The sequence below is a fragment of the Geotrypetes seraphini genome, chromosome 16 (assembly GCF_902459505.1).
Source record: "Geotrypetes seraphini chromosome 16, aGeoSer1.1, whole genome shotgun sequence".
Lineage (NCBI taxonomy): Eukaryota > Metazoa > Chordata > Amphibia > Gymnophiona > Dermophiidae > Geotrypetes > Geotrypetes seraphini.
In genome coordinates, this window is record NC_047099.1 from 28,086,105 (window position 1) to 28,146,947 (window position 60,843).

The 60,843-nt window shown below is 41.9% G+C and overlaps 1 protein-coding gene across 1 annotated transcript; it reads left to right on the forward strand.

The window, feature by feature from the left end:
- Positions 1-307: 307 nt before the first annotated feature.
- CHRNB2 (cholinergic receptor nicotinic beta 2 subunit) lies at positions 308-46,375 on the forward strand. The gene is made up of 6 exons (XM_033925137.1): positions 308-392; positions 19,375-19,520; positions 25,626-25,670; positions 26,859-26,968; positions 31,066-32,041; positions 45,940-46,375. The coding sequence occupies exons 1-6, from the start codon at positions 347-349 to the stop codon at positions 46,105-46,107; spliced, it is 1,491 nt and encodes a 496-aa protein (XP_033781028.1). The 5' UTR covers positions 308-346; the 3' UTR covers positions 46,108-46,375.
- Positions 46,376-60,843: the final 14,468 nt, after the last annotated feature.

Here is a 60,843-nt window from a genome sequence, read left to right on the forward strand (position 1 = left end):
GTCATTAGAAATACACCAGGCTTGGCATTTAGAACGATCAAAGTATTGAAGGCGCATCTTTGCTTCCAGGAATAATGGAGGGGGGGGATGTAGCCCCCACCCCCACCCCCCTACTATGAGTCTCGCAGCAACTCCCAATGCAGTGACGGCGTCCTTGAAGCTTCCGAAGCGGTGAAAAAGCCTTGTGCAGGCTCCCCCGTCACCTCCTCTCGGCGGCTGCGCAGCTGCTGGCCCAGCGCCGTTCAGCACCACGGACAGCTCAGTGCGGCTTCAGCCTCGGGCCTGCTCTGCACCTGGGCGGCGAGGATGTGGCTCTTCCGCTGAAGGGCTCACTGCCGGCGGCGCAATGGCTCTCCTGAGCTCTCTCGTCTTTCTCTTTGGGTTCCTGAGCAGTAAGTCGAAATATTTCAATTTCCTTTCACGTTTCTCCTGTTGGATCTTAACCAGGAATAGGGGTTATTAATACCGAAGTAGTGTGTGTGTGTGTGTGTGTGTGGGGGGGGGGGGGGGTCATTTTTTTTTTTTGTTTGTTTCTGTACGTGGTTTTCCTCCGAGTACAAGTTTGTGCACCGCCGTATAATCCGGTTTATTTTTGTTTCACACAAACAGATTAAAAAAAACAAACAAACTCCAATCTAAATTCGAGCATGCTATAATGGCTGTGAAGAAAATCGATTTCACCTTTGTGGATTAACTATGGGTTCGAATTATTACGCTTTTCCCTCTCAGACACGGTGGGGGGAAGCTTTAGTACACCCAGACTGTAGATGTTAAGTTTTACACCAAGTCCATTTTTACCAAAATCCAAGTAGTCTAGACGTTTCTTATTCTCCATCCATATAAAACAGGTAAAAACATCAATATATTTAGTCAAGTTTAATATCCCTGTCATGCTAGAGTTTAATTGATTATTTACTGATACAGTTTATATAAGTTCAAAGTAACAATCTCTATTCAACACTGTAATTTTGCATTTGTAAGCTCCATTTAAAAGTAAGATAAACATCTAAATGCTAGGTTACTAACAAACACACACATTCCCATAGTATGTATATTAAAGTGAGATTCTTATATTGCTTAATCCTTTATACTTATAAATAAACAGCTATTATTACAGTTAAAATTAATTAACCTCTTTCTAGAATTATGATTTTTGTAGTTTTACTTAGAGGGCTTCATTTCTAGCAGGATGCCTAGGCCTACCTGAGGAATCCCAAAAACGTACCTGTTTTATAAAGGCATCATAGAGGCGTTTCTACTTAAGACAGGCACCTGAACCCTGCCCCTAAGGTGGGCAAATGCTGACATGAACAATTGTATCTGCTGTATATATAGGCATGTAGATCTGATACAGGGGTCTCAAAGTCCCTCCTTGAGGGCCGCAATACAGTCGGGTTTTCAGGATTTCCCCAATGAATATGCACGAGATCTATGTGCATGCACTGCTTTCAATGCATCTTCAATGGGGAAATCCTGAAAACCCGACTGGATTGCGGCCCTCGAGGAGGGACTTTGAGATCCCTGAATATATGTATATATATATACTTTGCAGTTCTGCCCTCAGTGCATACTTAGAAACTTGTATAACACTATGCAGTATTATAGCAGACCCAGAAACATGATGGCAGATAAAGGCCAAATGGCCCATCCAGTCTGCCCATCTGTAGCATGCCCTGTCTCCTCCTCTTCCTAAGAGATCCCACATAGCTGTACCTGTCCTAAGCAGAACTGTGTCAAAGGCTTTGCTAAAATCCAAGTGCACCGTATCTAGCACCTCCCCCCCCCCCCATATCCAACTTGTTACCTGTTCTGTGTGCACACTAAGATTTATGCACACAACCACCAATCCTCCCTGGACTGATGTACTAAGCAGCACCATTTCTGCACAGTAATTTTTATTTCTGTAGGCAGTTTTTCCTCATAGATTTATGTGCAAATAAAATGTCACTACAATTTTTTCCCCAAAAGGTAATTATGGCTAATTGATATATATTATGAGCAGCATTAACACATGTTTACTGCAATTTGAAATGACATACCTTATATGCGCCGAGGATACTGCAGTAAATTTTTTTTTTTTTAAACTTTTTAGTTGATGGAGCACATTTGGGGTTGGAGAATGGGTGTTTCTACACTAATCGATGCATTGGCATTGCTGTGTGCTTACTGATTAGCACATGACCCCTTACCACCTACAAAATTGGTGGCAGGCACAGTAAGGACTCATGTGTTAATTTAAAAAAAATCTCAGGAAATTTAGGGTGGTTCAGAACACGGCTGTCCAACTTATTTTGGGCTTATCAAAAGCTCCACTGGCTGCCATTGGGATCTAGAGTTTTGTTTAAGTTTTCATGCATTTGTTATAAAACAGTATTTGGTATGTTACTGGGTTATCTTACTCCTCATTTTACTTTGAGTTATACTAACAAGAGTTCTCAAAGAATACGCTTGTTCTCATATCCCTCAATAAAATTATGTCTTATAAAATAAGAGATAACCTTATGAGATAACCTTTTCTTTCCAGGCAGCCAAATTGAATTTATGGCTGGCCAAAACTGTGTTAGAAGCTTCTTCTTATCTCGATTTTAGAAAACAGTTAAAAACTCAATTATTCAACAGGCTGGGTTTTTAATGTATCTAATTCTTTTTACTTTTTTATTTTAACATTGTTGTATTCTTTTTATATTGTATGTATTTCTTTTATATTATATGCACTTAATTTGTCAAATCTCAAACAATTTGCATTGTTTGTACTATGCGTAACTGTTGTGAACCACTTAGAACTCACGGGTATGGCGGTATATAAAAATATAATAATTATTATTATTATGGCTATGCACTAATGCGGTGGTCTTCACTGCAAGGCTCATGAGCTGATAGCACCTCTCCGAGATCTCTGTGTTGGCTGCTACCTACATGTGCATAACGGGGGAATTTTCCAGGCATGGTTTAATTGGACTTTAAAAGAATATCTTTATTACCTATATTGGAGAGGCTGGGGCTCTTCTCCCTGGAGAGGCGGAGACTCAGAGGAGACATGATAGAGACTTACAAGATCATGAAGGGCATAGAGAAGGTGGAGAGGGACAGATTCTTCAACCTATCGGGAACCACAAGAACAAGGGGGCACTCGGAGAAACTGAAGGGGGACCGGTTTAGGACCAATGCCAGGAAGTTCTTTTTCACTCAGAGGGTGGTGGACACCTGGAAGGCGCTGCCGGAGGTTGTGATAGGACAGAGCACACTACGGGGTTTTAAAGAAGGATTGGATAAATTCCTGACAGATAAAGGAATCGAGGGATACAGATAAGGGCAAAGATAGGATATAGAAAGGGTATCAAGGCGAAATTTAAGGGATCACATACAGGTCATGGACCTGATGGGCCGCTGCGGATGCGGACTGCTGGGTGCGATGGACCACCGGTCTGACCCAGCAGAGGCGACTTCTTATGTTCTTATTGCAAGGGAAATGCACATATACCTCAAAACATTTCCCTGTTGACATTTTAAATCTGCTCTAAGTCATGCATATAGTAGGTGCCGACTAACTGGGTTGTGAAGGAGTGATTAAGGTTCTGCCGCTTACATGTACAAACTCCTGACTGATGTCAAACTTATTTTATTTAAATAAAATGGCTAATCCTACTAGATGTGTTGCCATAATACACACTCTTACTGCAATTTTAAAAAAGACTTGCTGAACATGGAGGCTTTTGTAAAATATACGAATTTATGCTTTAAAACTGCTTTATTGATATTTCCATGAACATACAAATAGTATCAGATTCAATCAAAGCTTTCCAATCCAAACAGTACCTACCAACCCCCTCATCTCTCTCTCCAATACTATCCCCTGTTAACCAAGCTTTCCATTACCCAAAGTCACTAAGCAAGCAATAACCCAATCAATAAATCCTATTGCTTAGAAAACAAACATTGGAACTCCGCGTATACAAAGATCAATACGAAAACACAAGATAAGAGTAAATATTGTGAGGAGATATATTAAGCAATACACACATACTACTAACACCTCAGATGAACTTCCCATAACCTCCTAAATCAACCCCCCCCCTATCCCTAAATAGGTCCACCCAGATCATGGAAATCTAAGCAAGATGGTCACATATATTGGAGGTCTGGACTCATAACATCTCATAGTCAAGCCCCTGGAAACCCCCCTCCCATAACAGAAATCTAATCTAATCTAATCTAATCCTTAGGTTTGTATACCGCATCATCTCCACGTTCGTAGAGCTCGACGCGGTTTACAGTAGGAGAAATAGGAAGGAACTACAACAGAGGGTTAGAGGTAGAAGTGTGAAGAAAATTTAGAGGACTTGGGATGCCAAGATATAAAAGTTTCCTTGGTTCCTAAGTTGGAGGGAGACTTACATTTTTTTGAGAAAAGCCCTTTCCTCAACTGTCGACCTCCATACTTCCCCACAAGAGAAAAAAAAAAATCTTTAATCATTCTCTTACAAAGACATATTGTTTAAAACTGAACTCACCCTGGGTGGCAGTGCTTGAATAGATGGTTCTCAGAGCAGCCAAAACATCTGTTTCTGTTTAAAGATTAAAGAAGCAGCATGAGCCTCTAATAACATAAAGGTGTGAAAAGTTGCTCTCCAATGCCAAAAGGAGGGGGGTTTATCAGAAAACTAGTATTGTAACATACATTTCTTTCCTACAATGCTTGCCTTGCACAACACACATTCACCCTGTCTAGTTATCCCAGCCCCCTATTGATGCAAAAGTATAGCTAGTGAGGAAGGAAGCACCGCTTTATAATAATAATATAGCTTTATTTATATCCCGTCATACCTTTTCAGTTCAAGACGGTATACAACAAGAGATGCTGTAAGGACAGCGCGATTACATCAGATCAGAAAGAATTGGGAAGAAGTGGGAGACAGTTGAGTGATCAGGGTGGTAGGTGGTAGAAGAGCTCTCAAATAAGAGAAAATCTCTGTCCAAAAATTTTGAATAGAAGAACATGGCCAAAAAGCAAGTGCAAATGCACTTTCCAGTGCAATAGGTGTGTCATTCTAGACAAGCGGGTTATCTCCCCATGGCCATGAGCCATCTGCAGAAGGAATCCACTCTGGATTTTTTTGTGTGTCGCTCCACTGCCACCTGCAGTTTTTCCCTTTTGCATGTGAGCCAGAAGGAGTGTTTCTGTTCTGCTCTCTCTCTTTTATTATTTTATTCAGTATTGTTTCTTAGTTTTTGGTGTTTTCAGGGCTCAGCGCTTTCACCTTCAGCTCTGCCTGTGTAGAGAAGACCTCTGCCAAACTATTATGACTCACTTCAAGTTATAAAAAGATAAACTCAATAATAGTTATGCTCAGAACACCTTATACAATCCAATGGGAATTCTGATTCCACTTTCTCAAAACGAGTCAGTGGTGTTGGAATTCTTCATCATTCCCAATAAATGGAAAGTACTCAATATGTTTTTTTAGAGATATATATTTTTTTAGAGATTTTTATCTATTTTCTTAATTATTTTATAACATCAGTATAACTTATTGTAGCTTAAATAGCTTATATGTAGAAAAAGGTTTAAAAGTGCATCACTTAACTTAAATCCTTATCGGTTCCCCTTCCCGACGCGTTTCGGAATTCTTTTTCAAGGTCGGGGGAACAAGAGATAAGGTTAATCCTCAACCATACATTTACTGCCGCTGGCTATCAAAGAAGCCCCCGACCTTGAAAAAGAATTCCGAAACGCGTCGGGAAGGGGAACCGATAAGGATTTAAGTTAAGTGATGCACTTTTAAACCTTTTTCTACATATAAGCTATTTGAGCTACAATAAGTTATATTGATGTTATAAAATAAATAAGAAAATAGATAAAAATCTCTAAAAAATATATATCTCTAAAAAACATATTGAGTACTTTCCATTTATTGGGAATGATGAAGAATTCCAACACCACTGACTCGTTTTGAGAAAGTGGAATCAGAATTCCCATTGGATTGTATAAGGTGTTCTGAGCATAACTATTGTTGAGGTTATCTGTGTAGAGAAGTAGACTGTGGTCTGCAGCTTATAGGCCAATCTCTTGTGGCACCTGTTAGCCAGCCTGCACTAGTATCTTTGGAGCTCGGGGCTGTCCCCACATTTAATCCACATCTACTGTTTATCAGGGGTTCAAGAGCAGGCTGTTAGGCATCCTTAGGAAGTTCAGCGGTGTCTTGCAGGGTGACGGCTGCATTTTTTTTGCCTCCCCCTTCTGTAAATTTGTCCATCAGTTCGCGAGAGTTGTTTCCAAGTTTCCATGATAGAAAGCCGGAACCAATAAGTCTCAGACTAAGCAGGTTTCTGAGATTCTTTTCTTCTCAGTGATATAATTCATTGACCTTTTGCTGCATTAATAAGAACCCGATTTTCTTTGAGAATGTCTGAAATACCCCAAGTCAGGAGGTTGTGAAGACAAAAACAATAATGGATTTCAACATAGCTGTCTTATTTTATTTTATTTCTATACATATCCAGGACGGGGCGGGTGGGGGTAGATTTTTGGTTTATTCTTGATTAAATTGTTGGTTGGGAGGGATATTTTTCTTCTGCATTGTTATTGATGGAATTTAAGTGCTTACGTTGATTATTAATGTCTATATAATTCCTGGCACTTTGTATTAGTTTTGAAAATTAATAAAGATTTAATTAAAAAAAGAATGCTTGGGATAAACACAGAGGTTCAACTGGGCCGCATTTCAATTAAAAAAAAATGTAATGGTGATTAATTGCACAATTAAAAAAATTTAATCTCATGATTGATATGCAATTAAAAATAAAAGAAGTAAGGAAAACTTAACAATATTGTGCTTATTAATAAATAACCATAAGAACAAGAACAGTCAAAAAAATATATTCTGTATAAATAAACAACTACACATGCTGTCTTTTAAGTACCACAAAACACATTCAGCATATACATTAGACTCCCTACACATTATCTTAGAGCTTCAGCCAGCTGTTGAGGCACAAAACTTTTTCAACATTACCTAGTGAAAAAGCTGCCTATTTATTTTTTTGACTATGATAAGGAAAGCAAGTGCTCACAAGGGACAGATTTGACATTCATATATTTAAATCTTTTTATTAAACAGTGACAACAGCAGGAACAACAAAAGTGTAAAACAATGTTTACAATAGAAACTAGCCACCACGGAGGACTGGACTCTTATGTCCTCCACGGCCACTATCAAACAACAAATCACCCCTACCCTGCAAAAATAACTCCTCCCACCCACCCACCCTTCCCTCTCTCCCCCACCGACAGAAATACTACATTGCACAGACGGAGGTTAGATGTCAAACAGGTATGGCAGAACACAATTGGAGTCTATTCAGGATACGGCTACGACTTGCAGGGGAGAAAATGTTCAAATATGGAGTCCAGGTGTTGACAAAGACTCTGCTCCGGCAATGAAAAGAACAAGCCAAGCGGGCCTCCCAGCCCATAAGCTCATGTAGCCGATTCCTCCAAAAGGAGGGTGGTTCAGAAGAGAGCCAACAACATAAGATACATTTCTTCCCCAAAATGAAACATTTACTACAAAATAGTTTTTTGGAAGAAGTGTACACTGAGAGCAAAGAAAAATGAGCAAATAACATAGAAAGCACCGATACAGGCACGGGAACCTGCAGAAGGTCCTGCAAGAAGTAAGCCAGCGCCTTCCAAAAGGCCTGAATCCCCTCACAACTCCAGAGACCATGAATAATAATAATAACAGTTTATGTACCGCAGGACCGTGAAGTTCTATGCGGTTTACAATGATTAAAAGATGTTACAAATTAATTAGAATTAGCAAGGTTAGGAGCTAGTTATTAGCAGTGCTAGAGATCAGTTATTGAGTTAACCTCAACAGAACAAAACACACACAGAGTTTAGTGTCAACGCAGCCCATATAATAAGCCTGACTGAGAAACATAAACCCGCAGGACTGTGCGATAGTGACGTTCCCATAATTCAGCATTATAGACTAGGCCAGTTGTGCGTTTCAGCATCCTTAACAAAAAAACTGCCCCCAAGGTCGCTTCCCAAATCACGCTACCAGGCTGCTAAAACCCCGGGAAAAACCCTGGGTAGTCGAAGATCCATGACCTGTCTATGAAAGTAAGAAATCGAGACCCTAGTGCCTGGATCCGCTGCAAAAAAGCACAGAAGCGGATCCCAAAATCCCCACCCAGGGAACTCCCCAGGAGAGAGCCCACATAATGCCCGAGTTCACAATAGGCAAAAGGAAGGCCAATCCCAGGAACCCCCCACTGCTCCAGGTCATCACAAGAAAGAAGGGTCCCATCATCCTGCAAAACATGCGATAACTGCTCAACTCCCCGAGCCCACCAGCGACCAAAAATGGACGGGCCAGCACCCGGAGGGAAAGCTAAATTCTCCCCCAAGGGTAAGAGTACACTAACATGTGAGTCCTGATTCCATAACCGAAGAGCCGGTGCCACGCTACCCACAAAGACCGAAAAAGAATACTACTCTTACAGGGGTTCGGCAACTTAGACAAGGGGGTGACATTCTTAATTATAGATAAAAAAGGGAAAATAGCCCACGATGGTCAGGATTTTTTTTTTTTTAAAGAAACAAGACCCCCCCCCTTCCTCCTTACACTGATGATAGGGGCAGCCTTGCGGTACTGTGGTAGTAGAAGGGGAGAATCTTGCATCTTTGGGGAGGAAGGGTGGGAGGATGGATGGAGACTGAGGAAAAAGTTCTGCATCCTTTGCAGGACTTAAGGCTTCAGTATTTTGAATGACAAAACAATAATTCACTAATTTTCCCCCATTTTTTAGATGTTTTATTTATACTAATCATGTTAACATGTTGTTAAATAGGCTTTTGAAAGTTAAACTGTTGGAGAACATTGAACATGAGGAGAAAGTAACAGTTCCCAATCAGAACAAAAGAGCATAATGTCACCAATTTAAAGCCATCTAAAAACTGGTGATACTCATAGTAGAGAGAGTCTCTGGATTAGTCTGGGGTGACTGAAGGAAAGAAAATTAGCAGGTAAGATCTAAATTTTCATTCTTTAAAATCCTCACCAGACCAGTGTAGAACCTGTGAGATGTAGCAAAGCACTTCTGTGAAATTCGTACTGGAATAAGTTCAGCCCCCAATGCAACTAGGGCTATGCTTCTACCTTAAATCAAAAATGCCTTGCAAATATATGAAAAAACAACTGTGTCACTGCTGTGCAAATGTTGACCAGAGGCACTACTGATGAATCTGCCCAGGTCAGAACATCCTGTTTGGAAGGTGAGAACCTTCGATGTTGCTCTATAAAAGGACTGAAAAGGCGGAAGACCTAGCATCTTGAGGAACAAAAATTCAACTCAGAATAGGAGGAATATACAGATATGTGACCTACTTCAGAGAATCATGCTATAGCTGGATTAGTTACCAGAGAGGACCTTATTAGAGGGCTATAAAACATGAGGCTAGGGCTGCATTTTGATTAAAATTTGGAGGGTAGGAGAGGACAGGAGGGAAGAGAGATGCAATCACTCTGTGTGAGTGCATCTCTCTTCGCTCCTGTCCTTCTTCCTCCTCCCTCCAGATCATTTGCTGCCTGACTGCATGCCTGATCTGTGACTCACAGATCAGGCATGCAGCACACAGTCTTCCCTCCTGTCCTCCTTCCCCCCTCTCCCTAGATCATTTGCTGCCTGACTGCAGGCAGGTAGCATGCAGTCAAGGGGGGGATGGGGAGTACAGGAGGGAAGAAAGATGCAGTCATTTTGTGTGACTGTATCTCTCTTCCTTCTTGTCCTCCTCTCTCCAAACTGTATGTTTCATACCTGATCTCTGAATCACAGATCGGCAGGCAGAAAGCAGTCTTGGGAGAGGGCCCCCAAAGAGATGCCAGATTGTGGGGAAGGAGAGGAAGCTGAAACTGCTGAATCTCAAGGGGGAGGAGGAGGCTGAGATTGCTGGACCTTGGAGGTATGAAGAGGAAGCCCAGAAGAGATGCTGGACTGCGGTGGGGAGTATCCAGAGGAGCTTTTGGACCTCTGTGGTGGTGGGACTCCTGAGTGGATGTTGGACCTCAGTGGGAAGCCCTGAAGGAATTTTGGACCTATGTGGTGACCCCTAAGTGGATGTCAGATCTCGAGGGGGGACGGGGACATGAGTAGATGCTGGACCCAGAAATCCAACTTACCAGTGGGCAGGCAGTGTCAGCCAAAGTAGGGTTCATTGGAGGGAGCATTTGCTAATATTCAGCATGTTTCCCTAAAGCAGTGCTCCTCATTGGTTCCCCAGGCAAAGAGCCAATCTTGGAGGCAAAGCCTGGCCAAGCAACCAATCACAAGAATGCGGGCTGAAATGGGAAAAGGAGGAAAGGAAAAGCCATGTAGGGAGTAAAAGGAAAGGTAACTTGGAGCAATTAATTTTATTAACTGTGATTAATAAATTAATATGTCATACGCATGTTAATCGTGAACAATGTGCAGTTTTACTATATAGAAAAAAGATGGAACTCAAGTAAAGCAAAACTTAAAAGACTTCTTAGCTGGAGTGATCTTTGATGGCAGCTTCAGAGGTTAGCAAGTAAGACTGATGCTGGGTAGATGTCTACAGTTTGGGTCAAGTAAATAACAAAGATGGATCAGGATCAAGGCCGGATTGGGCTTGAACTGCAACTCCAGTAGGTGGGAAGTTTGACCAGTGCCAGGCAGACTTCTACAGTCTGTGCCCCAAAATTGACAGGAAAAGACAGGAGTCTCAATTTCAAAGCACATAGACTTACAAAGTTATATATACAAAGTGAAGTCTTTATCTGCCAACATTTACTATGTTCTGGTAATATAACACATGCTATTATTATCATTTTATCATTTTAAGTGGCAAAAAAAGTATTATGACTGTAATGCCCATTTAACACTACCTTCTCCTCCTCTGCATCAAGACCTAGTTTTAAAATACTCTAAAGAAAAAAAAAACCCAGTAAGGTGCTGGGAATTGACTCTAGTCTCCCTAGATATTTTCTACATCCCAATCTCAGAGTTTTGGATAACTTGAAATATAATCAATAGCTATTTTAAATGGAGCAGTCAAAGCATATCTTAAAGTCTGGCTCCAACCCCATGAAATGGTATACTGAGGGGGTAATTTTAAAAGAAATTTGCAGGTTCAACTTGGGTGAGAAAGACAGTGAATATTTGGAAGTTGGAACTAATGGCCAAACTTTTGCATTGGATATACAGGCATACCCTCTTCTAAGCATGGTTCTCGCCTACATCACCTTGGCTGCATTGTCAAGGATGTGAAGATGAGGGAACTTACATGGGTGGTGGCTGTCTAGTGGTAAGGCATTTTTGAGACAGGTGTAAGGAGAGATTAGGGGGACAATGGAAAATTAAGTATAACAGTTGAATGATGTATGCTTGGGTAGAAATGGGAGGAGTTTCCACAAAGGTTATCAATGCATGCTGATTAAGCAGTTAATCATGTGGCAAGATTTATAATCGCTAGATTTTGGAAAATGCCCCCCTCCCCCCCATTATTTTAGTAGCTTGCCTAAATAATGTAATCAAGAAGCTAATATGTACGCTGAAAATTGATGTAGTTACACAAGATAAAATATTTATTCAGATTTCTATCCCGTCCTCCCAGTAGCTCAGAACAGGTTACAAGCCAACATTCACAATGGAAAACATTTTGGACAGTACTAGACTATACAGATAAAATATGGCCATAATATTTAGCTTTTAGCTCTAAATCTAGTGGTTAAATGGCAGTGATCTGACATTCAGAGATGGAGTCCCTCTGGGGAATTTTCCTGACTGAGCGAACTGTAGTTTTTCCCTATCTGTGCTTTAATCTTGATTGTAAGTTTCAAGTTTATTGATTTTTAATATACCGACTATCAACTGGTATCTAGCCGGTTTACAATAGACAGTGGATGTGTAATAATTGATGTAGTTCCATTCCATATTCCCGTCTGCTGTTGAACTCCAGCCCTGGAGATAGGAGATATAAAAATTTCTCAAGAACAGGAGGAAATAAAGCTCAGAAATCTCAAAGCTGCTGAATCAGTTGCCAATAAGAAGCAAAAGGTAGTGTTTTTTTTGGCGATTCTCTTCTGAGTGATACAGAAGTGCCCATCTGCTGTTTATAGCCCGTGTTAGCTCCCGTAAATGTTTCCCTCAACCCTGAAGAAAGGTTTCATTCTGAAAAATGCATGTTGGGAGAGGTGAATTCAGGACCAGTTCACTATAAGTTAAGTGAGATTCCTTTAATTTCAAAACATAGGAAATTTTAGACTAAAGTAGAAATTCACATAAAAAAATACTAATAATTAATAAAGGTTGGACCAACGAAGAGTATAAGCAATTGGCTGTGTTAGTCTGGTTGCTTTCTGAAGGTCCATACAAAATATTAACAATGAAGAGAAGTAAAAGCATTAAAGGTGAAGAGAAGTGATAAGTTGTATGGTAAGCCTCAGGTATGACATTGATAAAACACAGACAACGGAATACATGATTTGGTTAGACATCTGCTGACCAGACATGATGTCAACGGAGGTGTGCTATCTGTCTGGTGCAAAGATTCAAGATGTAGTGGAATATTTGCCAAGACTCATCAAGCCTAAGGACCATTATCCTATGCTTCTCATCTATGTTGGCACAAATGATACTGCTAGATATCCCACTGAATGTATCAAAAGTGACTTCATATCCCTGGGACAGAAGGTGAAGCAGTTAGATGCACAGGCTCTTCCATTGATAATGTAATGTTGAGGAGCACTGTGTGCATCTGGAAGTGCTATAGTAATGATTAGTAAGCGGTGATCTCATCGATACTTCCTATCATGGGTAAAGGACAAATGAGGGAAACTCGCTTTCTAGAGCTGAATGCGTGGCTGTGTTGATGGTGTCGACGTGAGTGCTTCAATTTCCTAGACCATGGGATGATTTTCCAAGAGCTACTGAGCAGAGATGGTGTCCATTTATCAAAGAAGGGATGAAGTGACAGGCTGGCTAACGTACTGAAGAGGGCTTTAAACTAAATTTGCTGGGAATGGGTGAAAAATTCCCCATAATAAGCCTCAGGAAAGTAAAACATCAGATACCATTATTGAAATAAGACAAAAAAGTGATCACTGGAAAGCTTTGTATACCAATGCCTGTAGCATGGGAAACAAAGTTGCAAACCTAGAGACTCTAATGGTAGAAGCTGGTTTGGATAGAGTGGCGGTCACGGAGAACCATGACCTGGAATATAGTTATAACGATGGGCAAGCAATATAGGCCTGCTTCGCTTTGCGTAGAGCACGCTCTAATTGAATAATACCCTGGGATATACATTACATTAGAGATTTCTATTCCGCCATTACCTTGCGGTTCAAAGTGGATTACAAAAGAGTAATAGATGGAAGGTTACAATAGAAGATCTCTGGTTATTTTTAGAGAAGGTACAAAGAGGGTCAGGTTGATTTGGGGGTCAGGAAGAAGATGGGGGAAGGGAGGTACTTTTGATGTTAAGACTTTTTAAGGATTTCTTGAAGAGTATAGTCTTTATTTCTTTTCGGAACGTCTTGTAGTCTGGGGTTGTTATCAGTAGATTGGAGATTTGGTTGTCTAGTTTTGCTGCTTGGGTAGCTAGGAGGCCGTCATATAGTTTTTTTCTGTTTAACTTCTTTGATTGGAAGGTGTGTGAATGGGGTGTGAGTTTTCCTATGCCTGGTTGAGGTAGTTTGGATGAGGCGGTTGTTCAGGTAGGTTGGACTGTCTCCATTTATAGTTACGTGCTATCACATACGCTATGCAATCACCCCGGAGTACTGCTTTAGCAGTGTTCCAGAATAGTTCCATATCATTCATATGTTGTTGATTAAATTGGAAGTAATCCTCCCATTTAGTATGAAGGTATTCTTTAAAATGAGTGTCTTTGTATAGATAGGTCGGAAATTGCCAATGTGTTGGTCCTCTCATACTAAAACCCATATTAACATCCAACCATAACAAGGAGTGGTCAGAAATTATAGAGAGGCCAATGTCCGCAGCATCCACATGAGGAAATGTTGCTCGAGATGAAAGAATGTAGTCAGTACTCCAATCTTTTTGGCATTCCTCAAGGATCAATAATCTCACCTTTGTTGTTCAACTTCTACCTCTCTCTTCCCTTGACTCCTTACCAATCGATAGGCTTTATATCTTTCGCTTATGCAGATGATATCCAGCTCATTCATCTGATTGATCCTACTAATTTGAACAAAATTCAGGATATTAATGCAAAGCTAACGAACATCCATAACTGGCTCAGAGATAACATGCTTTCCCTTAGCATATCCAAGACCAACTGTCTTTTATTCCCGTAGAAAGAAGGTATCCAATTATCCACAGTTCTTTTTATCGACAACTGCCCAATCGAAGAAGTTCATTTCACCAAAATCCTGGGTGTCATCATTGACAACAAATTAAATTATCATCATCAGATAAGCGCCGTTGTCAAAAATTGCTTTTACAAACTATGAATGATCCGATCTCTAGCCAACTTTCTAGATCCATCCTCTCTCAATATTTTAGTTCATTCATTAGTAATTTCGAAACTCGACTACCGCAACTAATCAAAAATACAGCTATTAAAATCATCACCAATTCTAAGAAATATGACCATGTTTCTCCATTACTGAAAAATGCCCACTGGCTCCCTATCCATCACAGAATCACTTTTAAAGTAGCCTTACTTACATTTAAAACACTTTAATCCAGAGAACCGTCCTTCATTATTCCTCATACCCCACTTAGAACACTCAGATCATCGTCCCAAAACTTACTTTTCGTGCCTACTCTTAAACATTTGGCACTCGCCGCATCACCTGTTTCACCGTAACTGCTCCCCTCACTTGGAATGCTCTCCCCCTTTATATTAGATATTTATATTTGCCTAGATAAATTTAAATAAGCTCTTAAAGCTTTTTTATATAGAGACGCCTTTGAACAATGATCTAATCTCCTACTTTCCTTTCTTTCCATTCCATATGGATAATCAACAGCTTGACTAAAACTCATTTTTTATCTTTTTTGTTTTCTCTCCTTTACTATACCTTATTGTAGTTCACCCTTAGTCCTTCTGTGCCATGTTGGACCATTCTGTCTTTGTATTTGATAATATGTATTTTTGTTGTGTACCCCCCTGATTTTGGATATTTTGTACAATTGCTTAGTATTACAATAGGCGATATATCAAATAATCATTAAACTCGAAATACTAGAAAGGGGACCATGTGCATGAGATCTATGAGTAAAGTTCCACACACGGGGATTAAATAAATGCCAGGGATCCACCAAATCCAATGCGAACATAAATATGGAATTCCATGCAAGCTTGCCCCACTTTGAGAGGTACCAGGTACAGAGCAGTCCAAGGCACCTGGTTAAAATCACCTGCAAGAAATAATGGTTCATCCAGGCGCTCTACTAATAGATGAACCAATTGTTCAAAAAAAGCATGATCATAGGTGTTAGGGGTGTAGACATTAAATAAATTGAAATTATATTGGCCTATCATGATATGCAAGAGTAGGTAGCGGCACAATGGGTCCTGCGCTAAAATTTGTACCTTATGGGGTAAAGATTTATGAAATAAGACAGCAACTCCTGTCCTTTTGTTCATGGAGGAAGCTGCAAACACAGACCTCACCCATGACCTGCACAATTTTGATGTACCAAATCAGAAAGTCGTGTTTCTTGAACACACACCTGTCTGCTTTCAGTCGTTTCAATTGGTTCAAAATTGTTTGTGTTATAGGGGATGTTATAACCAATACGTTCCAAGACAACAGTCGCAAAGAACTAGTCAAGCTTATAGAAAGAGAGAAATCATGTTGGAAAACGAATATCAGAGAGTTAGGTAAATCCCGGGTGCCCAGCCTCACCCAGGATATCATCAGCAACTTACACCCCAAAGCAGTTGTAGGCATGTACCTAGAAGCAAATAGTATCAATTAACACAATTGCATGATTGAAAGAAAAAGCTTATAAAGCAGTGAAACTCATTCCACCTTTCCATCCCCTCCCAGCCCTCCCAACCTCCCAGGACAATCCACTGACCCATCCAACTTCCTACGAAAGTGCACATCTCGCACCCTGAACAAGACAGGCTGAATCGCTGCAGTCACAGCTCGGGTAAGTTCTTGTAGCGCCTCTGAAGAGAACTGATTAATTTCTGAGGCTGCAACCGTCGCCACCTTGTCTTCAGCGAGACGTGGACAATCTCGATCTTATTTTGCTGATTTCATGCGCGAAAGATATTTGTCCATAAAGTGAACACTCCACACTCAGAGCTAGAGAGCACTATTAAACAACTAGTGTGCACTTAAAAAGTAAGAACGTCGGCCCAGGGCCTGGGCGCTCGGTCAACTCACGTCTTCCCTAGCTCAAAGCATCACGTGACTTTGAACTGTTCTTGTTATTGATTTCTCTGTGCATTTTAATTTATTTTACAGTTCTATCTCCTGTCATGCCAATCAAGCTATCTGGGGGATTTTGTTTGTGTTTTATTTTAGGAAATTTAAATAACCAAAAAATTACATCTTGTACAGAAAAGTTGATAATGCAGAAAATCAATCGAGTATAAAATATAGGGTTTGAATACTGTAGTGCGGATGATTTGCTACTTTATCTGCACATTCAGTCTTTGGTTTATTGGCCCTGATTGAGCAGTTTTCTGTGATTTCTGGATATAAAATTAATTGGAGCAAATCTGTGATTATGTCTCTCAGTGTACATGTGCATAGATGGCATCTGAAAGATTTTCGTTTTGTGTGGGCATCTAATATGTTGAGATATTTAGATTGCTCTTGTTCAAGCTGTTGATGCTCTTTTCTTGAAGCAGTCACCTCCTGTATCTCAATGGGGAGGGGAGCAGTTTGATGCAATTAAAACAGGTCCAGTGTTGTGGCCCAGGGCAGAGATTAAGGAGCGGGTCCCCCGATTCCTCTCCTCCCTGCCTCCCACCTAATTTTTCCACCCACCAAATGCCCTTCTTTCCCTACCTCCCAATCCTCACTCCAGGGTCCACCAAATGCTCTCTCATCCAGCATCCCTCCATTTAAAAATTCAGCTGCTCCAGAGGGCCTCTATGGACCAGATGACCTTCCCTTCTCCCTACCCCATTCCAAAGGGAAAAGGAATGGGGATTGGTTTTGACATTCAAAGTGGTGGGCACTGGAGGATTAAATGACTTGCCCAGAGTCACAAGAAGCAGCACTGGGATTTGTTTTCACAACCTCTGGATGAAGAGGCAGCATCTCTACTAATAAGCCACAACTTCCCCCTAGCCAGGATCACAAGGCACAGCACTGGGATTTAATCTCATAACCTCTGGATTTCAAAATGCAAAGGGGTTATGGGGAAATACTTCTAAAACCAATAAGAGGAAATATTTTTTTTCACTCAGAGAATAGTTAAGCTCTGGAATGCATTGCCAGAGGTTATGGTAAGAGTGGTTAGTATAGCTGGTTTTAAGAAAGGTTTGGACAATTTCCTGGAAAAAACATCCGTAGTCTGTTATTGAGAAAGACATGGGGGAAGCCACTGCTTCCCCTGGATCGGTAGCATGGAATGTTGCTACTCTTTGGGCATTCCGTATGGAATGTTGCTACTATTTGGGGTTTCAGAATCTTGCTTACTCTGAGATAATGGAATATTGCTACTCCTTGGGTTTTGGCCAGGTACTAGTGACCCAGATTGGCCACCGTGAGAACAGGCTACTGGGCTTGATGAACCATTGGTCTGACCCAGTAAGGCTATTCTGATGTTCTTATGGCACTGCAGCAATTCTCTAGCACTGCTTGGAGATTTCTTGGCACTGTTCCCCTGCTATAGTCCAACTTCCAGTTGGGCAGACCATGGTAGGGAAACAGCGCCAAGGAATCCACATTGAGTGCTAGATTATTGCTGCTGCATTAGCAAACCCTTTGCACTTTAAAAGGTGAGGAGGGGGGCTTCAAAATAGGGTGGGGAGAAGGGAAGAACATCCCAGCCCACAGGGGCCTCTTGGAACTGTGAGGGAAGTTGCTCTGTTCGAGTTAAGATGGTACTTTTACCAAACTGAACTATGGGCTAGATTCACTAACAATAGCGACTTAATTGCTGCTGGCCTATTCTCTGGTTGATTTTCAAACAGCGGTTGATTCACTATTAAGTTTATATGCGAATGATTTGCAAACCCACTGACTCAATTGCAGAGACATGCGCAGAGCCCTTACAGTAGTGACAGGGGAAGCAGCCTCCTGTCACTGCTGTCAAGGCTTCTGTTTGGTTTTTTTTCTTTTTTTTTAAAATGGCAGATATTTTGCATGTATTATATATGCAAAATATCTGCCCAAAAAAGAAAAAAGCCTCCTGACAGCGCCCCCCCCCCCTCGACAATATGCCCCTCCCTCTCCGAACCAAAAAAAATGGAAGGAGAAATTTTCCCACTCCCTCCTGCCACCAGATGCTCCCCCACCTTTAATTTGGGAGCAGGAGGGGGGCTCAGTCAGTCCCTCCTGCTCCTCTGCCAGCTGCTGTCTGCAATGTGAGCCTTAAGCCCCGCCCCAGTGCATCATCTGATGCATGGGGAGGGGCCTAAGGCCCTGATTGGCTCAGATGCCTCAAGCCACTCCCCTTGGGCGGGATCTTAAGCAACTGAGCCAATCAGGGACTCCCTTAGGCTCCCTCTGTACAAGGGGGAGGAGTTGATTCTGACCTTCCCTTAATTTCTTTGTAATTAAGGATCCTCTGTGCTTATCCTGAACTTCACCCTTCACGCTGTCCACAGAGAAGTATACTTTGTCCTTATTGCCAGATTTTCTTGAATCTATAAATATGTGTTTTTTAAATTTTGGCCACCTCTCAGAAGGCCACCCACATAGCTCCTGTCGTATCCATGAAGAAATACTGTATTTCATGATTCTCTTGAATCAACCCCTTTGAGGTGCTTCAAGCCTTCTTCATTATTAAAGAAACAGGATCATGCTGAATTTTCAATAGCAAGTCCACTCTAGTTCCACTCTAAATAATAATAATAAAAATTTTATTTTTGTCTACCGCCATACCCAGGGAGTTCTAGGCGGTTCACATCAATTAATCAGGTTTACAAGCAACGAAGTCGTTAAGTTAAACATGAAATTAATATAAAAGTCCTTGGAGTTAACAGGTTGGTAATAAACAATAAGGAGTAAGAGGAGAGTTCGGATCATCAGTGGATGGGGTGAGAGAAGTGGAAGAAAGGGATTAGGGGGGTCTGTCCTTGGAATAAGTGAGTTTTGAGTAGTTTTCTAAAGTCTTCTCTGTTGCCTCCTGGTTCTTATATATGCTGCTAAATGACTGGTGAATTTTCTTTCTTTTTGTTTTAAGGAAGTCTCACATTAGATACTGAAGAGAGACTTGTGGAACATTTGCTGGACCCTTCCCGCTACAACAAGCTCATTCGTCCAGCAAGCAATGGTTCAGAGTTGGTGGTTGTACAGTTGATGGTGTCTCTGGCACAGCTTATTAGTGTGGTAAGTGTGTCAAATGTTTCTCACACAGATTTATATAGTCTTTTTTTTTTCTTCTTTTATTTGTTAGTCACACTGGGCTGTTTTTATAGAAGGGGAACAGTATATACAGCAAGAAATGAACAAAGCCACACTAGTGATTCTTGTGCAGCAAATGTGATGAAGCCCATTCGGTTCTTATGGGCTTCAAGATATTTGCAGCATGGGAACTGCTAGTGTGGCTTTGTAAAAGGAGCCCTAAATGTGCATAGATATTTTGCTTATGTGTTTCTTTGCTTTCCCGACTTCTTGACCAGCCTCTCTTAACTTTTCCAGATATTTTTGCCTGTCTTCCTCTTTCTGCAATCTTTTATAGTTTATGAAAGCTAACCTCTTATTCCTTACCTTCTCAGCTACTACTTTTGAGAACCAAAGCGGCCTTCTTTTCCTCTTACATTTACTTACTTGCCTCACAAAAAGATTTGTCGCCCTTACAATAACTCCTTTCAGTTTTGCCCACTGCATTTCTACTCCTTCCAGATGTTCCCAATCAGACAATTCCTTGACATAATCCCCCATCCAAACAAAGTTAGTTTTTTTAAAAGTCTAGAACCTTTACTTTTGAATGAGCCCTCTGTATATCCATCTTAATATTAAACCGTACTTTGCAGTGATCAATGGATGCCAGATGATCACCCACTGTAACATCAGAAACACTTTCCCCATTTGTGAGCACTAAGTCCAGTATGATCTCATCCTGCGTGGGTTTCATTGTCAACTGCTGGAACAGTTCTCCTGATATTCAATTCTAATGAATCAGAAAAACTTAAACAAATCTCTGTAACACTGGATGATGTAATGGGAGGAGGAGTGGCCTAGTGGTTAGTGCTGCAGCCTTAGCATCCTGAGGTTGCAGGTTCAAGCCCAGTGCTGCTCCTTACCCTGGGCAAGTTTCTTAACACTCCATTGCCCCAGGTACGTTAGTCAGATTGTGAACCCACCTTGACAGAGAGAAATACTTGAGTACCTGAATGTACACCACTTAGGCTATAAGTGGTCTAAAAATACTAAAATAAATAAAATACATTTGACAATTGAACAGTAGCAAATCGCCTGGACCCGACGGTATACATCCCAAAGTAATGATAGAATTGAAAAATGAACATACAGAGCTATTGTTAATAATTTGTAATTTTTCTCTAAAATCCTGCAAAGTACCAGAAGACTGGAGGGTGGCCAATGTGATATCGATTTTTAAAAAGGGTTCCAGGGATGATCTGGCAAATTATAGACCAGTGAGTCTGATGTCAGTGCTGGGTAAAATGGTAGAGACTATTATAAAGAACAAAATATACATATAAATAAACATGGATTAATGAGAAAAGCCAACATGGATTTAGTCAAGGGAAATTTTGCCTCAGTAATTTACTGCATTTCTTTGAAGGGGTGAATGAACATGTGAATAAAGGTGACCCAGTTGATATTGTATATTTGGATTTTCAAAAGGCGTTTGACAAAGTACCTCATGAAAGACTTCTGAGGAAATTAGAAAGTCATGGGATAGGAGGTCATGTCCTATTATAGATTAAGAACTGGTTGAAAGACAGAAAACAGAGAGTAGGTTTAAATGGTCAGTATTCTCAATGGAGAAGTGTAAATAGTGGGCTTCCCCAGGGATCTGTGCTGGGACCACTGCTTTTTAACATATTTATCAATGATCTAGAGATGGGAATAACTAGTGAGAAAATTAAATTTGCTGATGACTTAAAGTTGTTCATAGTTGTTAAATCGCAAGAGGACTGTGAAAAATTGCAAGAGAGCCTTAGGTCGGGTTACCATATTTGGAGCCTCACAAACCCGAACATTTGTCCCCACCCCATCCCCGCATTGTTCTGCCTCTAGTCCCACCCCATTCTACCCCCAGCCCTGCCTCCTCGAATCCTCATCTGCTTTCCCAGCAAACTCTGGCTGGTTCTTGAGGGCCTCGAGCATGCACCACTGTGTGCGACATCATCTGTGCATACTCAGAGGTCCTCCAGATGTAGCCAGAGCTCGTCAGAGCTTTCCAAAATATGGACAAATTGCTGAGTTTTGGAAAGTCTGTCTGGGTTTCCCTGGACATCTGGTAACCCTAACCTTGGGAGACTGGTCGTCAAAATGGCAGATGACATTTAATGCGAGCAAGTGCAAAGTAATGCATGTTGGAAATAGAAACCCAAACTATAGCTATGAGATGCTGGATTCTGTGTTAGGAGTCGCTGCCCAGGAAAAGGATCTAGATGTCATTGTTGAGGATACGTTGAAACCCTGAGCTCAATGTGTGGCAGCGGCAAAGAAAGCAAATAGAATGTTTGGAATTATTAGGGAAGGGATGGACAACAAAGATGAAAATGCCCTGGTATCACTATAGTGCAGCCGCACCTTGAATACTGTGTGCAGTTCTGGTTGCTGTATCTCAAAAAAGATATAGTGGAATTAGAAAAGGTAGAGAGAAGGGTGACAAAAATGATAAAAGGGATGGGACGACTTCCCTATGAGGAAAGGCTGGCTAGGGCTCTTCAGCTTGGAGACGAGACAGCTCAGGAGTGATGTGATAGAGGTCTCTAAAATACTGAATGGAGTGGAAAAGATAGATGTGAATCGTTTGTTCACTCTTTCCAAAAATACTATGACTAGGGGACATGTGATAAAGCTACTAAGTAGTAGATTTAAAACAAACCGGAGAAAATATTTCTTCACACATGTAATTAAACTCTAGAACAGGGGTGCCCAACACGTTGATCGCGATCGACAGGTCGCTCGCTCAGGCGACCCCAGTCGATCGCAGAGCGGGTTCCCTTCCCTTCTCTTTTTTTCCCCTCCTGACTAGCCCGCTCCTGACTTCTGCTGCTGCCGCCGCTGCTCAACATTAAAAAAAAAAAAAACCGGCTTGAAGAACTTATGCTCCGGGGGCTAACGTATGCTTGTACCGGCTTCCCTTCTCTTCCCTCTGAAACCGGAAGTTATGTTGGGGGGAAGAGAAGGGAAGCCGGCACGCACATGTTAGAGCCCCGTTCGCAGGCTAAAGCGGGAGACAGGTCAGTGAAGCTTGCGATTTGCTCTTCTTGCTGCCAGGTCCTGCCTACTTTCTGTTTCCTCAAAGGCAGGACCCGGCAGCATTTTTTTCAATAGGTCGATCTTGGGCCGATCAGCCTTCCTCTCCCCGACGTCAATTCTGCCGTCGGAGAGGAAGTTCTGGCCAACGGAACTTCCTCTCCGAAGGCAAAATTGACGTCAGGGAGAGGAATGCTGGTGGGCCCGAAGCAGGGAGAACTTGGCCGGCGGCCTGTTATCCGATGGCAGTGGCTTGGGGCAGGGCAGGGAGGGAGAAAGAGGGCAGGCAGGGAGACAGAAGGAAAGAAGAGAAACAGAAAAAAAGAAAGGGGGCATGAAGAGAGAAAGAAAGAGAGGGCAGGGAGAGAGGAAGAAAACGTTGGGGGGGGGAATGAAGTCAGGAGGAGAGGAAGCATACAGGCTAAAAGAAGGGAAGAAAGATTGGATGCACAGTCAGAAGAAGAAAGTGCAACCAGAGACTCATGAAATCACCAGACAAGGTAGGCAAAATGATTTTATTTTAAATTTAGTGATCAAAATGTATCTGAATTTATATCTGCTGTCTATGTTTTACACTGTGGTCCTCTTTTACTAAACCGCAATAGAGGTTTTTAGCGCAGGGAGCCTATGAGCGTCGAGAGCAGCGCTGGGCATTCAGCGCAGCTCCCTGCGCTAAAAACTGCTATCGTGGTTTAGTAAAAAGGGAGGGGGTATTTGTATGATTGTTAGTGAGGTGACAGTGCATAGAGTCATCTGCTTTGACCTCTTTGAAAAACCCTGGAATAGGAATGATGATTAACATTTTCTATGCTTACAGTGTGCTTTGTGTTTTTTTTTTTAAATTTTATTGTTGGTAGATCATTTTGACTTGGTCATTTTAAAAGTAGCTCGCAAGCCCAAAAAGTGTGGGCACCCCTGCTCTAGAATTTGTTGTCTGAGTGTGAAATCAGTTAGCTTAGCAGGGTTTAAAAAAGGTTTGGATAATTTCCTAAAAAGAGATGTCCATAGGCCATTATTGAGATGGCTTGGAGAAATCCAATTCTTATTCCTAGGATAAGCAGCATAAAATCTGTTTACTACTTGGGATCTAGCTAGGTACTTGGGACCTAGGTTAACCACTGTTGAAAACAGAATACAGGGCTTGATGAACCTTTGGTTTGTCCCAGTATGGCAATTCTTATGTTGTTATGATTTAATGGAACAGAGTTAGCATGGGTTCAGCCAAGGGAGATCTTGCCTCATCAATTTGCTTGACTTCTTTGAAGGTATAAATAAACATTTGACTAAAGGTGAACCAGTTGATGTAGTGTATCTAGATATTCAGAAAGTTTTTGACAAAGTTCCTCATGAGAAAATTAAAGAGTCATGGGATAGGAGGCAATGTTCAGTTGTGGATTAGGACACTGGTTGTCGAACAGAAAACAAAGTAGGGTTAAATGGCTATTTTTCTCAATGGAGGAGGGTAAATAGTGGAGTGGGATCTATTTTGGGATTGGTCATATTTAACTTTTTTATAAATGATCTGGAAATTGGAACAAGGAGTGAGGTGATTACATTTGCAGACAACACTAAACTGTTCAAAGTTGTTAAAACACATGCGGACTGTGAAAAATTGTAGACAGACCTTAGGAAATTGGAAGACTGGGTGTCCAAATGGCAGATGAAATTTAATGTGGTCAAATGAAAAGTGATGCACATTGGGAAGAATAACCCAACTAATAGTTACCAGATGCTAGGATCCACCTTGGAGGTCAGCACCCAAGAAAATGATCTGGGTGTCATTGTAGACAATATGCTGAAAACATCCGTCCAATGTACGTCGATGGCCAAAAAAGCAAACAAGATGCTAGGAATTATTAGAAAAGGGATGGTAAACAAGACTAAGAACCTTGTGTACTGCATTTATTTCTGGTCTATTTACCTTAAAAAAGATATAGCAGAATTAGAAAAGGTTCAAAGAAGAACGACCAAGCTGATAAAGAGGTTAGGGCTCTTCAGCTTGGAAAAGAGATGGATGATTGAAGTCTACAAAATCCTGAGTGGTATAGAATGGGTGCAAGTGGATATTTCACTTCATCAAAATTACAAAGACTAGGGAACGCTCAATGAAGTTACAGAGATACTTTTAAAACCAATAGGAGAAAATATTTTTTCACTTAGCGAATAGTTGAGCTCTGGAACGCGTTGCCAGAGATGTGGTAAGAGTAGTAACATACCTGGTTTTAAAAAAAGGTTTGGACAAGTTTCTGGAGGAGAAGTCCATTGTCTATTGAGACAGACATGAGGCTTGCCCTGGATTGGTAGCATGGAATGTTGCTACAATTTGGGTTTTTGCCAGGTACTTGTGAAGACGGGATACTGGGCTACATGAACCATTAGTCTGACCATTAGTAAGACATGTTCTTATGACAATTGGAATAAGCGGCTCAGTTTTTACTTTTGAGATATGAGTAAGTTGGTCATTATCACCACTTCACCAGTGTAAATACTTGTTAATATAAGTCTGAATGTAGAGGACACAATGTAACTCGCCCTGGATAAGGGTGGGTGAGAAACAAACAATCATGTACTGTGTTCAGACATCATGGACAAAACAAGTATGTAGACATACTTAAATACCTCAATATATACACTTTGGAGGAAAGGTAGGAAAGGGGAGATATGATAGAGATGTTTAGATACCTACATGGCATAAATGCGCATGAGACGAGTCTCTTTCATTTGAATGAGAGGGTATAGGATGAAGTTAAGAGGTGGTAGGCTCAGGAGTGATCTAAGGAAATACTTTTTTTCAGAAAGGGTACTAGATGCATTGAATAGTCTCCTGGTAAAGGTGGTGATGAAGTCTGTGTTTGAATTCAAGAAAGTGTAGAACAGGCAAGTGGGATTTCTTAGGGAGAGGACATAGTGGATGCTGCAGATGGGCAGACTGGATGGGCCGTTTGGCCTTTATCTGCCATCATGTGCATGTTACATATTAACCTATTAAAATGCCACCTACAAACCCAATTAACATTTGTCCTATTTTATTTGTAGCATGAGAGAGAGCAGATTATGACAACCAATGTCTGGTTAACTCAGGTAAGGACATTGCTGTTTCCTTGATCTCCCTCAATTTATAACCTCTTACTGTCTAGGTGTTTCTGACTCAGGGACAAGAACCACGGTTCCCTCTGGAACCCAACACAGGAGTGGCTGTCCTGCAGTTACTGGGATTCCCTCTTTTGCATTGCTGCTCTAGCATCTTTTGAAACCCCTAGAAACGTGGCAAGAAGGGGTCACTGTCCTGGGGCCAAGTGGAATGTAAGGGACCCACATCACCCTTTTAGTCTGGCTGTAATCCCAAAAAGGATGGAACTGCTGTTCTGTCCAGTGTATACACTGCTCGTAACAAACAAGTTGGCAATAATTGCTAAAGTTCAGGGACTGAATTACTTATACCCGGCTGCAAAACATAGAAATTCTTACCAAAATCAGAAGTTTCTTTTGTGAAATAGCTCCTGTAGTAATTTTTATATTTCCCAAATGTTTATAATGCAAGAATATTGATCTTGAAGCAGTATATTTGACAAGTAGACCAGCAATACACAGAGATCCACACCACATGCAAGGGGGAGTGGTTTGGATGGTCCCAAAATATCCATATGTATTTTCCATTTTAGAAAGGGATAGCATGTGGATACCATGTTTTCAGACATTGAATTTATACCTGCCCTGAGACAGCTTGAACAGGCAGGTACAAAGACCAGTGGAACTTCTACCATCCACCACTGGCAAAATCACCCACTCCCAACACCCCTTCCTGAAAGCCAAAAGGACCTTTCCACCCCTCACTCCGATCCCAGGCATCTATTGGGTGCGGCTTTTCTTGGTTGAACCTGGTGCCATTTGAACTGCTCCTACTTTCCCCCTCCCCAGTATACCAAGAAGAGGCAATGAGTGAGGGTGTGTAGATACTTTATGGCTTGGGGAAGCAGGGGGCAGACTGCCGTGGGAAGGTGAAGGAGGAATATGGATGTTGAGAGCAGTGATTTTAAAAAGCAGCTCCCTCATACAATAGGGGGAGAACTGGATGCTCTTTTCCCATATGTACGGCTTTGTAAAATTACTTCTTCTGGATGTCAGCAAATCCCCTTGTATTTGCCAATGTCCATCTTGGTATTCTATGACTTATCTAAACTGGACCTTCACATCTGTTACTTGGAGTAAAATTTATTTTAAATTCAGCAGACTCAGTACAGATAAACAGTGGCTCTCATTGTCTCTCAGGAATGGCAAGATTACCGTCTTACTTGGAAACCTGAAGATTTTGACAACATGAAGAAAGTGAGGCTGCCATCTAAACACATCTGGTTACCAGATGTGGTCCTGTACAACAAGTATGTGCACAGTTCTAGACTTACAGAAGTTACTAAGTAGTAGATTTAAAACAAACTGGAGAAAATGTTTCTTCACACATGTAATTAAACTCTGGAATTCATTGCCGGAGAATGTGGTGAAATCAGTTAGCTTAGCAGGGTTTTTAAAAGTTTTGGATTATTGAGATGGCTTCAGGAAATCCACTGTTTATTTCTAGGATAAGCAGCATAAAATCTGTTTTACTACTTGGGATCTAGCTACGTACTTTGGCCCTGGGTTGGCCACTGTTGGAAACAGGATAACTGGGCTTGATGGACCTTTGGTCTGTCCAAGTAGGGCAATTCTTATGTTCTTAAAAGGGAATTTCAACAAGCTCACCTAGTCTAGCCATTGTCACCACCTACCACAGTCACACACAGTACTTTACCCCATTGCTAATGACCCTCTCTTCCTGTTTTATAGCATTTTGGATACTAACATTTCCCTTTTCCTCATTTCCTTGGGAGACTTTTCAATGCTAGGACTTGCTTTTTATGAAATAACCTTTTATTAGAAAAAGTTATAGGTACAAACCAGCAATGAAAAACAAAGTACAAGAGCTGATTGAAAAGTGATGATAGCCTCTGGTTTTCTTTCCAAGAAGTAGACGTGGCAACGCTGTATTGATTTTTGTGAAGCTCAAACCTCAACCTTTCTGAACCTGCAGATGGGCTGCCGTAGTCTTCATTGTTGGGTCATGGCGAGAGGAAGAACTTTGTATGTTTCGTCGTGGCAGATGAGGGCTTTGGCAGCACTAACATTTGGGCTACATTTAAATTATCCGGCTTTGCTTCAGCATTCACCATTATATTAAACATCTGGACCAGAGGTTCCACTACCTCCTTTCCCCATTAGTTTATAAAAGTCCGCCCGAAATCCCATCTGCACCTGGGGCTTTCAGTAAGGAGCTCTATTGTATAGCTCAAAGGACCTCTCCTGCCATTTTAGGAGCATTTAATTGTGCACTATCCCCCTAGGGTAGGCGAGGCAAGCAAAGACTATTTAAGTAAGTCTACCCATGCAATCCCTCCTCACCTGGAGTATCATATAAGCGACTATAACATCTGTAAAACAGTTAGGAGATGCTAACTTCAGCAGTAACCCTCTCCCCCATCTCCGACTATAAACATATTTGTTTCCAGTCGTCCCTGTTATCCACTAGCTGAGCTAGATTTACATGCTTGCTGATACAACTCATTAAGGGTCACTTGCAGTTCCAGTAATTATGATTTATTGTCCTCTCTGTGGGTCCTCCCATATCTCTTCTTTCCACACTGCAAGTTCTAATCTCAAAATTTATTTTGTCCCAAGCCTTCTTAACTACTGTAGCTCATAATCTCTCCCCTTAACACCACCTTTGCTGCTTCCCAATAGAGTTATGGGGTGGTGTACGTGTTCAGCATTATGAATTTTGTAATCCTTCCAATGTTTCAAAAGTCTTTCCTGGAGCTTAGGATCTCTATATAGCACTAATGAAAAAAGCCAATGCTATGTGCCCCTTCCTGGGTCACCCATATCTCACTGCATTCACACCCAGGCTTGATCAGAGATCGTGTAAGAGCCTATCTCTGCCTGTCCAATCAAATTGAATATCTGCCTGGACACCAAAATATAATTTATCCAAGACTGCGTGGAATGGTCTCTGGAAAAAGGAGTGTAATCTCTGTCCCCCGGGTGCAGTACCCTCCATACATCCACTAAAATGCCAAGACAGCAGAGCCCTCACACCCCCATCTCTCTACTTGGCCCATGATATAATCCCTGCAGCATTAAGTCCCCCACCCCCTTAAAATTATTGGAGTGGAGTGGGACTATACTGAAGCAGGTGAGTCAATATAGTTTTGTAAAAATCTTTATCATAGGCATTCGGAGCATAAACACAAGCCTTAGTGATAAGATAGTAAGATCTAAGAAACAGTCCACTTTGGCAGCCTATGAAGGCTTAGAAGTCTTTCCACAGCTGATATATTTAGACACACAGTTCCGACTAAGGCTTCAATTGCCATGGTCTTAGCCTTTCTTTAGTGGGGGTGGGGCGGCTTGATAAAGGCCTTGCAATGGATTCACTCAAGGTACAGATAGCGGGTCTTTCCAGCTTTAGAGGCAGACCAAGCAGCAAACCTTGGCTTTTCATCCAGCTGTGTCAAGATTTTATGGTTCAATCTTTTTTTATTTTGTGAAAAAACAATGTCAAAACAAACAATACAGCAATACAACCATACAGCATTCCCATACCAGTAATAAACCCCCTAGTATCCGTCCTCCCACCCACCCACCCACCCACCCACTCCCGCCCATGGGAACAGCCATTGTTACACATCAATTTAGCAGTCTACTGCGCACCACCGGGGTCAAAGTGTCACAAAAAGGTAGCCAACAACGTAAGTATGCAGATCCTAATTTAGAGTTGATATCAGCAATGGCCAAACGCTCATAACCCGCCAGTTGAATCATCTGAGCACGCCATTGTGCTAGTGTTGGGGTATGCTCAGACAGCCAGCACTGAAGAATAGTTTTAATGCCCATGAATATTGTCTTATGAACAAATGCTGCCGCTCCTTGACGTTTGGGCACCAGAGTAAGTTTCAACGTGAAAAGAAAAGTGTTTGTGGGCGACCAAGTACAGTTCCAAATGGATTGAACATGCAGACAAATTCTCTTCCAATATGCCTGAATTCCCGGACAGAGCCAAAACATGTGACCCAGAGAAGCCCTCGGGGCCGCGCACTTCGGACAGCAGTCAGTATCACTCGCATGCACCCGATAAGCCCGAACTGGGGCAAAGTATGCCCGGGCCAGAAACTTGTAATAGCGTTCTTTTTCAGCCGGAGATACCAACAATCTCATGCCCAAGGAGAAACTCCGCTTAAGCACCTCATGTGGGACGGTGAAGTGTAAATCCAAAGTCCATTGATGAGCCAAGGAAGCATAATCCAATTCACCGGCTAGGTCTTGTAAAAAGTGGTGATGAAAACGTAACGGTGTAGGTTCTTGTGCCATCAAACAAAGGGCTTCAGACAGTTTTTCTTGAACTTCCTTTCTCAAGTCCGATTTGGGCAAAGTGCTGACATAGTGATGTAGTTGGTTATAAGGGAACCAATCACCGGGCTCCAGTAGAGAAGAATCACATAATGATTGAAAAGATTGGAGAGACCCATTAGATTGCAACACATTCCACAAATAATACAGTCCCCTCCCATTCCACCAACTTCCAGCAGACAATGGCATACCTGGGGAAAAATCTCCACTGCCGGCGACCGGAAGGCACGGGGTCACATCATGTCTAATTGCCAGTCGCCGGCAGAGAGACCTCCAGAGTTTTCTCAATGGGAATAAAAATAAGTCCCCATAGGTCACCTCCCGTTTAGGCAAGCTACCAACATGTAGTAAGTAGCTAAAGTGGTAGGGAGCAAACGCTGAACACTCCACCTCAGTGGCTGTGTGTCAAGATTTTAAAGAAGCGTTGTTTTTGACTGAAAGAGCTAATCAAAGTACACAGGGACCCAACACTCCTGTATTTGAACTGTGGTTTGAGTTCCCTGAAACAGAGAATGAAACATGGCCCAAGTCGGGATCCTATAAATCTGGATTTTGAGATACATTCTTTTGAGAAAATCAGAGTTTACGTAGTTCTATGATTGCACAAATCCCCTTTGTCCTGGATTTATAGGTATGTGCTTGGCTTTGGGACTGAACTGATTTTACTACTAGGGGGAGTACAGCATGTGTTCTGAAAAAGATGTGCATTCTGCAACACCCAGACTGCGGGTTGGGATTGAACACCTAGTGTATGGAATCCTCCAGGGACTAACAGAAAGAATATTTTCTTAGGTAGAAACCTAATCTTCCATTTTATGCATGTAAGGGTTTCCATAGTACCCCTTCTGAAGTACGTACATCAGTAGTAGTATGCATAACGTCATCTTTTTCTATTATCTGGCATAAATTTTTGCATGTTGCTTTTCAACCAACTTGCAATCAGGTCACCATTTTTTCTCAAACTTGTCAATTGATTCACTTTTTCATTTTTTTGGTATGTGACATTATACTGTCTGATCTGTTTTATGTCTCTGCTCAGTGCCGATGGGATGTATGAGGTATCCTTCTACTGTAATGCTGTAGTATCATATGATGGAAGTATTTTTTGGCTTCCTCCAGCTATTTACAAGAGTGCCTGCAAAATTGAAGTCAAGCATTTCCCCTTTGACCAACAGAACTGTACAATGAAGTTTCGTTCTTGGACTTACGATCGTACAGAAATTGATCTTGTGCTGAAAAGTGAGGTAGCCAGTTTGGATGACTTTACACCAAGTGGCGAGTGGGACATTATAGCCCTACCAGGGAGGAGGAATGAAAATCCTGACGATTCTACCTATGTTGACATCACTTATGATTTTATCATTCGAAGAAAGCCACTTTTCTACACCATCAATCTTATCATTCCCTGCATCCTTATCACATCACTGGCTATCTTAGTTTTCTATTTACCTTCAGACTGTGGAGAGAAAATGACACTCTGTATCTCAGTTCTGCTGGCTCTCACTGTTTTCTTGTTGCTTATTTCAAAGATAGTACCTCCCACCTCCCTTGATGTCCCTTTGGTTGGCAAATATCTTATGTTCACGATGGTATTGGTGACTTTCTCTATTGTGACCAGTGTTTGTGTACTCAATGTTCATCATCGCTCCCCAACCACCCACACCATGCCTCCCTGGGTAAAGGTGGTGTTTTTAGACAAACTTCCCACTTTACTCTTTATGAAGCAGCCACGGCAAAACTGTGCACGTCAACGACTGCGTCAACGCCGGCAAGCTCAAGAACGAATTAGTGGGAGCTTTTATCTGAGAAACAGTGCCAAATCCTGCACCTGTTTTGTGAACCAAGCCACAGTGAAGAAGTATGGTGGGCAGATTTCAGAGCCATCTGCTATCAGGAACAGCTCTCGGGAGAGGCAGGTGAAACAAGGCAAACAGTGCTACTGCGGGCTGGAGGAGGCCGTGGATGGTGTCCGCTTCATTGCCGATCATATGAAAAGTGAAGATGACGACCAAAGCGTGAGTTCAAATACATGTTTTATGCTTTGTACAGAATGGTTAATGAAAGCACAACACTCCTTGCACACTATTCTAGGCTTTAAAACACAGAAAAGACCTATACACAAAACCTCTCTCATCCCTCTAGTAATAAGTACTCCAGAAGTGAATTCTCATAAAAATAGCTCACTTTAGCACAATCCTGGACAGGTGAAAAGTAATCAGTCCCTTTCTTAAAGCTCTTCTAGAATAAACAAAAAGAGTAAAGTAGCAGTACAGAACTGATGATGAGTAATGAAATTCAAACATGGAAACGTAGCTCCAGCTGCACTGCTCTATAACTTTGCTCAGCCTTTTCAAGCTATTTTGCTTTGATAAACATGGAGCTAAAATATTTGCAACTAAAATCTCTGATATATGTAGCAACAGTGAAACTTCTGGGTGGAATTACAGGCTAGCAAATGCTTTGAACTCATGGACCTCCAGCAACTTATAGTAACACACACAATAACACAGCAGATAAAGACCTGCACAACAGAGAATGACACAGGGACAAATTTGTCCCCATCCTATCTCTATCTCTGTGAGTTCTGTCCTCATCAGCTCAAGGCTCAAACACTTTAAAATCTTAAGTGTTCGAGGCTTGTGCAAATGAAAACCAAGCTTGCAGGGATGGCGCAGGAACTAAGACAGAACATTTGGGGATGGGACGGGGATGGAGACAAATTTGTCTCCATGTCATTCTCTACCGAACAGTCCATCCAATCTGCCTAACAAGGTGGCCAGAACCGCACCCATTACTGTGTGTGGCCTCAGTCATTCATGATTAAATCACCTGGACCAGATGGTATTCATCCAAGGGTACTAAAAGAACTGAAATATGAAATGCTGATCTGTTAGTGATCTGTAACCTGTCGCTAAAATCATTTGTAGTATCTGAATATTGGAGGGTGGCCAATGTTACGCAGATTTTTAAAAAGGGTTCCAAGGAAGATTACAGTGCTGGGCAAAATAGTGAACATTATAATAAATAAAATTATGGAGCACTTGACAAACATGATATAAAGGGACAAAGTCAGTATGGGTTTAGCCAACGGAGATCCTGCCTCACCAATTTGCTTGACTTCTTTGAAGGTGTGAATAAATATGTGAATAAAGGTGAGCCGGTTGATGTTGTGCCTCTAGATATTGGGAAGAATCAGTATATATGATCAAGGATTGGATTGGAGAGGCTTTTGCGAAAATTAAAGAGTCATGGGATAGGCAGCAATGTTGAATTGTGGATTAGGAATTGGTTATCAGATAGAAAACAGAGGGTAGGGTTAAATGACCATATTTTCAATGGAGGATGGTAAATAGTGGAGTGCCGCAGAGATCGAGTGAGATGATTAAATTTGCAGGTGACATTAAACTGATCAAAGTTGTTAAAACGTATGCAAATTGTGAAAAATTGCAGGCAGACCATAGGAAATTGGAAGACTGGGCATCCAAATAGCAGATTAAATTTAATGTGGACAAACGCAAAGTGATGTATATGGGGAAGAATGACCCAAATCATAGTTAACAGATGCTAGGGTCCACCTTGGGGGTTAGCCCCCAAGAAAAGATCTGGATATCATTGTAGACAATACAATGAAACCTTCTGCTCAATGTGTGGAGGTAGCCAAAAAAGCAAATAAGATGCTAGGAATTATTAAAAAAGGGATGGTTAACAAGACTAATAATGTTATAATGCCTCTATCACTTCATGGTGTGACCTCACCTTGAGTATTACATTCAATTCTGGTTTAATTTATCTCAAGAAAGATGTAGTGGAGCTAGAAAAGGTTCAAAGAAGAGCAGCCATGTTATGACTTTCAGTAGATACAGCATGTCTTCTTTGCTGCTGGCGATAAGCATTGTATCATCTGCATAGCACAGGTTGTTTATATTTCGGCCACCAACTTTGAAACCAACCCTCTCTTCTAACAAATTTGCTTTTCTGAAGATGGCTTTCGCCATAAAGGTTGAACAGGTAGGGTGACAAGATGCATCCTTGCCTGACGCCACGATTTATTAGAAACCAATCAGTGTTGCCATATTCAGTTCTCACTGCGTCTTGATTTTTGTAGATGCTCTTTATCAGTTGTTATGTATTTGGGTATTCCCATTTGCACTAGATTTCTCCATAGTTTATCGTGATCCACACAGTCAAAAGCTTTGCTGTAGTTGATAAAGCAAAAGCATAGGGACTTTTAGTATTCTTTGCTCTTCTCCAATATTCATCTAACATTGGCAATAATGTCTCTTGTTCCTCAACCTTTTTTAAAACTAGCCTGAACTTTGGGTAATTCTTGCTTAACGTATGGATGACGTCAAGGATGACAAACAAATTGCAGACAGACTGAATTCCTTCTTTGCGTCTGTCTTTACAAAGAAAGACACCGCAACAATACCTGACACAGTGAAAGTGTTCAAGGGAGTCGTAAAGGACAGCCTCACCACAATAGAAGTGGACTTGGACCAGATTTACCACCAGATCGACAAACTTAAAAATGATAAATCTCCTGGAAAGGACGGAATTCATCTGAGAGTCCTAAAAGAACTGAAATTTGAAATCGGAGAACTATTGCAAAAATTTGCCAACCTGTCAATTAAAACAGGACAGATACCGGACGACTGGAAGATAGCGAACGTCACGCTGATATTTAAAAAAGGATCGAGAGGAGTGCCAGGCAACTACAGACCTGTGAGTCTCACGTCTGTCCCTGGAAAGATGGTTGAGGCGCTGCTCAAAGATAGCATAGTCCGGCACCTAGACACACACGACCTGATGAGAGCCAGTCAACATGGGTTCAGGAAAGGGAAATCATGTTTGACGAACCTACTTCAATTTTTTGAGACAGTGAACAGACAAATTGATAGTGGAGAACTGGTGGATATTGTATACTTGGACTTTCAGAAAGCGTTCGACAAGGTTCCACATGTAAGACTTCTCAGGAAATTACAAGGCCATGGAATAGAGGTAGATATACTAAGATGGATAGGCAAACGGCTAGAGAACAGAAAACAGAGAGTGGGCATAAATGGGAAGTTCTCAGAATGGGAAAAAGTGACTAGCGGTGTACTTTATGGCTTGGTACTTGGACCCATCTTATTTAATATTTTCATAAATGACCTGGAAGAAGGAACATCCAGTGAAATCATCAAGTTTACAGATGACACAGAGCTATGCCGGGCAATCAGATCGCAGAAGGACATCGAGGAACTCCAGAGCGACTTGAATCAATTGGAGAAGTGGGCAGATAAATGGCAGATGAATTTTAATGTGGAAAAATGCAAAGTGATGCATTTAGGCAGAAAAAATAAAGATCACAAGTATAGTATTTCAGGTGTAACTCTGGAAAAGACCGAACAGGAAAAGGACCTGGGTGTACCGATAGATAGGACCCTGAAACCGTCAGCGCAATGTGCGGTGGTGGCGAAGAAAGCAAATAGAATTCTAGGCATGATAAAGAAGGGAATTACGAGTAGATCAGAGAAAGTTATAATACCACTTTACAGAGCCATGGTCAGACTGCATCTGGAATACTGCATCCAGCATTGGCCTCCATACCTAAAGAAGGATATAAAACTGCTAGAGAGGGTGCAGAGACAAGCAACAAACTAGTGAAAGGTATGGAGCACCTGGACTACGAGGAACGACTTAGGAGACTGGGGTTGTTCTCCCTTGAGAAGAGGAGACTGCGAGGGGATCTGATTGAGACTTTCAAAATACTGAAAGGATTCGACAAAATGGAGCAGGGAAAGCAGTTATTTACAATGTCCAATGTGATACGGACAAGAGGACATAGATTGAAGCTGAGGGGGGCAGGTCCAGGACGAATATCAGGAAGTTCTGTTTCACGCAGCGAGTGGTGGACACCTGGAATGCTCTCCCAGAGGAAGTAATTGCAGAATCCACAGTTCTAGGATTTAAGGGTAAACTAGATGCACATCTCCTTAAGAGTACTTCAAAAGGAAGTATTAGTTCAAACCTCCCTTGTACTCCTCCTATTTCTATGTGATTTTATCAGAAAGTTTCCCAGGCCCTCAGCGGTGCCACCATAGGTTCAATAAACTATCATAACCAATGGATTTATGCCCCTAATCGTCATCGGGTACCTGGTATTATAGAAGTCTGATATTTTGTCTATATTTGTGATTTTTCAATTTTTCAATAAGTTAAATAATTTAATAATTTAAATGCTTTAAATAGTAGAAGTGCTTTATGATAAATGCTATGCACTTAGCTTGGGTGGTTAGCCTAGAGGGACAGAGTCGCCAACATGTTTCACCCCGTTAAGGCTTCCTCAGGGCAATATCCCTGCAATAAAAAACCAACTTTAATAATCCAAAAACTACAAAACATGCCTGTGGATTATACTAATATCGTTCTCTTACCTCATAACTATACACTCAACACAACGCGGCCACCCGTACTGTGATCAAAGATGGCCACGGCGTGTACTGTAGCTTCTTAAATATTCTCTCTCCCAGCTGAGACCGACGTCATCGGGTGAACCCGGAAGCGCGGAAATAACCGGGAAACCCGCGGGAGGAAATTCAAAGAGTTAAACTCACTCCTGCTTTACTGTCCATAGACAGGGAACTGAAACAAAACCTCACCAGAGAGATTGCCATTCTAATTCTGCATTCAACCCATAAGGGGTAACAGAGTTAAGTTGGTATATCCACTTCTGTTCCAGGAAATTGAGTTTTGCTTCCAAATTACCTTCTTGTCCCTGAAAATCAATGGCATCAATCACACGCCATCTAATCTGATCAATGGAATGATTTTTAGCCAGCCAATGGGTCACCAGGGGGGCTGTCAGGGTTTCAGTGAAAATCCTAGACTTGTGTTCGTTAAGTCTAACTTGGATGGCCCGCTTAGTGCGTCCTACATAAACTAAGGGGCATGGGCAAATGATGATGTATACCACCCAAGTAGACCTACAAGTGGTGTGGATTCTAGCCCGAATGGTGCGTCCCGTGAGAGGGTCCCGCCATATACTACCCTCGACGGTCTTGTCACACCATTGGCAGTGGGAGCATTTAGTGTGGGCTGCCTGGTTGTCCATAGGGCGAACTTGGCGAGTGAGCATCTGACCGATCGTGGTGCCCCTGGTGTAAGCTATAAGAGGAAATTCCTGCAAACCCCTCAAAGTCCTCAGGATGGGCCAATGTTGTCTAATAGAGCCCACCACCCCTTTAGCTGCATCCGAAAACGGAAGGACGCAAACCAATCTGGTACTTTCTGAGTCTCGAGGGGTATTGATATCTTTCTCTTGGAGCAATGGAAATAAAAGCCTGGATGTCTCAATCCGTCCTCCTTTTTCTGGAACCATATGGTAACCCTATTATGACCAGAACCACAATGTGAACAATTAAAAAATCAAGAATGATTTTGTGAAAAAAATTATAAAAAAAAACATAAGGAGTGGGTGTTCATGAAGATAACCGCCTGATATGGAATGTGAATATCAGGATTTAGATTTTAAACTGAAAAGGTGTTTGGAATAACATTTTACTAGAGGTTAGAGAAAATGCATTTTTGTTAAAAATCATAGGATGTCAAAAAAATAATGAATAAATAAATAGTATAATAATAATTGGTCATGTGATGATGGCTAAGTTTGGTGTGTACTATTAGAAAACATACTGATCTGAAATTGTATATGGAATGGATCTTTATGTTGTAAAAATGACCATAAAAATATGCTATAATCAATTTCTGAGTTCAAATCTTTTGGTTGTACGGTATTTAGTTGAAAAATCCAGCGTTTGGCCCAGGTGAGAGTTTTATCTATGTTGCCACGGCACCATCTATTGCAGAGGTGCACAACTTCGGCCCTTGCCAGGCCAGGTTTTCAGGCTTTTCACAATGAATATGTATGAGATCAATATGCATACAATGGAAGCAGCACACAAAAAAAGGAGAAATCCAATGTGGTCTGCTGTTGCGCAGGACTCGCTTGACCATATTCGTTCAATATTGGCGTTTGTTTGATATCTTTTATGCGGTTTGTCTTATATCTTAACCACCATGGACCCCTGAGGAAGGCCTGTTATCCGAAACACGGACCGTGTCGGGTCCCTTGGTTAGCTATAAGGTTGTATATGTTACTGGATTTTTTCTATTAATAAACAACGCCTGCATCTTGTATATTATCTGTAGTTTGTTTGTTGTTTTCTATAATGGAAGCAGTGCAGAAAAATAGATCTCATGCAAATTCACTGGGGAAATCCTGAAAACCTGACTGGATTCAGGCCTCGAGGACTAGAGTTGTGCACTCTTGATCTATTGGAAAATTATTGGAAAGTGAATAATTTCAGGTCATCTATGGTGTGGTTCATTTCTTCTCAATGTTGTCGAAGGGGTATAGAACATATAGCACTTTGTGGCTGATATAGTTTCTATGTTTGATTATATGCGTGTTTTGATCATTCGTACAATTTTGCCAATGTATAATTTCTTGCAAGGACAAATAATGATATAAATAACGATAGATGAATTGCAATCAGTTGTAGGTTTTAAAACAAGTCTCCTTCCTGATTTGGGATCAATAAATTCATTAATAGTTAAAACATGCTTGCAAACAGAGCAACGGCTGTAGATGTGTTGGTCTTCATGGTTATTTTGGGTCAAATGAAGTGTAGGAAGTTTAGGTGCCAAAATTTATTGTAAATTTCTATTACAGGAATAGGCTACAGTGATTCTTTAGCCCCCAAAACATTGATGACTTTCTAAAATGTAATAACAGCGACAAATGTTTCTGATGTTAACTGATAGATGGGAAAATCTTAAGGTACAGACTAGATCTGGGGAATTTCTTGCATCTTTTTGTAATAGAAGAACCTGGCGATTCATTCAGACTGCTCTCTTGTAACATTCTTGGGTATAGTTTTTCTTGAAAATGCTTTCCTATGTGTCCTGCCTGTATTTGAAATTCTTCGCTCTCCATACATAGCCTTTTGAGTTGTAAAAATTGTGAAAAGGGTAAATTCCACTTGAGTGCTGCTTGGTGAAAACTTGTATTCTATAAGTAAGCATTTCTGTTGGTTTACAAAAAATAGTAGTTTTGAAATTGTAAGTGGTTTTACGTATCAGAATGAACTAAAGCATCGTGAGCATTTTATGAAATGAACAAAGATGAACTGTGATTAATGAACTGAGAGAAATTGTGAGCAAATGAGCTGAGACGAATAGAAGTTTTGAATATATTTTTAATAGTATGTTAAAGTACAAAAAAAGCACTTTCAAGCACTGATGCACTTTTACAATTAAACACTTTATAGTCTTTATAGGTTAGCAGTGTAGAGTATTCTGATGGTTCCGAATATTAGATTGGTAGGTGGTTATTTATAAGGGAAATATGAATTAGATATCATTAAATTAAAAAAAATTTTAGAATATGTTTTTACAATTTTGGATGAAATAAATAGTCAACAAGATAAATTTAAAATTGAAGGAGATAAAAGAAGGAATATAGTAATTTAAATCTAGTATTTAAATTAAATTAAAGTAAGTTATCTGGTAGGGAGGTGGGTCTCAAGCCTATGATGTTAGAAAGAGTGTAAAAGAGGATGGTTTCTTCTTTTTGAAGAAGTCCCAAAAAAATGGGAAAAATTGACTCCACAGTTGAAATTTAAAACTTTAAATTACTAGAGGAATTTAATTTAAAGTCTACCCACCAGTCTAAGCATTTTAAATGATTGTCACAAGAATTCAGCCATTCAAAAAAAAAAAAAAAAGTTTAATTCTGAAATGGTTCATTCCTACAATAAAAAAAAATTGTTGTCAATATATCATTTATACATTCAGAAAAGAACTAAAAACTATACTTTTCAAGAAATTCCTGAAACAGCCCTAACCTCACTTACTCTCAAAATCACTAAAATAGTCAAAGGATTGAAACCCCAGTCTACAAATCTTCTGTTAAGCCTCCCTGTTCTTAACCAACAAAGAAACACCAAAGATCTACTCTTTACCAATCTAGCAAACCAATTGTTCTCCCATTATAACCCTTTTTATAAATCTTTTGTAAGCCGCCTTGAACCGCAAGGTAATGGCGGAATAGAAATCCCTAATGTAATGTAATGTAATAAAGCTTAATGTTACTCATGAATGGATGTTCTTTCAGAAATATGTCTTCAAAGTTAGCTATATAGAGGTTAGCTATGTCAGGAGCCATGGTTGCCTCCATAGTGGGTCCTCTGATCTGTTAATAAAACCTACCATCGAAGACAAAATAGTTTTTTAGTGAGGGCAATGGAGGCTAACTCAATGATAAAATGATTGGGTATTCTTCTTTCCATATGTCCTCTCAGTGGTTTTTTTCTATGATAGTGAGTGCTTCCATCTGTGGTATATTTGTATAAAAGGCCTCAATGTCAAGTGCTACCATCATATGTATTAGATCACTAGCACTGGCATAGAATTCTGACCACACACAGGTCCTACTTTGTTTGTTTTTCTGGACATATGTATCGCAGATCAAGACAACTTTCAAAACACACACTACAGATATCTACTGTGTTGGAATAGTGGCTTATGAACATACACTTAAGAGTCCTGAAGTAACTCAAAGCCTCTCTGTTTACTGTTGGGAGCATGCCTAGCATCTTCCTGAAGAGTTAACCCAGAAAGAATGCACTTACCATGTGTTAATAAATTGCAGGTACTGCAGAAGGCCTTAAATTGCAGAAATTCCCTCCCCATTAGCCCATGTGAGAATCAGTATGCACTCCCGAGCCACCACATTAATTGCTTGGTATGGACCTATCAAATGCGTGCACGACAATTGTGCCTCGACAAATGCACCCTGACAATTGCAAGCATTGAACGCGAGGCGACCCGTCATATGCACCCCAACAATTGCGTTCCCCGATGCGGATACTATTTTGTCTTTTTGAAGAGAGCCCACTTAAAATATTCACTTGCTATCTAGTGTTAGGGTAAGCTTTAGATTATGATTATGGGAACCCTTTATATACGTGGATATCTGGAAGGCCCTGATTTGCTCAAACTCTTCAGGCCCCATCCCTTGAGGTTAAAAATATTTCTATGAGAGGTATTTTTTGGATTAAGTGCCTTGCCCAGGGTCACAAGGAGCAACATGAAATTTGAACCCACAACCTCAGGGTACTGAGGTTGTAGTTCTAACCACTGTGCCACACACTGCTTGCCTGACCATCTCTGTGATGACTGAAGAAGCGGGGCATTTTGGCATTGACACTTGTGGCCATCAGGCCCATGAGGGGCTGACCCCAAGACTGCACTATCAACTGAAAGGCCACGGGGCTTAGACACCACTCTCCGGGATCTAGCATGTGACGACTTAGGAAATCTGCCTGAACATTCTCCACTCCAGCTATGTCCGATGCTGAGATCTCTTGAAGGTGCGACTCTGCCCAGACCATGAGTAAAATTGCCTCCTGCGCCACCAAAGTGCTCCTGGTGCCCCCCTGATGACTGACATAGGCCACCACCATGGCATTTTCTGACAGAACCCTGACTGACTTGCCCATCAGAAAGGACTGGAAGACTAGCAACGCCAGACGGATGGCTCTGGTCTCCAAAACACTGATTGACCAAGAAGCCTCCTCCGTAGACCAGGTGCCCCAAGCTGATTGACCTAGACACTGAGCCCCCCAACCGAGAAGACTGGCATCCATGAGCAGCACCGTCCATTGCGGCTGATCCAGACTCACCCCTTGTACAAGATGGGGGGGGGGGGGGGTCTGAAGCCACCAGCAAAGACTGCCCCGAGCTAAACCCGGAGGCAGAACAGGGTGATCCTGACTGTGCCTCTGAGGAGACCACCTCTGAAGAGCATACTGAAGAGGTCGCATGTGGGCCTGCAACCACCTTACTACATCGAGGGAGGCCACCAAGACTTGGAGGAAATCCTGTGCCCGAAGACACCAGGACGCCATAAGCAGGCGAATTTGAGATTGAAATTTGCTTAGCCAGGCCTCCGGAAGGAAGACCTTCCTTAAGGAGGTGTCGAACAAGACCCCAAGATATTCCAGGCGCTGACATGGAGACAACCAGCTCTTGGCAAGGTTGACGGTAGTACCCATCCTAGCGACTCCACCACCCGAGCCATGACCCGAGTGCTCTTCTGGAACGACTTGGCTCGAATCAACTAGTCACCCAGATAAGGATGAACAAGAATGCCCTCTTTGCGCAACAACGCCGCAACGACCACCATCACCTTGGTGAAAGTCTGCGGAACCGTGGCCAGACCAAAGGGAAGTGCACAGAACTGATAATGTTGCCCCAAGATCGCAAAGCACAGGAAGCGATGATGGGAGGCCCGAATAGGAATGTGTAAGTAGGCCTCGGTCAAATCTAGAGGTCAGAAACTCCCCTGACTGGACCGCCAGAATCACTGACCGCAAAGTTTTCATGTGGAAGGAAGGCACACGAAGAGCCCTGTTGACCCCCTTCAAATCCAGGATGGGTTGAAAGGTATCTTCTTTCTTTGGCATTACAAAGTAAATCAAGTACCAACCTGTGTCCCACTCCAGCGGGGTAACTGGAACTACCGCATGAAGATCCAACAATCGTTGAAGGGTCTGGCGAAAAGCCTGCTGGTTCCCTGCCACCTGCGAGGGAGAAGCGAGAAAATGGTCTGGTAAGGACCGGGCGAACTCCAGAGCATAGCCGTCCCGGATCACTTCCAGAACCCACTGATTGGACGTGATGTCTGCCCATTATGGATAAAAGTCTCTCAACCGGGCGCCCACCGGAACCAAGACGGGCGGCAGGGGACCCGGCAGGGGCACTACCTGCACCCCGGCGGGCTCCATGAAAGGACTGCATGCGCTAGAAAAACCTGCCTCTAGAGAGCTCAGGAGACTGAAAAAAAGCAGCCCCTCGACCGGAGTGGAAACGACAGAAATCACATCCACACAAGCAGCGCCGCCTCGAGCCAGCAGCCTAGACCTTTCCTCAGGCAAACGAAGCACTTTAGAATCAGTGAGAAGCTGAACCAACTTGTCCAGGTCCTCACCAAACAAGAAAGATCCTTTAAAAGGAAACTTCGTCAACTTAGTTTTGGACACCGAATCCGCCAATCAAGTGCGAAGCCACAAAGTACGGTGTGCTGCCACTCCTAAGGCCAGAGACTTGGCAGAAGCTCGCAAGAGGTCATACATGTCATCTGAGAGATAAGAAACACCCAATTCAATTTTTGCACTGTCTTGCCTTAGCAAGTCCCAATTCTCAGGTTTATCATCAAGTACATGCTGGGCCCAACGAAAACATGCCCGAGCCACCAGCCCGCCACACATAGCCGCCTGGACTGACAGAGCTGTCAGATCAAAACTCTGTTTAAGGGATTCCAACTTATGCTCCTACGGGTTCTTCAAGGCCGCACCGCCATCAACAGGCACGGTATGCTGCTTAGAGATGGCCAAGACCACCGCATCCACTAGAGGCGACTTCAGAGTATCCCTATCCCCTTCTGGAATGGGATACAGGCGGGCCATGGAGATCGCAAAGCGAAAAGGGGCTTCTGGCATCTGCCACTGTGCGAGCATGATGTCCCGAATATCCTGATGCATAGGAAAAGAGCGGGGAACAGAATGAATCCCTTAAGCAAGGGGTCCACCATATGTGAGGGCTCTGACACAGGGTCCTCAAAGTGCAAAACCGAGGAGACCTGAAGGATTAACTCATGGAGCTCTTCCTGCTGAAAAATGAGCACCACAGACATCTTCGCCGGCTGGGGGGTGCTCGAACCTCATGCCGGCGGAATCCGACCCCACAAGAGGATTCTCCCCAAGGGTCCAGGTACTCATCAATCACCTTGTGCTCTTCTGGGAAAAAATCCTCATCCCAAGAGACCCTCGAACGTTTGGATGAGAGGAGTAGAGGGGGGCAAAACTGCTGCTGTGTGGGGCCACACCGGGAAAGATGTCAAGGGTAACCCCCCCCCCCCCCGAGACCCCCAAAGTGGACACAGAACCTCCTGCTGCCAGCACATAAGCTTTACAAAGTGCTAACATAAATTCAGGGGGAAAGACACCCAGCGGCCCCAAGGAACTCCCTGCCCCAGTAGGGAACCCTGACATACCTTGCCCGAGGCAACTGAAATGAGGAGGTTCCCGCCAAAATTGGACCTGAAACTGCCAAAATTGGAGCTCCTGCAGCCAATTGTGTCTGAAAAGCCTGGCACTTTCCTGATGCTGAGGCCAAGGAACCAACCGATGCGAAAAGAGAATCCCCAGCCGAACCGGCAGTAAGGGAATCTTGTTCTCCCTACACGTTGGCTGCTGGGGAACCTCCCGCTTAGGCGTCGGGGGAAGCCTGGGCTTCCTGATGATCTGAAGTCGAACCGCAAGGCACATGCAGCGGGGTGCCCTGGCTGCCGGCATCCGCTGCCGACGCGGCTTCTCCACCGCTCCAGCCTGCGCAACGCTTGCACAGGCCAGCCACGAGTACCTCGCGTCTGAAGCACTTTTTCCCTTTAATAGAGCTCATTGTGCTGAAAACTGCCCTAAGCTGTAAAGGAAGTGCCGGTTAGTTGAGAAAAACAGAAAAAAGGCAGTTTTAAAGGGAAATGAGCCCTTTAGACTGGCATACCTCAGGATTTTTTTGTTATTTCTTTTTACTTAGTCAGAACAGACTCCACGGCTCTCAAAGCTGGAGGGCTGACCAATCAGGGGGCCAGGCCGCCTGCTGAGGCCCTCTGCAAAAATATGGGGAGGTGGTGGAAGGGACCCCGCACGAGTCGGGTTTAATACCTCCGAGGTCGGACGGATCCCCAAACAGAACCCGCCCAAGCTCTATCTTGCACAAAGAACCAGGAGTCCACAAAGTTCCAACAGTGCTAAGAGGGGAGCTGAAAAGCCTTACCACCTGCTACCGGAGACTGAAGAAAACTGGAGTAGCAAGAGGGGCATGCTATACATATACAAGTTTGATCTCAGACTCCACCTGCTGGTAGCAGTGAGGCATATTAGGCACCCGTAAAGGAACTATACTGATCTATCAAGCGATACAGAACTACAATTTGCTGCAGCTACTCGCTGCCTCCTCCTAGTGGTACACTTCCTTTGTGCATATTTTTGAAAATGAAGATGTCTAAATGTTCCTTTGTAATGCCTTTTCTATTCAGCCTCAAGTGCACATGTACTTCTTGGGCAATTTATGACGATTTAACTATTTTTACTGAAACTTTGAAAAGGATGTCAAACATGGACCGTAAAAGGTGTTGTGGGGGGGGGGAGCGAGCAGAGTGAGAAAATAATTTTATAACTGAGCATATTCATGAAGAGTACATGCATGCATTCGCCTGTGGGGATATCGGTGAATTTTCCAAAAGTATGCTCAAATGTCTGGTTTTGAAAGTATGTATTTTATAGAATAAACAACTCTTGTCTCCTCCCCACCCATACTACATCCCCAGGAACACCTATATCTGTAAAAGTAGGCACATGCTCACATGGATGAATGCAATTGCACACTTTTAGAAAAACCATTTCTGCACATGGAAAACATTTGTAGAAATTTACTACCATAAAAACACTGCTCTGCCCACTATAATGACCTTGCACAAAGAAAATTATCCTCATTCTTCAATTTATGCAAGTTCTAGTGATTTTGATCTAATTTGCAGCCTTAAAATCAGACGTAGTGTCTGCATCATTATACTGATACAACTGCTATTTACCATTTCTAGAGCGCTACCAGACGCATGCACGCAGCACTGTACATTAAACATGCAAGAGAGTCCCTGCTTGAGCTTACAATCTAATTCTGACAGGCACACAGGACAAAAAGGATAAATCTATCTATGAGTTTTAGGTGCCCCACTAGCTAATCACCTGTCCCTTTCCTTCCACTCCATTCACCTATTAAAAATTTTCCTCCTCTCCCCTTTTCCTAGGTAAGCGAGGACTGGAAATATGTTGCCATGGTGATTGACCGCCTCTTTCTCTGGATTTTTGTCTTTGTGTGTGTCTTTGGCACTATTGGAATGTTCTTGCAACCTCTCTTCCAAAATTATACTACCAACACCTTACTGCAGCCCAGCAACCCAGCAGCAACCAAGTAGCTTTTTAATACTACAAGAGACTTCAAGTTCAACGTAAACAGACTCAGTAAATATTAAAAAAAAAAAAGAAAGAAAGAAATATAGTAGGCCAGATTTTAACATCATCAATTTAATTTTGGTACAAAAAGCTCATTTTTAGACAAGCGGTTTGTAAGGGAGGAATTCCCGCAATATGCACTGCGACGCATTCTTCTTTCCGGGGTAGAAGCTTTAATCAGTGAGGTTTTGGGTTCTATTTCTGCAAATGAAAGCGATAATACGTACAGTGGTCTACAGGTGGATGGGTTTCTGAGAGTCAAAGCAACCCAACAGCAACAGGGTGGGCAGTGGAGGGGGGTGGAGGAACAAGTGACTCACTTGCATGTTTGGAACATAGGACAAAATTTACCATTATGTTCTGATTTGGGCTCATGCCTCAGAGCAGTGTCTCTCAAACTGTGTGCCATGGTACAGTGGTATGCCTCAAAGAGTTTCCGTGTGGGCCACAAGAGATTCCAGAATTTTACTACACTAGAATACATGTGTACATCAAGTATGCAAGAGCCTGTCACTGTTATGAGCGTCTGTGTGTATAAGGATACAACTACCCAGAGAAGCATCATTCTTTGACATGATTAGTCTTTGAAAACTAATGGCAAGTAATTTTAGTTTTATATGTAGTAGTTATCCCAACTTGAGCCACAAAGCAATCCAGAAATTAAATCGAAAAAAGACAATGACTACAGAGGGTGGATGATGAAATGCATGTTTGCTTGTCCACTGTCGAGCTGCATTTTAAGTTAATTTGCACTCAAAAACAAGCACATCCATTGCATTGATGAGCAATTCTGTTCTATCTACTTTATAATTACCCATACATAGCTTAAAGAACTTTAAATAAATAGCTCTCAAATTTTAATTTTTTGTTGGTTTTGCAATTTTATAATTTCAGTTATAATGTGCCACGAAAAATATTTGCTCAGTTTAGTGTGCTGGAGCTAAAAAAGTTTGAGACACACTGCCTTATAGAGATATAAGAGCTAGAGTCTTCAAGCTTCTGTTTTACTAACAGGCACATTGATTCACATTACAAAAAAGAGCCACATTGCTTTAAATAAATGTGTTGTTACCTTGTAGTTATAATTGAAATACATAAGTATTAGCAATGGTAACTAGTAAACATTAGGATTAGCATGTTGAATTTGTTTTAGAATACACTAATATGTTTTAGCTTTGTTTTTCTTTTTTCTCTTAATAAAAAAACTGAAGAAATTCCAATGAACTTAAAAGTTTTATCCCTTGCACACCTCTAGTACAAGATTTACTTTTTAACGGAAGCATATTTACTGAAAAAATGCCCATGTACAAGCTCTCCACACATCCTTCTTCTAATTTTACACTTGAAGACAGACCTCTGAATTACTTTTGCATTTTGTTTTGCATGTCCAGAAATACTTCTAATTTTTAAACTGTACTGTTTGGACATAGCTTGATCAAAGGTGCAATGATTTGCAAATTCCAAAGAATTTAGAATGGGATGTGTGGCTATTCACATTCCAAGTGGAGGTTTGGGAAAAGGGTCCATTTCAAGTGCTATTGTATTTATTCTACTGTGTAATAAAAATCACTTTTGGACCTAAAGTGTAAGACTATTTCAATCTTTTCTACATAGATAAAGAAAACCAGAAAAGATCCTTATAGAACCCCTAAAGCTGGAAGCTCTCATGCCATGACATATTTACTCACAGAAACATGTCAGCAGATAAAGGCCAAATGTCCCACCCAGTCTGCCCATCCATTATCTCCTACTGTCCCTAAGAGATCCCATGTGCTTGCTCCATGCTTTCTTGAATTCAGTCTTTGTCTCCACCACCTCCATTGGGAGGCTTCTTCTCCATGCATCCACAAGCCTTTCACAGAAGATGGCTTCAGAGTGAGAGACCTCTTAGGAATAGAAGTATTGCAGTTAATATTTTATGGTTAATATTGTATTCCAGGTCTAACCTGAGAACAAAAAGATCATTTGGAGGAAGCACTGAAATGAGGGGTAAGAGGATGACGGTGAAAAATAAGGAAATTGTGTAGATTCAGGTACAATTTATTTGGGTTTAGCTCACACCTTTTCCTGTAGTAACTTAAGGGACATTACCTAATGTTAACTAAATGTACGTGTGCTCACAATAAAAGTTTATACCTGAGATAAGAGTGTTAAATAACTAGCCCCCAAATTACAAGGAACAGCAGCAGGTTTTGAACGGTACTTTCCCGGTTGTCAACCTAGGGCTCTAAGCACTAGGCTACTCCTTTTAGAAAGTATGATGGATATGTAGCACATCCCAAACGAAGACTGAATCTGAATTCAAGAAAGCATAGTACATGTACATAAAAGTAGAGAATGACACGGTGACAAAATTCATCACCGTTCCCGCGGATAACCACGGGAAACCATCTTCATATCATTTTTTAAGTTGAGAGGGAAGAATCAGAGTATAATTGGGCGCAACCACTGACCCGCAAGCTTTGCTTTGAAGAATGCTGGTGTAGAAGGACTGAGGTTGAGATAAGACACTACAGAATAACAGTCTCTGGTATCCAGAGCAGATATTGTGATGTCATAATGCCTCATTCCACCAGTGCCTAAGAGCCAATCACATCAGTGATGTCACAATGGCTTCATTATCCTTGGCTCACATAAGAATCAGAGTATGAATGGCCACAACCACTGACCCTCGAGCTTTGCTTTGAAAAATGCTGGTGTAGAAGGACTAAGGTTGAAATAGATACTAGAAAATGTCATGGGATTATTTCCCGCGATTATCCGTGGGGACGGGAACGGTGATGAATTTTATCACCGTGTCATTCTCTACATAAAAGCATAAGCATTACCATACTGGGACAGACAGAAGGTCCATCAAGCCCAGTATCCTGTTTCCAACAGTGGCCAACCCAGGAACAAGTACCTGGCAAGATGCCAAGGAGTAAAACAGAATAAGTAGATTTCTCTAAGTCCCATCTTAATAATGGCTTATGGACTATTGGTTTAGGAAATTATCCAAACATTTTTTTAAACCCTGTTAGGTGAACTGCTTTCATCACATTCTCCTGCAACGAATTCCAGAGTTTAATTACACATTGACTTAAGAAATATCTTCTCAGGTTTATTTTAAATCTAGTAGTTAATAGCTTCATTGCATGCCCCCTAGGCCTAGTATGTTTGGAAAAAGAAAAAAAAAGTGATTTGTATTTACCTGTTCCACTCCACTTAGTATTTTATAGACCTCTAGCATATGTTATTAATCTATGCTTATGTATATGCTCAGTAATTTTATTCTTTACAGTAGTCTCTACCATGTTGCGCAGCACAGCCATAAGGCTTACCGGTCTATAATGGCTTGAATCACCTCTAGAACCCTTTTTAAATATTGGTATTATATTGGCCATAACACTAGCTCTGCAAGTTCATTTTTCAATTCTATCAATACGGTAAAATGTATACTCTCTATTCCAAGTGATTTGCTTCTCTTCAAATTGCTTCATTACATCTTAGAGATTTCAGTTTCTCTGACTTATCAGCATTGAATACCAATTTTGATACTAGTGTCTCCCCCATGTCTTCCTTGGTAAAGACGGAAGCCAATAATTAATTTAATCTTTCTGCTGTGGTCTTGTGTTCCTTCATATTAGGAATGGGAGATATTTACAAAGACTATGAGCCAGTACCTAGCAGTGAAGCTTAGGGTTGTAACAGAGGAAAAGAAACTGACCTTGCCGCATAGGAAAATCAGAAACACAAATGGGTGGCGGCTTGGCACTTAGCGGAGTCAGATGTCAATGCTGGCCAAAATAGTAGAGCCTGTTATAAAGAACAAAATGACAATACATAAGCATGGATTAATGAGACAGCTACCAAGGATTTAGTTAAGGGAAATCTTACCTCACCAATCCACTACATTTCTTTGAAGGGGTGGATAAAAGTGAGCCTGTCAACATTGTGTATCTGGATTTCCAAAAGGCATTGTAGAGAACCTCATGAAAGACTTTTAAGGAAGCTAACTAAACAATGCACTAAGTTATTCCAATAAAAAAGTACTACTTTTATTCCTTGTATTCTATTTCTTTCTAGGAAATTAGAAAGTCAGGGAATAGGAGGTAATGTTCTATAATGCAATAAGCTGGTTAAAAGAAAGAACAGAGTAGGTTTTAATGGTCTGTATTAATGGAGAAGAGTAAATAGTGGGGTTCCTCAGGGATCGGTGTTGGAACTACTGCTTTTTAACATATTTAACAATGATCTAGAGATGGGAATAGCTAGTAAGATAAGTAAATTTGCTGATGAGACAAAGTTGTTAAATTGCAAGGAGGACTTTGGGAGACTGGGCATCAAAATGGCAGATGATGTTTAATGTAAGCAAATGCAGTGATGCACGTGGGGAAGAGGAACCCAAAACTATAGCTACATAATGCAGGGTTCCACATTAGGAGTCATCACTTATGTTGCAAAATGAACATTTTTATAAGTACTCAAGGTTAGATATGGAAAGCCACTAAGAAGGAATGAACATTTGAACATGTAGGGGTGGCTCTGGTCCCTTCTCAATTTTATATGTGGGAGAGAATTTTAGAAATATAACTTTATGACCCTATATGGGAAGAAGTAGATGTGCAGACGGGGAAATGAAAAACTGTGGTCCATTTAGAGAGTTTGTCACTCAGTAGTATATCCCAGTGAAGTTGTTGGCTAGGGTTTCTAGACAATGACACAAGAACAAAGCTCATCACCTCTCTACGTCACAGTCTCCATCTCTGTCCCATCCCTATTTGCAGGAGCCTCAAGCACTTATTTTATATTTAATTTTTTTTTTTTAAATTAAAGTATAAAAAGGGACGATATTCTGTACAATTGTTTATAAATCACAAACAGAGCCTTCCATTTTGATCTGGTTTTGGTATAGCCTTCCCAAAGATTCTGTTGCCTAAGGGGCTCATTCTCCAGCATATCCAAATCTTAAGGGGGGGTGTTTTGGGCAGGCATAGGACTTGGACGCTCAGTAGGAATAAAGGGCTTATTTTTAGACATTTGGAGTTAGACCTGTTTTAAAAGCATCTAAATACAGTACTCCCCCGCGAATTCGCGATCTCAGTCATTCGCAGTATTTTCTGACTGCCTCTTCCAGCTGTCAGAAAATACTGCGAATGACTAATTCACAAGCTCCAAGGATCAGTGACAAACAAAAGTTCCCCACATCCAGGTGAGTATACAAGGGGCTGTCCTTACACTATCCTAGCAGAGCTCTTTTTTAACTCTGGTGTTTCTCGGTTATGGATCTATTAATTCCTCGCCTACTTTTGTGATGGTTTCATTTTCAACGAGACAAACTGTTTTTAAGTTCTCTTGACTTACACAGGCACCCGCTGCCGCCCTTGCAGCCCTCTCATTGCCTCCGATCCACTCCTAAACTGCGTCCAATAGTCAAGGTTTTTCAATATTCATGGGTGCTCCTGGAATGGAACCCCTGCAAATTTGTGGGAGTACTGTACTAAAAAGGGATTAAGGAATAACCCTCCCCCCCCCTGCCTACTCCCCCAGTGGTCACAAACACCCTACAACCACCCAAACAAAACAAATAAAAAAAGCTTCCAATATGTCACTTTAACTTGCTTCTGTTGTATGGTGAGCCCTCCAGAACCTACTATACCTACATTAAGATGACACCTGCAAGCATAAGGGAAATTGTGGTGTACAGGTGGGCATAGTAAGTTTTGGAAGGTTCACCATACAATCGAAGCATGTTAAAGTCTGTACCTGGATGCAAGTTAAAGACATCTGTACCTGGGTTTTTTAATATGACACTCTGCAATAATCCTTAGAGTGCCCTTCTGCTGTGCTCAGAAATGCTCAGCTGTCTGTGAACAGCTTGCTAAGAATGCTGGCTGCTTGAACATCCAAAACTTGCTTTTGTGCATTTTTCATGTGGACATCTTTATACTTGAAAATGGCAAAAAAGAGACAATTAAGGACCAAAATATCTACATGTGTCATTTAACATGTACCCCCCCCCCCCCCCCAACATTTTGCTGTTTTGAGAATTGACGTTTTCTCTACTGGATTTCTGGATGTCTTTCCCAAAATGTCTAAATGCAGACATCCTATCAAAAATGCCCCTCCAAGTTTTTTACATCATCTGTGAAGGTAACTGGATTGTCTGTGTAGAAGAGAACCTATCAGTAAATTGTGTAGTGGAAGAACAGGAAAATAAATGTATTAAATGTTGGAAATTTTCGTGATGCCAGCAATGATGGATGAACCCGTTCAGTTAACAGTCAGCAGCTGGGCACATGATGGAAGGACGTTGCAGATGGTAGGAGTTTGATCAGAAGACTTTGTTGCCACATAAAAGGCAGACGATACACAAATGATGTCATTGCACAGTTCATATAAATCCAAAAGCAGGCAATTAGCAACTGAATTCCAATGATTAAAACAACAAAAAACAAACAAACCTTGAGAAGCTAAGATGTGTTAAGTTTTTACATATTGATACTAGTCTAAAGTTTTTAGAGAATGACACGGGGACAAAGTTCCCTGCAGGCTCTATTATTATATTAACATATATTTATTGACTTCTATTCCACCTTAACCTTTCAGTTCCAGGCAAATTACAATAAAACACAGCTGGAACATCTCCAGGAAATAAAAATTTAAAACATTAAAAAACATATAATCATTATGTCAATACACGTTGACATACAGTGGTACCTTGGTTTACGAGCATAATTCGTTCCAGAAGCATGCTCGTAATCCAAAGTACTCGTATATCAAAGCACATGTCCCCATAGGCCACAATGTAAACTGAAACAATTCGTTCCACAACCAAGGTTTACTATGGTGGCCCAGTGGTGCGCATGTTGTTGGAGTGGCGCCGGCTTGACAGGGGAGTGCAGAGGTCTTGCGCATGCGTCTGGAGGATGGCCGGCTTGAATCGGAAGCCGGGAGGCGCTGGTTAATGGCAAAGTCATTGCCGAAGAGGGAGGAGAGCTGCACGGAGACCCCATGGAAAGGAAACCACCACGCTGCAAGGGCTGCAGCCCACAGACAGGTACCCACCCACCCCTGGGCCACCCTAGTGAGTGCTCGTTGATCGGGGCAGTGCTCGGTTTGCGAGTCAAAAGTTTGCTGAGTGTTTTGCTCGTCTTGCAAAACACTCGCAAACCGGGTTACTCACAAACCGGGTTACTCGCAACCCGAGGTTCCACTGTATTTACAAAATAGTATTGTTTTAATCTGCCTTTGAAAAGTTTTATAATCTAGCATGCTACATAATACGAGGGCCGTTCAAAAAGTATCAGACCTTAATTTTTCTTGCGTAAACAAATAAAGCTAGGGAGGTGTGGTTTGGTGCACATATGTAGGTGACCCTAATGCACATGCTCAAATTTTTTCCCGCCTACAGAAGCTGTCAGTCGCTGGCAAACCGCTGATGAGTGAAGAAGTGTAAGTGAGCACTGTCGGATTTTTGTTTTTTGACAGAATGGCAAAAAAAGTTGAACAATTTTGTGTAAAGCTTGCCAATTCCCAAGTGGAAATGATCCGCAAGATTCAAGAGGCCTTTGGGGACAAAGTAATAATAATAATAATAACTTTATTCTTATATACCGCCAACAATCTTGCGACTTCTAGGCGGTTTACAATAAAAGAAACTGTAGATACAATCAAGAGAAACTGTAAATACAATCAAAGAAACTGTAAATACAATCAAGAGAAACTTTACGTACAGCGAATTAACGAGTATATCAGTGTGTATCTCGTACAATGAATTAGAGAATATAGCAGTGTACATCTGATAACATTAATAGTGTTAACGTCAGTTTGTGTGTTGCAAGGCCAGGAAGTGCCAAGTTGTTTACACAGAAGTAGAGATATTCCTTAAGTTCATAGAGTGTTCATATTTAGTGAATAGGGGTTGGGGTTAGCAGTTTGCACGTTCAGGTCTGTGGTGATGTTAAGAGGGGGGTTGATGTTCCGGTTCGTTACCTAGGTATTTCAAGAATAGGTAAGTTTTTAGGTGTTTCCTGAATTCTTCATAGTTGTTTGTGTGTGCAATTAGTTTTTCTAGGTCTTTACCCCATATGGCTGCTTGATATGATAGCAGTTGTTGATGGTGTCTCTTATATTTGCACCCTCTAGCCGGTGGGGAGACAAATTTCATGTGTGTTTTTCTTTCATGTCTGTTAGTTGGGAATGAGAAGAGGTCTGTAATGTATTTTGGGGCTAGACCATTTAATACTTTGAAGCAGAGACATCCTAGCTTGAACTTCGTGCGCGCCTCCATCGGCAGCCAGTGCAGGAGTCGGTAGGAAGGGGTTATGTGATCGGACTTCTTCAGCCCGAAAATCATCCTGACTGCTGCATTTTGTATCAATTGTAGTCTTTGCATTTGCTTCTGGGGGATTGTCAGATGGGTGATGTTGCAATAGTCCAGGTGGTTTAGTATTAGGGATTGTACTAGAATTCTGAAAGCTGAAGTGTGGAAGTACGCCTTAATGGACTTAAGTTTCCAGAGAGTGAAAAACCATCTTTTGATTAAGGAGTCTATGTGGTCTTTCATGGTTAGTCCTTGGTCTAGTATTACTCCTAGAATCTTCATCGTTGGTTGAATGGGGTAGTTTAGATTGTTAATGTGTAATGATATTGTCGTATTCTGTGCGTGTGGCGAGGCTATGAAGAATTTAGTTTTTTCTGAATTGAGCTTCAGTTTGAAATCTGTGGTCCATTGATCCATTGTGTTTAGCGCTTCAGTTGTTGTGGGGGTGATTTCGGAGGGGGATGCTGTAAACGGGATTATGATTGTGAAGTCGTCTGCATAACTGAATACTTTTATGCCTCGCTGGGTTAGCTTCGTTCCTAGTGAAGCTATATAGACGTTGAAGAGTAGTGGGGATAGTGGGGACCCCTGTGGAACGCCTGATGGGTTTCTCCATGTTTTAGAGAGATTGTAGTTGAAGCGAACTTGATAGGTGCGGGTCGTAAGGAAACCTCGGAACCAGTCCAGCACTTCGCCTCCGATGCCGATTGAGTCTAAACATTGTAGTAGTTTTTTGTGATCTACCAAGTCGAAGGCTGAGCTCATGTCGAATTGCATCACTAAGGCTTTGTGGCCCTTACTAAATAAGTTACGTAGGTATTCTAGGATTGCTGCTATCACCGTCTCAGTACTGAACAGAGGTCTGAAGCCTGACTGGGTTTCATGTAGCAGTGAGAACCGATCTAGGTAATCCATCAGTTTGTACCAAGCCTTCCATTATTTTTACGAAAAATGGGATAGATGCTACTGGTCTATAGTTGGTTGTTGAAGTTAGGGGTAATTTATGATTTTTTGGGATTGGGGTGATTATAATGTGACCGTTTTTTGATAGGAATTTTACGTTTTTGAAATTGTTGGACATATGAGTCAATAGTGTTATCTTAAAGTCTAAAGGGGCTGCTTTCATTATGTTGGGTGGACAGGGATCTAGAATGCAGTTTGATGTGGTATATTTGTTGTAGAGTTTTATGAAGTTATGCCATTCTAGGTCCTGAAAGGAGTTCCAATACATGTCCACTGGTGTTTCGGGCACCACACAGATAAAGGAGTGGTACAACCACTTCAGAGATGGCCACACATCAGTAGAGAGTGAAGCACATTCTGATAGGCCCTCAACATCCATAAATGAGATCGTCATTGACCAAGTGAGGACCCTGGTGATACAGGATTGTTAAATCACGATCAGAGAACTTGCAGACGAGGCGAGCATCAGCACTGGATCCATTCATTCCATTTTGACTGAGGATTTGGGCTTCAGGAGAATTTCAGTGAAGTTCATGACAAAGCTGCTAACTATCGGGCAGAAGAAACTCCATTTGAAGATCGCACAGGACATGCTGGAGACTGTGAACAGTGATCCCAACTTCCTCAGCAGTGATCACTGGTGATGAGTCCTGGGTTTATGGGTACGACCCAGAAACCAAATTGATGTCATCACAATGGAAGCATTCAACATCCCTGAGGCCAAAAAAGCAAGGCAGATCCGCAGCAATGTCAAAGTCACGCTGACCGTCTTCTTTGACTCCAGTGGTGTGGTTCATCACGAGTACACACCACACGGCACCACTATCACCAAGGGGTACTACCAAGAGGTTCTGCGTCGCCTTCATAACACTGTGAGACACAAATGGCCAGACCTGTGGGCAGTGGGCATTTGGCAACTCCATCATAACGCACTTGCCCATTCTTCGCATTTGATACTGAGTTTCCTGGCCAAACACAACACACCAGTGATTCCTCAGGCTCCCTACTCTCCCGATATGGCTCCATTCGACTTCTGGCTTTTCTCCAAGCTGAAAATGCCCCTGAAAGGGACCAGATTTCAGTCAAGAGAAGACATCATGCAGAATGTGACGGACCAGTTGCGAGCAATCTCAAAAGAGGCATTCCAGCGCTGCTTCCGACAGTGGCAGAACTGTTGGAAGAAGTGTGTGGCAGCCCAAGGGGATTACTTTGAAGATTAGTATAAGATTGTTGTATCTGAATACGAGTATTTTTATGAATAAAGGTCTGATACTTTTTGAACGGCCCTCGTATTCTAATAAACATCCAATTTTGCTGCCCAAAATGCCAATAGGCCATTTAATCTCTTTATTCCTTTAACAGAGTAGGCAAAAGGCCATTGAACTCTTCTTGACCTAACAACCCCCCTCAAAGTAAAGCACGCTATCAAATAAATAGGGGCATATTAACCTTTACATAACAATAAAACTTATGGGCACAAATTGTATTTAAGAGAAGCCAACATATCTCATGACAGAAAGAGGACATAAGATATTTTTTTCAGGGATATCAATCATAAAGCTGTATTTTATATAGTCTCTGGACATGACCTATACAAAATATTACAATAATCTAACAATGCCAAAATCAAAGCCTGCACTAAGAGATGAAATTGGGCCACTTTAAAATACAAATTTTCTTTAAATTTCTGTCCCCATCCCATGGGCTCTGCATTAATCACAGGTACCCATCCCCGTGTCAATCTCTAGTTTTGAGCACTGCCTCAGCTGAAGATATATAGGACGATTCAAACTTTTTGGTTAGCAGCTATCTAGAGAATGGGAAGAAGGCTTGGAGGTCAATTCCCACTGGAGCAAAAAATTTGTCTTTTTGGTTTGGGTAATAAACAAGATTTTATATGGCAAAAAGACTAAACACATGGGTATAGTTTGATTTTTTCACGAAAGGAGGGGGGTAAAAGGTAGGCTATGGCATATTAGTTTGCATACATATATCTCACACATTCATTATCTATGTCCTACTTTTTGTGTTGGATTTTAAAATTCTTTTCTATTTCTTCTCTTGGTCTCTCTCTCTCTATATATATAATTTTTATCCATTTTCCCTCATCCTCTAGTCCAGGGGTAGGCAATTCAAGTCCTCGAGAGCCACAGGCAGGTCAGGTTTTCAGGATATCCACAATGAATATGTATGAGATAGATTTGCATGCACAGCCTCCGTGAGATGCAAATCTTATCTCGTGCATATTTATTGTGGATATCCTGATTTCACCTCTTCACCTTTTCTCATCTCCTCTCTAGCAAGTCTATTGACCATTCTTATCTTTCTTTTTGCCAAGTTTGCTATTCCCCTCCTCAGTCCCCTATTTTCATCTTGTCATCTACTCTTCACTTTCATCTCCTCAAAACCTCTAGCTCCATTCCTCTCTCCTTTCTTCCCTTGCCTCCAGGCCAGTCTTCTATACCCCATATACTACTGTCTTTCTTTCACCATCCTTTTAACCCCACTTCCACCCTCACTCAATCTCTTCTTAGAACCATCAATTTCATATCCTGCTTAGAGTTGAACAGGGACAGAAATCAAACCCATCCCCGCTGGAAATTAAATCTATCTCCACAAGTAATCTCTTCCATTCCCGCCCGTCCAATAAACTTTAGAAGAAGTTACGTATTTTAGTTATGCTACTGAATTAAAGGCTCTGGTAGAGACTCATTTACAAATAAGCAAAGATACTTTATTAATTTGGAAATATTAATTGGAAAGAATACATACTTTGTAAATGGGTCTCTGCCAGAGCCTCTAATGCAAATATAAAATATAAATACTCCAGCTGATGAGGACCCTCAAGCTATATATAAATTGAGGGCTTCCTTTGAAGGTGGCCAAGATCCCTTTTACCATGCTTGGCAAGCAGTAGCAGCATCCGAGTCACAAACGCTGGCACCTAAGTGACTCAAGGATGCTGCCAGCTATTACTACACTTGGTGGAGCGAAGTTCTGGCTGCCTTTGGAGGAGGTCCTCAGCTGGCGGTGCTTGGGAATCCAGCAAGGGTCAGCAAGTACATCAACACTGGAGAAATAAAACCAGAAATGCATTTCCTTTTCTGTTGAATACAATATAAAGACATCTGCTATATACATTGCCCAAAACTAATATATTTCAGTCAATAAATTCCTTGTTTTACCTTTATTGTCTGGAGATTTATTTTTCCAACAAGTTTGCTCCAGTTTCTCTTTTTTCTGCTTTCCTGTCTTCTGCAAATTCTTCAAGCGGTTGTTGTCTGTTGGTTCCTCCTACCATAGTCCAGCATTTCTCTCTTCATCTCATTGTACAGCATCCTCACTCCCTTCTATCCTGGATCACTCTTTTTCCCCTCCCCACTCCTGCACAGCTTTTTTTCCTCTCTCCTCCACCATGTGCAACACGTCTCCCTCTTTCTCTATCCACCATCTTTTTTTCTCTCATTTCCTCCCTTGCTGCAAAGGGTGTGGGGAAAGAGAGAGGGATCCAGGCTGCATCTCTCCTACCCCCTTTACATCCAATATTTCTCCCTCACATCCCCTGGAACATGTGCAGCATCTTTTGTCCCTGCTGACCAGCCCCATGCCCAACATTTCTAAGAACTTCTATCACCACTCTCCACCACCATGCCACATCTCTCCCTCCACCACCATGTTCAACATTCCTCCCTCTTGCATCTCTTTCAGTCTGTCCCACTGTTCCCTTCCCACCTCTAAATCTAACATGTCTCCCTCATCTTTCTCTTCCCCATGCATCTCTACCTCACTCCTCTCCCTCCCTATGCCCAATTCTCCTCTTTCTTCCATTCCCCATGTGCATCATCTCTTTCCCTCTCACTCACACACCCATGCCCAACAATTCTCATATTCCCTCCCTCACCTCAGCATCTTTCCCTCCTTCCTTTCTATACCCTAAGTTCCTGCCCCTTCCTCTCTCCCTTCTGTGTCCCAAGTTCCTGCCCCTCACTCCTTCCAGACTTTGTCCTAAGTTTGTTCCCCTCCCATGTCCCAACACGCTCCCTCCTTTGACCCAAGTTCGGCCTCTCTTTCCTTTCCTGGTCCCAATGCACTCCTTCTCCCTCCCATGGCCCAAGTTCATGCCCCCCTCACACAAATGTGTATCAGAGCCATCTAGGTGGGTTTCCTTCCTCCTGCCTTTCAGCCACACTTGCTATTTTTACAGGGCAGTGGTTCCTGCACACTGTACAAGGTTGACCCAGAAGCCTTCCCTCTATCATCAGCTCTGATGTCGGAGAGGCTTCTAGGTCGGCTATGGGCAGCGTGCAGAGAGCGCTGCATGCAGCCTTGTAGAGGAGCAAATGGGGTTGGAGGGCGGCGCTGCTGACGTAACACTCATGAGAGCCCCTCAAGGTGCCTCCATCACTGCGGGGTCCCCACCATCTATGGGGAAAGCCCATGGGTTCTGCAGGATTCCTGTCAACCCCATTCCTATGCAGCTCTCTAATCGCAACCCTTTTCAATGCTTCTCCATTCTTTCAGGTTATTCGCACTACATCTCAACCTTACTCCCCCCCCAACTTCATCCCTGTTCTCTTCCCCCTGTTCTCTTCCTTTAGTGATGGACTATCTTCTCCATTTATCCAATTCTAGACTTAAGACTACTTTGGTCAGAGTTCACCTCAGTGCTATTAGTGCTTTCCATGCTCCTATCACAAATAAACCTCTGGCTACTCATCCGCTTGTTTCCTGGTTTATGAAAGAACTTTTCAACTCCAAACCTCTGCTCAAGCCGCCTCCAGCTGTCTGCGATCTTAATGTAGTCCTAACCAGTCTGATGAAGCCGCCATTTGAACCACTGGCAACTACATCTTAAATTTCTCACTTGGAAAGTGGTTTTCATGATCTCTATCACTTCCACTCGTCGAGTGAGTGAACCTCAAAAGCATTGGTTTGCGACCCATCTTTCACAGTATTTCATCATGACAAGGTGATTCTCAGGACCCTTCTAAATTCCTCTGAAAAGTACACGGAATTTCACCTGAATCAATCCATCTTGCTTCCAGTTTTTTCCCCAAAGCCTCATTCTCATCATAGAGAAACAGGTCTATACACTTAGGACTATAAAGTGTGTCTTGGCTTACTACATACAAAGGACTGAGGCACACAGGTCTTCACTTCAACTGTTCATCTCATTTGATAACAGATTGGGCCTCCCTTCCACCAAATGAACTATTTCCACATGATTAGCAGCCTGTATTTCATTGCGCTGTGCTCAGGCTGGGCTGCAACGCGAGGGACGTGTTACAGAACACAAGATCTGTGCTACGGCAGCATCAGTGGCGAGGTGCACATCCTGTAGGCAATCTGCTGGTGCCAGTGCCTCTCCTTCTCTCTCTGTGTCTTCCCTGCTGGCACCCTTCGGGGTCCGACTGGAGGGCCTTCGTGTGTC

Excerpts from the sequence above, each read along its gene's own strand:
- CHRNB2 (XM_033925137.1), top strand. The coding sequence starts at position 347 with ATGGCTCTCCTGAGCTCTCTCGTCTTTCTCTTTGGGTTCCTGAGCA. Across the intron at positions 393-19,374 it reads TCTCTTTGGGTTCCTGAGCA|GAAGTCTCACATTAGATACT; the intron begins GTAAGTCGAAAT and ends TTTTGTTTTAAG. Across the intron at positions 26,969-31,065 it reads GATGTGGTCCTGTACAACAA|TGCCGATGGGATGTATGAGG; the intron begins GTATGTGCACAG and ends GTCTCTGCTCAG.